Source organism: Saccopteryx leptura, chromosome 12, assembly GCF_036850995.1.
Source record: "Saccopteryx leptura isolate mSacLep1 chromosome 12, mSacLep1_pri_phased_curated, whole genome shotgun sequence".
Classification (NCBI taxonomy): domain Eukaryota; kingdom Metazoa; phylum Chordata; class Mammalia; order Chiroptera; family Emballonuridae; genus Saccopteryx; species Saccopteryx leptura.
Window position 1 is genome coordinate 4355351 of NC_089514.1, and position 70060 is coordinate 4425410.

Here is a 70060-nt window from a genome sequence, read left to right on the forward strand (position 1 = left end):
GAGTTCAATAGCAAAGCCTAATGCCCGTCAAAATGCTACGGCATTCCACAAAGTGAAGGATCACCTCATGGACAACCAGGCAGCAGGTGTCCTAGACGTCCCCACCGGAGCCCAGTGACACAGCTCTGGGCTCTCATCTGTCTCCACGTGTCCCTCCCTCCCTGGCAGCAAGTGTCCTAGACGTCCCCACCGGAGCCCGGTGACACAGCGCTGTGCTCTCATCTGTTTCCACGTGTCCCTCCCTCCCTGGCAGCAAGTGTCCTAGACGTCCCCACCGGAGCCCGGTGACACAGCGCTGTGCTCTCATCTGTTTCCACATGTCCCTCCCTCCCTATCCGACACCCTCAGTTTGAGTTCTGTACACCTCACACCCCCTGTCTCTTCTATTAGAAAAGAGACACTTAAAACAACACTTTTAGTGTGAAAAGATATTTATTTCAAAATAAACAGCACGGGTCTTACACAACAGATGGTTAGTGTCCCTGCCCTCAGAGGTCAAGTCAGCAGTCTCTCCGGCATGTCCTCGAACTCCCCTGGCCGGCTGGCCGCCTGAGGGCGCCGCTGAGGGGCTCCTGGTGACCTCCCCTTCCCAATCTCCGTGACCAAAGTCAGTCCTTAGGCTCCGTGTGCAAATGGAAACAGCAGCTTCTCTACAACTAGCTCCCAAAGCTGTACCCAGAACTCCTATGTCCAGGCTCTCAGATTCCTGTAAGAGCCCTCCCGTTGCCCCGATTATCTGACAATCACTCTGTAGTTCATCTTGGCTAATAGCTTTCTTACCATGAAATACTGTATTTCTGCTCTGTTCATAAATAGAAAAATGATCAAACATTACAAACACTTTATTCAGTTTATGATGATATTTACAGAGACTACTATACATTAAATTATAAGCAATATAACCCCTGCTATAAATGCTACCTATGTCGGCCCAAGATAAAAACTGTCTATAGAGTTTAAATACATCAGAAATGACAAACAAAAAAATCTGGAAATTAGAAAGTGGTCTTCAACAAACGCTGAAAACCTAGAAGAATTCTCCAACATCTGCTCTCTTGTCGCGACATTTGCTCCGAGCTTTCGTCCGCGCTTTGAAGGCCGCAGAGTTATATAAATGCTGAAACGGAGAGAAAGGAGACAGGCTGACCCGCCGGGGCTTAAAGACAGTCTCACAAAATTTAATAAATGACAAAAAATCATGAAGGAGAGAAATAAGCTAATTTGATTCTATAAATATTTTATGTGTTTATAAAACATACAAAAAGAACACAGGGGAAATGAACACATATTCTAGTTCAGGCTAACTGTACTAAAACCCTCCCAGTGGGGTCGGGGTGGGAGTGTGTCATCACTGAATCCGACCAGGGAAAGGTCAAATTAGCTACCGTGAAAAGAATTCCCAACCATGCTGTCAATAACAAAAAAATACCAAGTTCTTGATGTGGTCATAAAATAATTAAATTTAAAATCCCATAAAATAGACTTGAGCCCACCTACTAGGAGGACTAATTTAAAACAAACACAGAAAAGAGGGGAAGAAGCCGTGTCAGGAAGGGTGCAGAAATGGGGGCCCTCGCACACTGCTGGTGGGAACATAAAAGGCTGCAGCCGCTTAGAAAAGTGGGGTGATTTCTTAAAAAGTAACTAAAGAATCACCGTATAACCTGGCAATTCTACTCCTAAGCACACACCTGAAGGCACAGAAAGCAGGTACTCTTAACAGAAACCTGGTACACAGTTATGTGGTACCAGAGGAGCCCTTGTCCATGTTTACTCTTAAACGTAACAACTCCATAGAATAAAAGAAAAGAGACTGCGGGGACAACTCCTGTGAAGGTGACAGGGCACGGGCAGTGTGGCTTTGAGCCCGCACCCTCAGCGCAGCAAAGCGCCGGCCTCTAGCCTCACTGTCCGGGGTCTGCGTCCTGGGGACCAGCCCCAGGCAGAGCAAGTGCCGGCCACCGCAGCCACCGTGCTGGCTGTGCTCGGCTTTGGGGCACTCGGGTCCGCCAGGGACCAAACAATGAAACCCACCCTTTCGAAACGAGAGATCTTCATCGTTTTCAGGGCCGCAGCGTCCAGCATCACTGGGGGTCCCAGTTCAAACACGTTGCGAAGGAACTCGTTTGACTTTGGGGAAGAAACGGGGGAAAAGCTCAGTTAATTAAACATCGGCCGTTTTACTTCCCAAGGGGAAGTCCTGGGACGGAAGTGACGAGCCGAGTGGCGTGGAAATAGGAACCCAGGTCCCTGTTCTGTTCCTCATTAGGAGACCACTGTTCCCACACAAAGGGCGGACCCGTGCCCTGCCGGCCGGTCACCACACAGAACCAAGAGGAGCAGCGGGCTGGCCTTCTCCCCCCTGCAGAGCAGCGGACAGTCTGTCTCAGGCTCAGGGCACAGTGCACAGCCCACGGGACCACAGCCACAGCGCTCCCGCCTGCTCCCCCTGCAGAGCAGCGGACTGTCTGCCTCAGGCAAGGGCACAGCGCACAGCCCACGGGGACCACAGCCACAGTGCTCCCGCCTGCTCCCCCCTGCAGAGCAGCGGACTGTCTGCCTCAGGCTCAGAGCACTGATTACACAGCCAGCCGCACAGCCCACGGGGCCACAGCCACAGCGCTCCCGCCTCCTCCCCCCTGCAGAGCAGCGGACTGTCTGCGTCAGGCTCAAGGCACTGTCTACACCAGGGGTCCCCAAACTACAGCCAGCAGGCCGCATGTGGCCCCGAGGCCATTTATCCGCCCCCGCCGCACTTCCGGAAGGGGCACCTCTTTCATTGGTGGTCAGTGAGAGGAGCATAGTTCCCATTGAACTACTGGTCAGTTTGTTGATTTAAATTTACTTGTTCTTTATTTTAAATATCGTATTTGTTCTCGTTTTTTTTTTACTTTAAAATAAGGTATGTGCAGTGTGCATAGGAATTTGTTCATAGTTTTTTTTTATAGTCCGGCCCTCCAACGGTCTGAGAGACCGTAAACTGGCCCTCTGTGTAAAAAGTTTGGGGACCTCTGGTCTACACACCGCACAGCCCACGGGACCACAGCGACACCGCTCCCTGCCTCCACTCACCTGCAGGTGGTACTGCATGCCCGAGCCCAGGACCTCCTTAAACATGTCATACGTATGCTTTTTGACCCAGCAATCGATATACATGCGCTCAGGACCAAATTTAACAGTTTCCGCTGGAAAATCCCGTTCCTAGGCAACAGAGAAACCAAAATTATAAGAGGAAATAAAAGGCTGAAGACATCCCACATTCACGAGTTCTAGGCAGACAGACGTGCTGATGTCACGACGCCCCGCCCTGCGGCGAGAGGACTCAGGAGCCCCGCCCAGGTGCCCCAGGTACAATCCCTCCAGTTGAGGGAGTGGGAGGCGCAGCTCTCTGGAGAAATATTCAGGACAAAACCACATTGTTGTGAAAGTTTTTGAATTCAACAGCACTCAACAAACTTGAAAAAAAAAGTCAAGTGCCTGTACTGGCCTAGAATTGAGGGGTGGGGGGGAGAGAAGGCTCCCGGACACGGACATGCAAGAAAGAGGCCCGGAGCCCACGGAGGAACCGAGGGGACGCGGAGGGAACGCGGGATCTGAGGACTTGCAGACAGACGCGCTTGGTGGGCGGACCCACGAGGCTCAGGGTCTAGGAGTGGACTCACTACACTGGGAAGCAAAGCCCAGCTTAGGAGTTCAGATCTGGAGCCATGTGACCAGGAGACAATTGCTAAAGTGTAACCATGGCGACAAAGGTCAATGAACACACACCCTGAAGCTCCTGCAGAGGGAGACTTGTCCATGTTGAAGACAGGCCCCAGGCTGCCCCTTTCCCTGAGGAGTCAGGAGCATGGGAGAGGGACAGGGGAGAGCCCATCACCCCAGGGACAGAGAGAAAGGCGCTGGAACTCCATGGGGTAGGACCACCCTCCCCCACGCTGACCTGAGCCCCCCCTCCCCCCCCAGCAAAGACAGTGCAGCAGAAACCTGAACTCCAGACTCCACGGAGGTGCCACTCAGTGGACTAGGGCTGCCCCCCGCCCCCCAGACGGGGGACTCCACCCACACGGGCAAAGAGGTGGGCGGAGGAAGTATGGAAGCCCGGTCAGCCCCTGGTCCGCTGCAGCAGCTCAGAAACAAAACAACACACTGACCAGCAGGACTCTGCTCTCAGCCCCTCACTCCAGAACGCAGAGACGTAGGTCAGACTCCACGGACCCTCTGCGTCCTGACGCACTCCTCCCCAAATCAGACCCTCCCAGCCAGTTCTCGGCTAATCTCGACCCTCCAGCACTGCAGACTCCCAACACTTCATCTCAGACACCCCTTCTCAGGGCTCCTGCTCCCAGTCTCCTCTCCCTGCCCATTACAACCGCGTGGAGACCGTCTCCCCGTCACCCCCACCGTGTCGCTCTGCTGGGGCTGCTCTTCTCAAGGTTACCAGTGACCTCCTCCCTTTCCGCTCCCTCCCGCTGGACTGTCTGCAGCGTCTGGCTCTATGGAACAGAGCCACGGGGCGCAGAGGGCTTCAGTGGGGAGCAGGGGCTGAAGGGGCGCACGGGGCTGGGAGAGCTGGTGTCCCTGAGGTCTCGTGCACGTCACCCTCAGGAGAAACAGTCCACGGGCTCCAGCGGCCGGGGCTGCGGGGCTTGTTGGTCCTGCCGACCCTTAAAACCTACTACCCAGAGAAAACGCATCGAGACAGGAAGTCTGAAGTCAGGGTAGTTAGTTCACAAAATCTAGGCCATAGCTCTTGTTCCCATAGTTACTGACTTTCTTAGCTGTAAACTATTCCCGTATTTATACCGTTTGGTTTCTCTGTAGCAACAGGACTCAGTCACGGGAACAGTTTAGATACTTAGGAACACGGCAACCTTGACTTGGGGACACCACCACGCTGTGCAGAGGCAGCACTGGTTCCCGACAGGGGTGTCTGTACAAGTTCCCTCCCGAGATGGTAAAACCCAGATGAGGAAATGACTACTGTAATGTAATTAGTCAGCACCAACCCCACTTCAGATCCCAGAGGAGCTCTATCCTCGCTGAAGCCCTAGGTGTACGTTCAACACAGATGCCGCCGGAGACAGCAGTGAGCGGGCAGCCCTGCGGCTCCCAGGACCGCGTCCCAGCGGCTCTCAGCTTGTGCTGCGCTCCCGCAGCGCATGCGCGTCCAGCGGCTCTCGGCTTGTGCTGCGCCCCCGCAGCGCATGCGCGTCCAGCGGCTCTCAGCTAGTGCTGGGTTCCCGCAGCGCATGCGCGCCGGGTTGGGTGAGTCTTCGCTGAGACTTATTGAAAGAACGGTCCTCTGTGTCTAAGGCATATTTTTACCTGGTCGCACTCAGAGAACACTGCCAAAGACTGTGGTCCCCAGTGAGACTGCCCCTGTCCTACGCCGGCCCCGTTCACTGGGCGTTCCAGTCCCTAACGGACGGACGGCGTCCACATCCATGTCGTCGCCAGGTGGCCTGAGCAGGCTGCAGGACCACAGAAGGGACTCCCGCATCACATAAGGATTTCGAGTGATCTCATTAAAACGCTGGATTTCATTTCAGTCCTTACTACCTTTAAGGTACGGAGGGGCAGGCAGTAACCTGCCATTCACACAGAACCCTGTGCTACGTGTAGGTGCTGAGCAGCACTGCTTACCTGACGGCCAAGTGCAAAGTCAAGTCCATTTCTACCACTATGCAAGTTTTTAATTTCTTAAACCTAATAAAGAGTATTTTTATACTTCAGAAATAAATTTCCTTTGTTGAAAAACCAGAAGACTTTGTTTCCGTTGTTAAAAACCAGGCCGGTACTAAAGCGGGAGAACTGCTTTGGGCGGAGAAGGAGTTCCGTGGACAACACGAGCTGGCTGTCCGGCCCGGCCGGGCCACTGGCTGCCAGGCGAGTGGCGTGGGCGCGGGGCTCACCTCCACGGCCCTGAGGATGTCCCGGAACACAGAGCGCTGCTTCCGCTTGTCCACCTTGGCCCGGTGCTTGTTCCCGTCGGTGGCCAGGGCCCTGAGCATCTGGGTCAGAGACTCCATGTCTTCGTACAGAAAGTCCTGGGGAGGGAGAAACAGGAGGTTTGGTTTGTCACCGGGTTCTCCCGCCCATCACCTCTTCGGAGCGAGTGCCGACGGTCCCCTTGGAAAACACCCGGCAGCGCTGCACCGAGCGACCCAGACTTCCAGCTGTTTTGTTCTATTTTTAAATTTATTGGTTGATTCAGAGAGAGAAGTATGTGCCGTGACCAGGGATCAAACCCACAAGCCTGGTGTACTGGGACGATGCTCTACTGACTGGGCTACCCAGCCAGGGTTGGGCTGTCTTAATCACCTTGGCACACAGACACAATTTTTACTAAGGTGCCAAAATTTAACGCAGAAATCCTGACTATAAGACAATATACCACCACTGAACAGACAATCCCCTTCCAAGCATTTCCAGGTGCATTCAACAAATATTTACTATACGCCTCCTACAGTCAAGACGTTACCAGGACCTCGAGGTCAGGAGTCAGACCCGCCTGTATCAGTACACTGTCTATCCTCCGGCTTCTGGTCGCCAAGGCACATTCCCAGAATTCCAAATATTCCAACTCCAAAAGTGCAAGCTGCCAGCAATGCTTTGTAATACCTAAGTGACAATGTGCTGGCCATATTGCAAATAGACAGTACAGTGCTTATGTCATGTGCATAACTCAAGGGATTACATTGTCTAAGGTAAGAAGGTATTTTAATCCCACTTGGAGGGAAGCTACAAAATGATTACTTGTTACCATTTTGGGTTGGCTAGGGCTTTCCTTGTAACAGTTTCAGTGGCTATACTGTTACGAAGTCTCAAGTCTCTTTATTTGGGTGTTTTTATTCCCTAATTATAGTTTATAACCACATTAAAAACTGTTAAGATGATTCAAAGTTATGTAGCTGACCAAAACTAGAGCAGACACTATGGAAGACAGACGGTTAGCAATCTCCAGCCCTTGTTATTAATGCCAGTTTAGCTTTTTTTTTTTTGTATTACTAATAATAACCATTTAACTCAGTCCATTAAAATAAGCAGCTCTTAACTGGGTATTTAAGTTGTATTTATAACCGTTTTTCCTCAAAAAGTATAAACGTATTTCCTTTAATATCAAAAATGAAAAAGATTATTATACCAGTAGAAAATAAGCTTGAAATTAATATACTATTCTAACTTTTAAGCATATAAATATTTTTTATTGTTGATACTTTAGAGATTGAATATTATCCACTATTCTAACAAATGTTTTCTTCAAATGTTCTAATTCAATCTCCTTTGTCCAAGTCTGCTGGAGACAATACCCATTAAGATTTGTGTCTAGAAAAGCAATCACCAAGCTGGTGAGGTTTTAAAACAGATCAAAGTCGTATCACTCTGTGTATTTAAATCCCAGTAACTCTGAGCCATCCCAGCGAGATGGGAACCGTGTCACTTGTAGGAATAAGTACGGTCAGGCAGAGGCGTTTGGCTACTTGGTTTTTTTCTAGTATTCTCAAAACAATGTATGGAAGACTTAAAAATATATGTGGAAGAAAAAATAAGAAGTTGACACAACTATGCCTTCCTTAATTTGTTCTAAGAATTTGGGACCACCAGCTGTGGTCTCAACAGTCACCCCTCCCAGGGGACACTCCGCCACATCTGCAGGTATTTTTGGTGGTCAAGCTGGAAGAGAAGGTGCTACTGGCACCGAGGCGAAGGCCACTGCCAGAACCCCTGCCATTCCTGGGCTGGCCCCTTCACCCAGAAACCTGCCCCTTGCGATCGAGCGACAGGGACAAGGCCGACAGGCCCGCTGCTTGAGCTCAGCCATTGATCAAACTGCGTCTAGTTTACTGTCTGAATCTTTGCCGTCAATATGGCATCAACTGGAAAAACATGTTAAATAGTGTAGGGAAGCATCTCTATATAAAGTGCTTGTGTGTGAAAAAGTAACAAAATGCAGACTGTAACCAAACAGTCCATAAATAGCACACAGAGCCAACACTGGAGTTCAGGATAGCTATCCAGGAAACCACACTCAGGAGCAAAGGAAGCCTGGGCTCCCGCAGGCAGGAGCACAGACAGAAAGAGCACTGTCATGATCACACAACAGGCACGTGTCAGTCCGTCTGTCCCTCCTGCAGCATTTCCTGTCGGGTGAGGTGGGGGTGGGACGGGGAGGTTGGTGAATACTGTACTTTGGCCCATTCTCCTGAGTCGGCACATCACAGGACCCCGAGACCGGCAGCTCTGCCCACTGGGCAGTGTTTGTCCTGCTTTCCTTTACGGCAGAAGCTTCTAGAAGGCACGGACGGCTAGGCTGCTGCAGAGAGGGGTCAGAAACCCCCAGCTCGGCCAACCAGCACCTCTGGGCACCTGCTGTGCTCTCAGCAACCCCACGATCAAGTTCCTGGATTTCCTCACGTTAAAGATGAGGGGCCCGGCCACAGAGAGGCAGCCCAGCACCACCAGCCAGGGCCAAGAGAACGGAGCAGGCAGCTCGGCCCAGCGGGCACTGCCCACCCCAACCCACGGGGCCACACGGGTCACACGGCAGACGCGCACAGGACATGAGAGCGGTCCTTGGGTCAATGCTGAGCAAACAGCTGCCACTAACATTTCACTAACTAATTCCTGAACACCCAACGTGCAGGTCGGCTCTTCAGAAGCCCGAGTCTCTCCCGCAGAACCCCCCACACCACACACACTGCTGGGGTCCCTGGTTAATGATGTCACAGGCAGGCAGTCAGCAAATCTCTGAGCGAGGCAATGCCACGCATTCGCGACATGGACCCTAATTTAAATCAACCCATGCTTTCACCACGCTTGGTCTGCTTCCTGAACACCCTAACTACCTCGCCTCCACCCACGCGCGCCTTTCCACTGCCTACGTCCTTAACAAAGATACCAACCGGACCCGTTCCAGTTCATCTTTGTCCTCGACAAGCTGAGGCCCAATGGACACCCCGGCTCTCTCTCGATTTTTTAAACCAGGGAACACAAGATACGTAAGTTGTGATAGATTATGTTTACACACACAAATTCAATGTGTATAATTTAATTTGCCTCATTATTTCACTTTTAAACACATTTCAAGGGGAAAATAAATGACCATTTCTAGCCAGTAGAGGCACACAGGTTAAACACTGGGACACCTGCTTCCTGTGACTGAGGTCAAGGGACCATTCATCAGCTCAACAAAATTCCAGTGACTGCTAACCTTGAGTCCAAGTGCTCACATAACGCAGATCACTATCAACCTAATTTTCATTCCTACCTGCTATCCCGAGGAAGAAAGGGAGGGGGTTGCCAGGATAGAAATTTTAAGAGCCCAAACAGGCTCCTTTTCATGACACAGGCCTGGAACAGAATGTGCAGGACAAAGGCAACACAGACATGTGCTAATCCTCACGGAAATTATTCACTGTTTTAATCACCTCACTGCCCAAGTTTCATTCTGATTGACAGCAGTCTTTCTCCTTAAATTAAAAAGCGCCTAGCCTGACCAGGTGCCAGGTGGTGGTGCAGTGGCTAGTGTCGGACTGGAACGCAGAGGACCCAGATTTGAGACCCCCCGAGGTTGCCAGTTTGAACGTGGGCTCATCTGGTTTGAGCAAGGGGTCACTCGCTCTGCTGTAGCCTCACAGTCAAGGCACATATGAGAAAGGAATCAATGAACAACTAAGATGCCACAACAAAAAATTGATGCTTCTTATCTCTCTCCCTTCCTGTCTGTCTGTCTTTCTTTCTGAGTCTCTGTCAAAAAAAAAAGGGGGCCTACTAAGTAACACAAGATTCACAATAGAGGCCGCAATCAGGGTGACCAAATGTCCCATTTGCATAAGATGAAGGGTTTCCTAGAACACAGGATTTTCCGGATCTCTCCCAGGACAGCGGGTCACCTATCAGACTCAACACCCCCGAGAGCCAACTGACATGTGATGGACACCCATGAGTGGACATGGGTGGGGGACTGCAAAGCACAGGCCCAGTCTAAAGGGCCATGACTGGTTCTGTCTTTGGCTTAAAGGTTAAACAGCAGTGACTGGCCTCATCTGATCAGACCTACACTGACTGAACCCACCCTCAATCCTAAGGCCTGTTATGAGGCATCTGTGCCTGCTTGACATGTGGCCCGGGTGTGAGCACCTGTGTGACCTCGCTGTGGCCCGGGTGTGAGCGCCTGTGTGACCTCGCTGTGGCCCGGGTGTGAGCGGCTGTGTGACCTCGCTGTGGCCCGGGTGTGAGCGGCTGTGTGACCTCGCTGTGGCCCAGGTGTGAGTGGCTGTGTGACCTCGCTGTGACCCGGGTGTGAGTGGCTGTGTGACCTCGCTGTGGCCCGGGTGTGAGTAGCTGTGTGACCTCGCTGTGGCCCGGGTCTGAGAGGCTGTGTGACCTCGCTGTGGCCCGGGTGTGAGCACCTGTGTGACCTCGCTGTGACCCGGGTGTGAGTGGCTGTGTGACCTCGCTGTGGCCCGGGTGTGAGCGGCTGTGTGACCTCGCTGTGGCCCGGGTGTGAGTGGCTGTGTGACCTCGCTGTGGCCCGGGTGTGAGCACCTGTGTGACCTCGCTGTGACCCGGGTCTGAGCGGCTGTGTGACCTCGCTGTGGCCCGGGTCTGAGAGGCTGTGTGACCTCGCTGTGGCCCGGGTCTGAGCACCTGTGTGACCTCGCTGTGGCCCGGGTCTGAGCGGCTGTGTGACCTCACTGTGGCTCGGCTGTGTGACCTCGCTGTGGCCCGGGTCTGAGCACCTGTGTGACCTCGCTCGCTGTGGCCCGGGTCTGAGCGGCTGTGTGACCTCGCTCGCTGTGGCCCGGGTGTGAGCGCCTGTGTGACCTCGCTGTGGCCCGGGTCTGAGCACCTGTGTGACCTCGCTCGCTGTGGCCCGGGTGTGAGCGCCTGTGTGACCTCGCTCGCTGTGGCCCAGGTGTGAGCGCCTGTGTGACCTCGCTGTGGCCCGGGTGTGAGCGCCTGTGTGACCTCGCTGTGGCCCGGGTGTGAGCGCCTGCGTGACCTCGCTGTGGCCCGGGTCTGAGCGCCTGTGTGACCTTGCTGTGGCCCGGGTGTGAGCGCCTGTGTGACCTCGCTGTGGCCCGGGTGTGAGCGCCTGTGTGACCTCACTGTGGCCCGGGTCTGAGCGCCTGTGTGACCTCGCTGTGGCCCGGGTCTGAAGAAGCCCAGCACCCCACCGCTCACACAGCCCCAAGTCCGGCTCACAGACCGCAGGCATTGGTGCACTGAACGTCACCCCATGTAGCTCTAGCACCCCCATGGGTCCGTCTTCAGCAGTGCTGTCCCCACTGCCAATCGGTCAGCAGCAGGCCATCGGTCACCAGGCTGTCTGCTGGCCAGGCCCCAACGTCCCCCTCCCATCCTTAACCAGGGGGAGGGGAGGAATGGCAGACGCCTCCCCCACGTGGACACTCACGCTCTCCAGCCCGCGGGCCAGCTCGAACAGGAGTGCCAGCGACTCCCCGGCCGCGATCCTCATGTTCACATCGTCGGAGGACAGGAGACCCGGCAGCTTGCGGAAGTGCCTAGAAAAGGGCCGGGCGTCACCACGGGAAGGCAAACCTTACGTCCGGAAATGCGTTTGTAAGATCTGAAACTGCAAACACCTACACCTCCAGCTTGCTCTTCACCTCGCTGACGGGGCAGATGGTCAGCAGGAAGGTCCAGGCCAGCAGTGCGCCCACGTGCAGCGCCGTGCCGGGCCCGCTGTCCTTGTCGGCGCCGTAGGCCTTGCTGAAGACGCCCTCCAGACACTCCAGCGCGGAGTACAGCTCCTGCGGCACAAACAGGACCGAGGGTGGTCACCTCGAATCAGGGCCGTGGGGAACCAGGGGTCAAAGGCTGCTACTTACGGTGATGTCCTCTGTGGCAACAAAGCAGCAGACACCAAAGCAGGTGGCACACTAAGGAGACAAAGAATAGACAGGCATGAACATCTGTCATTTCCTTATTGATCCTACATTTCCCGCTGTTGTGATTCAAAGTGAAACTGTTCTCTGCTACACGACTACAGTAGGTCCAAGCATAGTGAAAGGGAAGGACCGCAGGATCAGAACTGGAACCGGGTGGTCTCGGCCCACGCTCCGCCCAAAGCCAGCGCACACTTCAGGAAGGCCGCTCACTGCTCCTGGCCGGACTCGTCCGTTCAACAGGTCGCTTCAGAACTCACCTCCAGCTCCGAGACAGACGAAACTCGGAGAGTTGAGATCAAGAAAGCTACTCTCTCTTGAAAAACCTTTAAAACATTAAGCTTGCTACAGATTTTTTAAGATTTTAAAGTCACGTATATTGATTTGTTTTAATGTAGAGTCTACTACAAAAATGTCTTTAAAAAATTAGCTTCCAAAAAATAACCAAGAGCAGAAATCTCATAAAATTTACCTAACCCTCCTGACACTTCTCACCTAAGTAAAGCAGCATCTCACTAACTCAGAGTCTGCTTATTTTGGAACACGCTGGAAAGAGGCTGGGACTTCCCGTGTGCGCGTGTGTGGCCAGACCACCAGGCGAGCTCGCCTAAGAGAACCGGTCAGATACAACACTGTATACAGTCTGCTCGCAACAACAACGGGCCAGCGATTCAGAACGCTGGGCTGACAAATCAATCACGGAAAAGCGGATCTTGGGATCTGCGAGACTTCACTCTTCCCCCACATCATGTTGTCACCAAACTGTCCCAAGTTCCTCGAACACTGCACCTTTCCTGTCACCATTCACGCCCACGGTGGCCACCCAGATGACCAATACATTCGAAACCCAGACGTACGGTCTGCCTGGCCTGGACGCTCGCCGCCCCGTCACAAATGATCTTCCTCAGGACCGGTCCGAGAGCCTTTAGCACCTCCTCGCTCTCGATGCCGGGGCCCAGCTGGACGCACAGCACGGACGCCAAGGCCGCGGCGGCCCGCTGCTCCTCACTCTTCCCTGTGGGGAGGCGGGCACAGCGCAACCAGGTGCTGTCAGGTGACCAGCCTATGGAGGCGGCGATCCCCCAAATCTGTTCCATCTCCAAACACGCCCCACCCCCCAGGAAGCCCAGACGCCACAGGAAGTGCTCCCGGCTCTGGCACAGCTAGGACCCTCGTGTGGCTAAGGGACTCAGACTCTGGGCGCCGACTTCGCTGGCATCCTGGACCCACCCCTTCTCTGCCCAGGGACCTCCCTCTAATTCCTCTCCTGCCTGTAGGACTTCCTGCTCTGTGCAGCGAGGCCAGCACCCGTGTAAAGGGGGTGCTGTCACAGGTCGGCACAGGAAGGCGTGCCAGGCCGACGCGACCTTCCTAGCGCTCCCTGCTCTCCCAGACCAGTGCCCCAGCACCCAACTCCCGCTCCCAAAGGTTTCAGGCGTGGACGGCCCACGGGGAAGAAAGTCAACCTTCAGGGCGCCCCCAATAAGAGATTTAAAATGAAGCACTCTTCAAAACCACGGAAAATACATTAATGTGAAGATAAACGTCAAGTTAACTCTCTTGAGGACTGTATATACTCTGAAGGATCTGGGCCAAACTTTGAATTTGTTACCTGTTAAATTTAAAATGTATAAAGTATGCAGCCGGGATGGAATGTTTAAAGGTCACTGTTTCAAGCTACTTTATTATAGGAAGACAGTTTCCAGGGAAATACCTTCAGCAGAGCCATTGCAGTATCCCAGAAGAGTGGTCTCTGCTAGGGGCACTAACAAAGCTCCCTACCCTCCGCCCAGTCCCTGTCTGGGCAGCTCTTTAGTTTGCACCACGGACCTAAAGCCACGGGCACCCAGCGGGGACAGGGATGTGTGTGCGTGCCCCCCCCCCCCCCGCTCGGGCCAGAGACGGCTGTTAATCAGGGCACAGTGCTAGAAGGTATTCCCACGATGCTCTTACTTCACAAAATCCTTAAGGGGGCCCAAATTGTTTTTCATTCCGGTGGTTCCTAAAACTGAAGGGTCTAGTAATACTAGACTTAATCTTTAAGGCCTTTCTTTATTCTTTTTGTTTTATAATTTTTAATTTTCCTTTTTTTTTTTTTTTTTTTTTTAGAGAGAAAGGGACAGACAGACGGGAAGGGAGAGAGATGAGAAGCATCAATTCTTCGTTGTGGCATCTTAGTTGTTCATTGACTGCTTTCTCATATGTTTTGACCAGGGGGCTCCAGTCAAGCCAGAGACCTGGGTCCTCAGCGTCCCAGGCCGACACTCTCCACTGTGCCATGCTTGGTCAGTCAAGGCAGCTCTTCAGTGACACCATGGTTGACGTCAGGAAGCCTGCTGACAAGCTTTCAAGCCTTTCTCATACACACGACGAGGGCCAGCACCCCAGTCCTCCCTAGTTTCACACTGTGTCCCACAGAAAGCGTCTCACAAGCCTGACCTTGAGCCTGAACAAGCACAGCACACTCTGGACAGTGAGAGTGCCGTCCGTACAGGCCAGCCAGCCTTCCAGGCCAGTGACAGTGACAGCGACCCCGCCAGGAAGGGGCGAAGGCCGCCTCGGCTCTGGGCCGGGGACGCAGGAGGACGGTACCTTTCTTCAGACAGCGCTCGATGCTGTCGGTCAGGGTCATCCTCCTCTCCAGGATGAACTCACACAGCATCTTGGAGGCCAGTGCGCTCTTAATACCTTCCAGAGCTGCCTGCCGCGTCTTCGCGCTGTTTGAGACAGAAAGACGTGGTAAAGGTCCAGCTGGCGTGTGCATTCCGTGACTTTTCAAAACGTCACTTCTTTCCCTTCCATTTTTTAAAAATTTTTATTTATTTATTTTTTATAGAGACAGAGAGAAAATCAGAGAGAGGGATAGACAGGGACAGACAGACAGGAACAGAGAAAGATGAGAAGCATCAATCATTAGTTTTTCATTGCGCATTGCGATACCTTAGTTGTTCATTGATTGCTTTCTCATATGTGCCTTGACCGTGGGCCTTCAGCAGACCGAGTAACCCCTTGCTCAAGCCAGCGACCTTGGGCTCAAGCTGGTGAGCTTTTTGCTCAAACCAGATGAGCCCGCGCTCAAGCTGGCGACCTTGGGGTCTCAAACCAGGGTCCTCTGCATCCCAGTCCGACGCTCTATCCACTGCGCCACCGCCTGGTCAGGCCCCTTCCATTTTTTGTTTATAAAGTTTTAAATCTAATGGTCATCAAACGCTAAACAGTTTTCAAGTATAATTTTCATCTACCACTCGCGTTACGACACAAGACTTCATACGGCTCTGTATCACAGCTCCCTCCCGTTTCTAGTTTAAAAACAGCTTTAATTGACTACGTAGGATTCTATGGTTTCGATGTGCAAGACCCGTTCTCCATGTCACACCGACAGCTTCTCTATTTAGAGCAGACGCATTGTCTCTACCACGACCGAGGCCCGGGGCCCGGTCTGCACCTTAGGGCTTCCTCACAGCACCAGCTCCCAGTCGCACTGTCTGTACCACGGCCGAGGCCTGGCGCCCGGTCTGCACCTTAGGGCTTCCTCACAGCACCAGCTCCCAGTCAGCCCGAGCTACTGGGCAGGGGGGCAGCCACTCAGCTTGGATACTTTCCATGTCTGCAACCAAACTGGTGAACAAGAGGCTTCAAGGGACCTTTAGTTACTCTTTCTAGTTGAAGATTACCTTTTAATTCAACAAATCCATCCCAGCGATAATCAAATACAGCTCCGTGCTTTTATGCTAGGACAATGAATGACTAATCGAGTCCATTAATCTCAGTTCTGTGGCACGTTTCTGCCCACATCAAAAGTCCGAAGAAACAAGAAATGTTTAAACATCCAAAGTAAACAAGCCAGGCTTTAAAAATAGCACGCTGCTGAATCAGAGAACCGCCCGCGCCCCCCACCCCTGACGGGGCTGACGGAGGAGCCCAGACAGAGCGCCCCCCACCCCTGACGGGGCTGACGGAGGAGCCCAGACAGAGCGTCCCCCACCCCTGACGGGGCTGACGGAGGAGCCCAGACAGAGCGCCCCCCCCCATGGGGGCTGACGGAGGAGCCCAGAGCGCCCCCCACCCCTGATGGGGCTGACGGAGGAGCCCAGACAGAGTGCCCCCCCCATGGGGGCTGACGGAGGAGCCCAGACAGAGTGCCCCCCCCCATGGGGGCTGACGGAGGAGCCCAGACAGAGCGCCCCCCCCCATGGGGGCTGACGGAGGAGCCCAGAGCGCCCCCCACCCCTGACGGGGCTGACGGAGGAGCCCAGAGCGCCCCCCACCCCTGACGGGGCTGACGGAGGAGCCCAGACAGAGCGCCCCCCCCCCCCATGGGGGCTGACGGAGGAGCCCAGAGCGCCCCCCACCCCTGACGGGGCTGACGGAGGAGCCCAGACAGAGCGCCCCCCCCCATGGGGGCTGACGGAGGAGCCCAGACAGAGCGCCCCCCCCCCCATGGGGGCTGACGGAGGAGCCCAGAGCGCCCCCCACCCCTGACGGGGCTGACGGAGGAGCCCAGACAGAGCGCCCCCCCCCATGGGGGCTGACGGAGGAGCCCAGAGCGCCCCCCCACCTCCTACCTCTTATCCAGGGTCAGGTCGATGAGTCCCTTCAGCTTGTACTCCAAGTCTTCCTGATTGCCTTCCTCATCCAGGACTTCAGGTCCTGAGGAATGACAGAAACCGACCCACCGCTGTCACTTACACAGGAGAAAGGCAGAGCGGGAGGAGGACCAGTACACCTTGGTACCAGAACTCCTCACCAGAAGCATCCGTTTACTTCAAGTTGCAAATCAGGACGTAAAAGTCGTACCATCCTCAGCGAAACTGGAAGGATCGCTGTAACCACTGCAGTGGCTCATCGTCTCGATGGACGCGTCCTCGTCACTGAACGGCTGGACGTTCCGCTGCTGGCTACCTGTCAGGCCAACGGAGGTGGAGGTCAAGCAATCTGCAGCCACAGACGCAAATACTTAGCTCGAAATTTTAGGATTTACCCAGGAGAAATCCAGTCCTAAAAACCCAACGCTTATTTAAGAACAAGCGATGATCATATTATAAGAGGAACACACTTCACCTCAATATGCACGTCAGAGCATCAACAACACACAATATACATCGGCTTCAGAAATACATCACTCATTCAATGGGTAGCTCCGGTTTACAAAAACTTGTATCACAGATGAAAAAGCTACTTTCAAACCATGACCGCAAATCATGAAGACAATGGACATAGACCCAGAAATAAAGGATGATGTCACAGACTATCGGAAGTCTAAGATATTTTCCAACAAGTATGACCGGGCTTAGGAAACAACTAATGCATGGATTTTTAGGTTACACACGACTCATGTGAAAGGAACTTTAAGGAGTTACAGGATAGTTTTACAGACAATGTGAATTGAGAGGGAAAAGAAAAGCTTAAAATGGAAGTTTTGGTATTTGATACAACATGAAAGCCTGTTAGATAAATCACCTGTAAAGAAAGGTTCCAACATCAGCAACGGTTTAAATATATCAGTGCTATCAACTAAAAAATAAAATCTCCTTTTTAAACTAGGATCTTTGTCAACTTCATTAACCTAAGCAATAAATCCATGTTCCTCGTCACTGTTTTTTGTAGGAATTACATAATAACAGGATTGCCAAGTCATAAATTACATTGAGCAATAGTTAAAGTAAGTTCCAAATTCTGCCCAAAGTGACCTTGAGTCACCTGATTTAACTCTGAGCCCATTTCCTTATCAGTAAAACTGAGGATTGCCAAATATCCTTAGGTCCCTATGTTCCAGAAATTCGTGACATTTACTATCGCAAGATAAGCTTTTATAAAAATCTTCTAAGTGTAAGCCTGTTATAGGGTTGTTTATTTTAAAATGGGGGTTCTCTCTTTTTTAAATCAAAACAGAGAAGAGAATTTAGCAGATTAGATTTTTATATCAAAAGGAAGCAAGCAGTCTTCAAACTTGCTACTATCCTGAAGGGAATAAAATCTGCCAATCAAAGTAGTAAAGCATGGCAGTGAAGCCAAGATCCCAAAACTTCTTAATCAGAGTGCTGAGGACACGAACAAACAGAGACCGATGACATCATTCTCTATTTCTGGGTCTATCTTCATTTGTTTTCATGATCTGAAGTCATGGCAACAGTTGAGTCACGGGATTGACTTCTACTAACATTTATTCACCATTCCATTTACAATTCGCATATTCAGCCTATTTCTACACTGTTGAGAATATTCCTACGCAGGATCTATCTGCTCCCTTCTCTAAGTCTCAGTGATTTCTCAAAACTTAAAAGAAAGAAAAGAAAATTATTAAAGAACCCTGTATGGCCCTGCCCAGGGGGGGTGTTCAGTTGGTCAGAGTGTCGTCCCAGGTATGCCTGGGCTGTGGGTTCGATCAACCCAGTCAAGGGCACATACAAGAAGTAACCAATGCCCTGGCCAGTTGGCTCAGCGGTAGAGCGTCGGCCTAGCGTGCGGAGGACCCGGGTTCGATTCCCGGCCAGGGCACACAGGAGAAGCGCCCATTTGCTTCTCCACCCCTCTGCCGCGCTTTCCTCTCTGTCTCTCTTGTCCCCTCCCGCAGCCAAGGCTCCATTGGAGCAAAAGATGGCCCAGGCGCTGGGCATGGCTCTGTGGCCTCTGCCTCAGGCGCTAGAGTGGCTCTGGTCGCAACATGGCGACGCCCAGGATGGGCAGAGCGTCGCCCCTGGTGGGCGTGCCGGGTGGATCCCGGTCGGGCGCATGCGGGAGTCTGTCTGACTGTCTCTCCCTGTTTCCAGCTTCAGAAAAATGAAAAAAAAAAAAAAAAAAAAAAGAAGTAACCAATGAGACCCTGGTTGGTTGGCTCGGCGGTAGAGCATTGGCTGGTGTGTGGAAGTCCCGGGTTTGACTCCCGGTGAGGGCACCCAGGAGAGGCGTCCATCTGCTTCTCCACCTTTCCCCCTCTCCTTTCTCTCTATCTCTCTCTTCCCCTCCTGCAGCCAAGGCTCCACTGGAGCAAAGTTGGCCTCAGGCGCTAGAATGGCTCTGGTTGCAATGGAGCAAAGGCCCAGATGGGCAGAGCATCGCCCCCTGGTGGGCATGCCGGGTGGATCCCAGTCAAGTGCATGCGGGAGTCTCTCTGCCTCCCCCCTTCTCACTTTGAAAAATACAAAGAGAAGACGTAACCATGAGTGCACAACTAAGTGGAACAGACAGATGTTTCTCTCTTTAAAATCAATCAATAAAATTTTTTTAAAATCCTGTATAAATTCCTAATATCTAAGTCAGCTTCACCCATCTCGTGGTCCTAAGTGTCATCAACGAGGAGGAACTCTATAGACACAGAATCCTTGCTTCTTCGAGGGCTTACTGACAAGGTTTTGTTCTTTCTAAAAATGCTCTCTTCTAATTAAGTGCTATTACAAGCACGTACACCTGTATTAGGGGTCAATTTTATTACCTTCCTAGAGCCTCCATTTGGAAATATCCATTAAAGTAACAGAGGTTGGTTTATTTTCCGGTTGTACATAAGGCAAAGACTTAGCAAGTTCCAATGTAAAATTCACAGTCTTTGCCAAATTCTTACATATTCTAAAATACAGTGTTTAGGAATACCTTTTCTACTAAAAATAATCAAAAAGGCAACAGCAGTAAGACTGGTAAAAAGGCCAGGAACTGGGTGAAAAGTAAAAGGCCACCTCTCCCCACCCCCCACCCCCCGACTGCCACCTGAAGTTATTCTGTTAAATACCAGGAAGGAAGGAGGCCCAACAGGAAGCTTCAAGGAGCGAAAACAGGATTGTTTGAGACTCAAGGAGGCCATCGGCAATCACTTTACAATATCCAAATGGTTTTACTCTAGCTTGCAACTTCTTCATCGTTGGTTCCATCCATAAAGGGTCAATTTGCCCAGAACGTAAGAGGTATCCTCAGTTCACACACGGAGCAAGCAGGTGCCACAACACACTACTTAATGTATTTTACATTTCGATGATCAAGAAGAACGCACTCCGGGAACCCCAAGGGCATCCAATCCAAGTAAAGAGCGAGAGAAAGAAAAGAGGGAATCTGCATTTATAAACAACCCATTCCGATCACCGACGACGAAATGTTCAGGACTCGAGCACAAGTTTCAGCGCTGCTGGAAACCTCCGGGGAAGCTTTTGCAACGTCAGCTCCCAACCATCTCTTGTCTGATGAACAAAAGTAGCTCATTCTGAGAATCTGAGTGGCATCTGGGTTGACAATCAGGAACCGCCTCATAACTAGAAGCGTTTCCTATGTGACAGTGTGAGGATATTCCAACACTTCCAAATCTCAAAAATAGTTACTAAAATAGATGATCCACCTCCCCCACCTCCCCAGTTTGCTCTAAAATACTCTGAGTTCAGCGTGCTGGCTCTCTGGCTTTCTGCTTAAAGTCCTTTCTGTCCTGACTGTGTAATCAGCAGCAGAGGAGCGTGAATTCCAGCGAAGCACCGGCCCATCCTGGAAAAGCTTCCCCTTTGCAGGGAGGACAGACACCCCAAACTTTTGGCCAGTTGCAACCTGAGCTCCCCTCCACCGCCTGTCCCGGGCTCGGGGCAGAGAGCCTGCAGCACAAAGGAGAACGTGGCATCTGCCCGGGGGCGGGAGGTCGCCTCCCCGGGTCGCCGTGGGGCGGGGGGTGCAGCGAGGGTGGGCACTCCGCCCGGCCAAGTGGCCACGCGGGACGCGCGAGGACGGAGCGGAAGGGGCCGCCCATGTGGCCCGGACCGCGTGACGCGGGAGCCGGTCCAAACCCGGCGGACGTTTGGCATTCCCGAGAACTCCATGTTGCAGCGGGGAGTCCAAGGCCACGCGTGACTGACAGCACGGAGGGCGCTCCGAGCTCCGCCGCACTCTCAGTCGCGGAGAGCTCTAGAGCGGGCACCGGCCTCTGAGGACAGTGGCCCTCCCGCCGGGCCGCGAGTCACCCTGACCGCAATCCGCTCTCGGGGCCCAAGGTCCCGTTCGCCCCCTCCCTGCCCCCACAGCCACTGCCCCAGAGTCCGGTTCACATGCCAGACCCAAATCGCGAGAGGAGCGGTCACCGGGGCACGCTGGGAATCGTAGTCCGCCAGCCTAGCCCGGAGCCCCGCCGACGCACACGTCGGGGGTAGAAAGAACTACAACTCCCACAGTGCCCCGGGGCGGCACAGACTCGCTAGCCCGGCCGGCAACCGGGAGACCGGCGGCGAGGATACCCGCTTACCTGCCGTCGCCGGCGTCGCCGCCGCAGCCGCCCCTGAGCCGCCGCCGCCACTGCCACTGCCACTGCCACCGCGGTGGGCAGTGTTCCGCTTCCTATTCTTCGGCATCGTGGGACGCCCGGTGCCGCCCAGACTCGGAGCTCAGCGAGGATCAGCCGATGGAGCTGCACTTTTTACTCGTGCGTCGGTGCGGCGGGCGGCTGAGAGGCGAGGCTTCGGCTAACAACAGGGGCGAGAAGCGGCGTGGGTAAAAGCGGGCGCTGGTGGCTGCAGAAATCTCCGTGAAGAGCTGTGATCGGAAACGATACATGTTTCTCTCTAGCGCGGGAGCTAAGGCGGGGCGGACGAGGCCACGGCGCCTTAAGTAGCAAGACGGCCGCCTGTTGTCACCAGGTGGGCGGGACTCGAACTCCCGCTAGCCAATCCCCGTGCCTCTCCCCGCGGGAGCCCCGCTCGGCGGGGCCGGGACGCGGACTACAGCTCCCATGCCGCAAATCTCCCAGCGGCGCCCCGGGAGCGAGTCCTCGTGCCGCACTCGCCTCTGGGAAATGTAGTACTTCCAGGGGCGTCTCCTGCCCGCGCCTCCAGCGGGCTTTTCCACCCGGTGCTGCCCTCTCGTGACCCCGCCCCTGCTTCCGGGTGCGCCCGGCTCGGCTTGCGCTGGCGGCGGACAAGGGTGATGAGCCATGGGACTGCTATGCCCGCTGACGACAGCCGGCTCCCGGGCGGCAGCTGCGCAACCAGCTGGCCCTTCTTTCTCCGGCGGCGTCTTTACCTTTCCCCTCCTTCCCTGCGGCCTCTGCCCATGGCCACCCCCCGCCTTGGGGGCGTTTCCGTGGCTGTCGCCGGTGAATTAGGTGAGGGATCACCACCGGCACCTGTAATGGACCGGTGGTTCGGCGCTGCCTCGTCGTGCACCTCGTGTATCGCTCGTGTCCTAGACGAGACAGACCTGGCGATTCGGTGTCACGGGCTCGACCCGCCAGGTAGAAAGAAGGTCGGGATCAAGGTTCATTTCTGGGAACGCAACGGCTGGTAAAACAGACTTGAGCTATAAATACCACTAATCTCAGTGCTTTGTCGTGTGTTTTTCCCCCTCCAAGGCGCTCCTAGGTCTCTGTCTTCCGTGTTTTAATTTGTCATGCGTTTAGGACCTGTTATTAAATTCGTGGTATTAGACTCAGGACAAGCCAGACTCACTGACTCACCTCCATGCAGGTGACTCGTCCCCCACTCCACCTGTCACCTGAGCTCTTCCTTTCCGTATTTGCGTTTCAACTGCCTGCATGCAGCACGTTTGCTCCAGAAGGTTCCAGGGCCCCCAACCCTCTTCCCGTCCTCCCACTGTGTTCACAGTGCTGCTCTCCTCCCTAGCGTCCGAATTCAAAACCCCAAGTCCACACGTGGTTCCCCGCTCTGTTGACCACCACCTGCCCCCCGCCGCCACCGGAACAATCAGATTTTACATTACAACTCTTCCATTCAAGTCTTGGCCTCTTACCGCGCTCGGCCTCAGGTCATGCCTGGGAGTTTTAAGCGATCTCCCAATTACATCACCAACGTTTCACACGCGATGACCCTCCCAGATTTATTTTACTAATTCACATGGTTTAATAGTTGCTCACACTCCTCCCTGGGTTCCCCGTCACCCATCTATTGGAGGCCGGCCCTCGCAGCCTGGCCCGGACCCCTTGGCAGCTGCGTCCTTCTCTGCTTCCCTGAACGCGCCCTGTGCGGTGGCTGCACTGCGCGCTCGATCCAGTACACAGCTCTGCCCCCCGCTGTGCACGCACGAGGCCCCGTGTTCTTGTCCTGTCCTTCCTCCCGTCTTCACCTGGCAGACTCTTACCCATCCCTGAGCTCTGGCCACCTCCTTCGTGGGGCCTGCAGCCGGGACTGTTTCTTCGGCTCAGGCGTCTTCACACTCTTAGAACACTAGATTGGCACCTGCTGCCTTCGCGCGGCCGGCACAGCCTGTTCAAAGATACTGTTCCGAGGGCAGCTTTTCCGGGCTGCTTTTCCTCGGGTTAGTCTTGAAGCGGCAGGTGAACTGCCCAGAGCGAGTACAGCAGAGAGGGATGCACAGGGTCCTCATTGTGTCCCTTGTACCCTTCCTTCCTTCCCAGGACTGCGGTGGCCTCAGTGGCCTCGGCTAACTGAGCCAAATGACCCCGGGGCGGGGGGGGGGGCAGAAGAGGCTACAGCTATACTGTTTATAACCTAAGGCTCTTTATCGTGGGGAAACAACTAAGGCAATACTCCGGCTGCTCTGTGAGCCCCACCACCCAGTTTACTGTCCAGGGGCCAGGCCTCCTGGCCCAGCTTGCCTGCATTCGGGGCACAGCCCTGTTACCTGCATCCACTCCCGGCCAGCCTAGCCGGGGCTACCCCATCGTATACATACTGGCTCTACATTTACTTGTGAACACGCCTGTCATCTCACGAGGCCGTTGACTCCCTGGGAACCTTGTTTCACCGTCTCGATCCCCCATGCCACGTAAAGAAATATTATCTGTCATCCTAGACAGCCTGTGTGAAGTGAATGTTTCAGAAACACTGTGGATTAGGTTTTTCTGGGTCATGAAACGGGAGCAACATTACCCAAATGAAGTGTGACTTTCAGTATCAGGAACTTGGAGAGGTACTTTTGGTAAAATCATCTGAACTGTCTTTTTTATGTCTACAGTCTAACTCTCCAGATCAGTACAAATGCAGAAAAATGTTGACTTGGGGTGGTGAACACACAATGCAATATATAGGTGATGTATTGTAGAATTGTGCACCTGAAACCTCTAATTTTTTTATTAACCAATGTCACCCTGATAAATTCAATTAAAAAAAAATACAGAAATATTTGGCTATAGATCTCATAAGACAGTGGTCCTTAACTGAATATATTGGTTTTGCAACATATTTGAAGAAATTAGAACACTCCCAACAATATTAGTGAGTCACCAAACGACTAGAAAGACCAGGAGGGGAGGGAAGCAGGACAAAGCCAAGCTTCGCTTCTGTATTCAGGAAAGAGCCCCTTCCCCAGGGACTTCCGCCTCTACCACCCTGGCCAGACTTGTCACATGACCCCTATCCACAAGGGTGTCTAGAAGATAAGTACTTGTCGTTGGGCTCACTGAGGGTCAAACCTAAGGCTCTGTTGATAAGAATAAAGGGAGGTCATGGATATAAAGTAGGCAACACGCTGTGTCTACCTCCTGTGCCGTGAGGCAAAGTTCTCCCGGGCCCAAAGAAAGATCACCTGTTTGTCATCAACCTCCCATTATGACATGCCTCTTACCTCCTAGGAAGTGGAATCTTCCTCCTGTGAAACGTAACCTACTCAGATCAACATCCCACCTAACAGATATCACCATCATGGTAATGATGTTACAAACATACATTTCACAGTAATGTGAATTTGTGGACACACGTGAGCGGAGTTCTAACCTCTCATGGGGTGTGTGTATATCGAGGACTTTGGTTCAAGAACAAGTAATACAAATAAGGCTTGGTATTCGAACCTCCCTCGAGACAGAAACACGAAAGGATTTCTTCTAGTCACTCCAGTCATGGGTCCCTTGAGGCGCCTTGCATAGTGGTAAGCAGAAGTAAATGGTCTCCCAGGTCCTCCGTCTAAGAGTTGCCTCTCAGCACTGATGACGCAGTCCCTTCCTTCCTGCCGCCTGGAGCCCCCAGAAGTCTCCGAGTTCACCGCGCTCGAGTTCTGGGCCTCGCACAGCGCTGGTCTCCATCTTCTCTCCTGCGTCTCTTCTCATCCACAAGTCTCTTTGGCCAACTCCAAATACAAAGTTCATTCCCCCCTCGAAGACTTTTTGTAACAGTTTCTCCATCTGCCTGATGGGATGGTCTCCTGAGCTTCCCACAACTGCCATTCGGAGCTTAGTTTAAATGGCACCTCCGTGAGGAGGCTGCCCCCACTTCCATTCTAAGGTGGCCCCCTGCCCCACCCACCGCCATCACACCTGTATCATTCCCCTAAAGCGCACCGCACTCCCTGGCCTTTTTCTAATTTCATTAGTATTGTCGCTCCGCCGTGAAACCAGGAGAGGAGATTTTGTTTCATTCGCTGCTGTGTGTTCTGGAATGTAGCAGAGACTCAGTCACGTTTACTGAATGAATATATGGGTAAATCATCGAATATCACTCCACTGAGTGGTGCATCCTTCTGCACAGCCCCCCTCCTTGAAGTCACAGATCCCCGCCCCACCTGACGTAAATCCCCCCCTTCTGTGTTTCTATATTCCCTTCCCTGTAATAGCAGCAATTATGTGCCTTGGAATTCTTGATTACGTGCCCATTTCCCCTCAGACACGAAATGGGCAAAGTCCAAGTTCATCATCTCTGAATCAGACACCGGGGCTTCACGGGCACGTGTAGCACCATCGTGCAAATTAGAAAGAAAGGCCGGGGCACCAGCTTGCTGAGCGGTCACGGGCGGGAACTCCCCTACCCCTCCCTTCAGCAGGGGACAACCTACACATCGGGCCACAGTGGCCCTGGCAGACAATGACTGTAATTCAATGAGGGAGTGAACTTCCTCTGTATCTCAGCAGTTGTTTTTAAAGGCAAAGAAACTACTTTGGACACCCTGGCTGGGTATTCAGTTGGTTAGAACATTGTCCGGACATGCCAAGGTTGCGGGTTCGATCCCCAGTCAGGGCCCGTCCAAGGAGCGACCAAGGACTGCATAAATAAATGGAACAACAAACTGATATTTCTCTCTGTCTCTCAAATCAATTAAAAAAATTTTTTTAATAAAAAATTAAAAAGGAAACTACTCTTGAGGGAAGAATAATACTTATTTTTTCTTCTTTAAAAAAATTTTTTTAGTCTTTATTCATTTTAGAAAGGAGAAAGTGAGAGAGAGAGAGAAGGGGGAGCAGGAAGCATCAACTCCCATAGGTGCCTTGACCAGGCAAGTCCCAGGGTTTTGAACCAGCGACCTCAGCGTTCCAGGTTGACACTTTATGCACTGCGCCACCACAGGTGAGGCTGGTGCTTATTTTTTCTTTAAAAATTTATTAAAATTTGTTTATTGATTTTAGAGAGGAAGGGAGAGAGAGAGAGAGAGACAGAAACATCGATCTGTTTCTGTATGTTCCCTGACCAGGTATCAAACCGGCAACTTTTATGCATAGGGAGGAAGCTATGCATAACCAACCGAGCAAGCTATTCGGCCAGGGCTTTGGTACTTAGTTACTGGAAGTCTACTCTGTCACTGACACTGTTCTAGGTTATTTTAGTTTGTTTTGTTTTGTTGACCACATTATTGAGGTTTGATTGCTATATGAAAGGCTGTACATGTTTAATGTACAAGTTGGTGAGTTTGGAGATAAGTAGACACCATGAAATCATCACCACAGTCTATTCCATAAATATATCTATGACCTCCATGTTTCTTCCCACCTTGGGGTGTGTGTGTGTGTGTGTGTGTGTGTGTGTGTGGGTTCTCACAATTCTGGGTTCTCTCCACACATCTGATGCACTTCTTACAGCACCCCATGAAGGAACGCTTCGCCTCACCGCTTGCTGCCTGAAGAAATGGGCTCCGAGCGGTTTGGCAACTTTCCCCAAGGCCGAACTGTTGGAACACAGTGAGTCCGTGGTTAAAGCCCAGGCCCATCTGATTCCAGGGTTGTCCCCGGCTGGCCTCGGCCACATGGAACATGACTGCTTGTTCCCAGGAGTCGCGGGTTACGTTTTCAGTGCCCCTTGACCCCAGAGTTCTTGGCTGCCTGACGGCGGTGGACAGACTTCGCTTCCACTGCTGTGTCTCAGGCTGCAGCAGAACAATGTGATCGGCCAGCAATGTCACTTAACCAAGTAATTTTTTCTTTTTATTTTTTTTAGAAAATGGATGATCACTTGTTAGGTTTCAGACGACGTTGCTTTCTGAACATGTTTGCAAGTTTCGTTCTATTGCCAGGCACGGTGACCGTGCCACATGCTATAAACTTGAGATCCCTGGTGGGCTGTTTCTTCTAAGAAAGGTCACAATGACAGATTTAGTTAGCACTATGTTTTGTTTGTCTCCTCCTTTTTTGTTGCATCGGAGACGTTGCTTTGTGGTTTCCAGTTTTTGTTTTTGTTTTTTTTGTATTTTTGTATTTTTCTGAAGCTGGAAACGGGGAGAGACAGTCAGACAGACTCCCGCATGTGCCCGACCAGGATCCACCTGGCACGCCCACCAGGGGGCGACGCTCTGCCCACCAGGGGGCAATGCTCTGCCACTCCGGGGCGTCGCTCTGCTGTGACCAGAGCCATTCTAGCGCCTGGGGCAGAGGCCAAGGAGCCATCCCCAGCATCCGGGCCATCTTTGCTCCAATGGAGCCTTGGCTGCGGGAGGGGAAGAGAGAGACAGAGAGGAAGGGGGGGGGAGAGGTGGAGAAGCAAATGGGTGCTTCTCCTATGTTCCCTGGCTGGGAATCGAACCCGGGTCCCCCGCAAGCCAGGCCGATGCTCTACCGCTGAGCCAACCGGCCAGGGCCATGGTTTCCAGTTTTGAAATTGCATACCCTTTTTCAAAGGAAATTTCTGGTAAATGAAAGACCAAGTCATGTTCTGTTGTCTTCCAAAAAGAGAACGTTGCTGATCTCGCCGTGTTGCGATATTACCGATAGTCCAGAATGGGGCTGCGGCAGAAAGGACCGTCCGCCGTGAACGCTCGACACGCACGGCCAGACCATGAAGTTCATAGTGTGCTGTGTTGGAGAAGCCTCTCTCGGCAACAACACACGGACACGTCATCCTCTCTGTGAAGACCGAGGCTGTCGCTGGACTTTCTCATGCGGATGTCCTCTGACACTTCGTGCCAAACAATCAAAATCAACGTGTTCTTGGACCGATGGCTCCGCCCCCAGTCCTACAGCCCGGTCCCTGTCCCAGCTTCTCGTGTGGGGTGGCATCAATCTTCTGGCCAAGGAACCAGACAGCCTTAGAGTTGAAAAGGGCCCGGGACGTGACCTACTCCAATCTTCTGTCTCGTCTAGGAAGCCCTTGGGCAGCATGACTGTGATTCCGTTGGCCAGGGTTCACGTCTCGGGAACAGGCCTCACAATGGGCCCTTGAGCAAGTCCTCTCCCCGCTCTGTGCCGTGGTTTCGACGGGGACAAGAACAGCACCAGTGTCACGGAGTGGGGGTGGCACTGGAGCAAGTCACCTCCCTTCTGGAGCAAGTCACCTTGCCCTTGTGAACCTCCCTTTCCTTATCTGTCACCGGGAGTGACTAACTCCTGCCCGATTATATCCCTGGGCTGTCATCGACAGAATGAGATCATCACGCGAAAGGCCTCTGTGGCCTGTAAGGTGCTCTCCGGTGACGTGACGCACCTTGCGCTGAGGCGAGGAGAGCCACGATGGAATCTTAGACGTCAGTCCGCATGGGGCGAGCTTTCGGCTGGGAGCTGTCAGGGTGGGTGAGAGGGGGCACCGTAGCGAGCCCCACATCGGGCTTACCTACGAGAACCAGGCACACAGTGTCAACAAGCCATCGAAAAACCTCGCTGGTTAGAGCGTCGGCCTGGCGTGCAGAAGTCCCGGGTTCGATTCCCGGCCAGGGCACACAGGAGAAGCGCCCATCTGCTTCTCCACCCCTCCCCCTCTCCTTCCTCTCTGTCTCTCTCTTCCCCTCCTGCAGCCGAGGCTCCATTGGAGCAAAGATGGCCCGGGCGCTGAGGATGGCTCTGTGGCCTCTGCCTCAGGCGCCGGAGTGGCTCTGGTCGCAACAGGGCGATACCCCAGAGGGGCAGAGCATCGCCCCCTGGTGGGCGTGCCGGGTGGATCCCGGTTGGGTGCTTGCGGGAGTCTGTCTGACTGCTTCCCCGTTTCCAATTCCAGAAAAATATTTAAAAAAAGAAAAAAGAATAGGGTTTGTGTTCCGGTTCGCAGCTGCCTGGACCGTTTCCTGGGTCTCAGAGACGCTGGACTCAAGAAAACTGGGCAGTGCCAACAGGGAACTTGCAGTTACTCCAGCTCATAGGAAACAGAGACCAGACGGAACTTAAACAGGAAGAAAGGGTTGATTTTTAAAGTTCGGGTGTCTCTGGGAACCCCAGGGCAGGGTGTCAGGTGAGTCCTAGGAAGCTCTGCCTCCGGGCAGCAGAAGCCCGTGGGAGCTGGACAACCCCAGCTCGTCTCTGCTGCTCCTCGCTGTCCCGTTTCCTCGTCTCCCTCGGCAAACTGGCTGTCTCATTTGTTCGTGTTGGGGGAAGACAGGTGACGGCCACTTTTCCTCTTCGACATGACATCTCACATCTTTTCTGTGCAGAAGAAGAATTCGGGCTCTGAACCTCTCTCGGTTCTAACGGAGAGAATCTGACTCACACACGTGGGAACTCAGGCTTCGATGAAGTGTTATGCACGTGGACGCGGCCGAGGAGGCATTCTGAGTCCGGGTCCGTCTGGATCTAAAACCCGGTGACCTTCTGACAACTGTTGTGGCCACCAGCGAGGTTTTTTTTTGTTTGTTTGTTTGTTTGTTTTCATTTTTTCGAAGTTGGAAACGGGTAGGCAGTCAGACAGACTCCCGCATGCGCCCGACCGGGATCCACCTGGCACGCCCACTGGGGCAATGCTCTGCCCATCTGGGGCATCGCTCTGTTGCAACCAGAGCCACTCTAGTGCCTGAGGCAGAGGCCACAGAGCCATCCCCAGCGCCCGGGCCATCTTTGCTCCAATGGAGCCTCGGCTGAGGGAGGGGAAGAGAGAGACAGAGAGGAAGGAGAGGGGGAGGGGTGGAGAAGCAGATGGGCGCTTCTCCTGTGTGCCCTGGCCGGGAATCGAAACTGGGACTCCTGCACGCCAGGCCGATGCTCTACCACTGAGCCAACCGGCCAGGGCCAATCCCTGTTCTTTACGTTGACAGGGACTAGGAGGTAGGAGCAGATTCTCCAACACTTTGGAGGCATGTGAGCATTTTTCTATACTATAGATCAGGGGTCCCCAAACTTTTTACTCAGGGGGCCAGTTCACTGTCCCTCAGACCGTTGGAGGGCCGGACTATAAAAAAAACTATGAACAAATTCCTATGCACACTGCACAGATCTTATTTTAAAGTAAAAAAACAAAACGGGAACAAATACAATATTTAAAATAAAGAACAAGTAAATTTAAATCAACAAACTGACCAATATTTCAATGGGAACTAGGCTCCTCTCACTGACCACCAATGAAAGAGGTACCCTTCCAGAAGTGCAGTGGGGGCGGATAAATGGCCTAAGGGGGCCGCATGTGGCCCGCGGGCCGTAGTTTGGGGACCCCTGCTATAGAGGATCAGTGAATGGCTACATTTCATTCGTCATCAGTGATGTTTACTGCAATCCATCCTGGCCAAAAGAATTCGGAAAAGACACTTTAAAAACTTAAGCCAAACTGAACTGGACATACCAAGATTATCACACTGAAATATTTATATCCGATCATTTAAAAACCCTAATTCTTTTATTAAAAGAGGGAAAACTGGCCATTGCACTCATTGCTAAAAGACTGAAAGTGTATTAAGACACACTTAGCAAATATTTTTTTTCATTCTATTTGAGAAAGGCTTCTGTCATTAATTTATAACAGACACAATTGAGTGCCAACACCCAATCCATCTGACTCCCCCCTTTCTCATTCACAGAACCCCAATGTGGTCCAGATTTTCTTCCTTTTTTTTCTTTTTTTCTTTTTTTTTGACAGAGACAGATAGGGACAGACAGACAGGAAGAGAGAGAAATGAGAAGCATCAATTCTTTGTTGCGGCACCTGACTTGTTCATTGATTGCTTTCTCATATGTGCCTTGACGGGGGTAAAGGGGCTACAGCAGAGTGAGTGACCCCTTGCTCAAGCCAGTGACCTTGGGCTCAAGCTGGCGAACCTTGCTCAAAACAGATGAGCCCACGCTCAAGCTGGCGACCTCAGGGTCTCGAACCTGGGTCCTCCAGGTTGGTTTAGTCTTGGGCATGCAAGACAATCCCAGCCACAGTGGCGTAAAAGTTGAGGGGTTTTCCCAAGAGGAAACACTAATGGAGAGACGGTCTTCTTCCTCCTCTGGATGTGACCATGAGGGCAGACAAAGCTAACGCACCAGCACTGGCAACAGGACTTAAGAACCTGGGTGAGACCTTTGAGTCACGTAACTACCCAAGCGGCAGCACCCACCTCTTAGACGATGCACTCTGTGAATAAGGTCCCCCCCATATTTAAGTCATTTCTAACGGACCAGGGGCTGAACACATCCCAGATGGAACTGGTAATGTTTAACAATTCCTTTCCAACCACGGTAGCCTTTGGCAATTTCTGACATTCTTATATGGGTTCAAAAGCGGGCTGGGTAAAAATAAGCCCCCAGCTCTGCTTCCCTTACAGCCCTTAAACGTCCCCCGTGTTCCCAGAAAGAAAGTGCCTTTGGAATCCTCAGGGCTGTCACCAGCTGTTCTGTGCACAGACAGCAGCACCAGCGTGGCCCCGCTGCCCACTTCCTGTAGCCCCCACGGACGCTGGCCAAGGACACCTTCTTAAAACGCGATTCGGAGAATTTCCCTTCTTTCCCTCCCACTGTTACTGTGTATGAGTGTTCCTGGGCCTCTTTCGCCCCACCTCCTCTCCTTTGTCTGTTTTTTGGCATTCCTAATGAGAAATTTACATCTCCTTGAAGGGTCCTTAACAGCATCATTGGTTGTTGTTACCTGGCATGAGAATCCTTGTAATGGAAACATCTTCCCAGACTGAGAATCAGTTTTCCTGTTGCTGGCATCCCTGGTGGCTACCTTTTGTCACACCAAGGTCGACAGCTCATGCCTGTTCGTTCTCCTTCCAAACAAGGGCTGCCGATGGGTGAGCCATGGTGCCCTCTTGGTGTGCCAAAGACTGCGGGAATAAAATGTGCTTTACCCACAGGATGAAAGGGCTCATTTGATTCTAAATTCATAGGTCACGACTGTGATGTCTTTGAAGGCTGTTGATGCATTGGCTTGATGTCCATAGCTTAGTCTTTTTTGTGGGTGTGTGTGTGAAGGAGGTATCTTCTAGTCTCAAAGCGTTCCCATTTATGCATCCATTGAAACAAATTTGCCTGTGTCTTCTAGTTCCGATTCTTAGGATGCGCATGCCTGGCCCATGGTGCTCAGTAAATGTCAGCTGCTATTCTTATTGTTATTATTACGATTCGTGATTATTATTAGAGAAAATCTGTGACTTCCATTGCACTAACTCGTTGGGCTTGTTCTTTACTCAGCTTTGAGTTCCTTGTGTTGACCGCATCTCCATAGCTGGACGCCTCGCGCTGGCCTGAGACGCAGCAGACATTCCGTGAATGCTTTCTGATGGGGTGACCGCGTTCCTGCCTGGCTCATGACCCAGGATGGGCTCCGACCGTGTGCAATCCGAGAGCCGCGCTCTGTCGCACGGCTTCCAAAGTCCCCTCAGTCCGGCTGCTCCCCAGCGGTCCCCCTTCATCTCCTCCCGTGCTCCTCAGCAGTCAGGGGAGGATCACTTCCCCCCAAAGGACCTGTCTCTCAACCAGGAGCATCTTTTTTTTTTTTTTTTTTTTTTTTTGTATTTTTCTGAAGCTGGAAACGGGGAGAGACAGTCAGACAGACTCCCGCATGCGCCCGACCGGGATCCACCTGGCATGCCCACCAGGGGGCGATGCTCTTCCCACCAGGGGGCGATGCTCTGCCCCTCCGGGGCGTCGCTCTGCCACAACCAGAGCCACTCTAGCGCCTGGGGCAGAGGCCAAGGAGCCATCCCCAGCGCCCGGGCCATCTTTGCTCCAATGGAGCCTTGCTGCGGGAGGGGAAGAGGGAGACAGAGAGGAAGGAGAGGGGAAGGGGTTGAGAAGCAGATGGGCACCTCTCCTGTGTGCCCTGGCCGGGAATCGAACCCGGGACTTCTACACGCCAGGCCGACGCTCTACCACTGAGCCAACCGGCCAGGGCCTAACCAGAAGCATCTTTTCACGCCCTTCCCTCCAACCTGGGAAACCTCTGTTGATGTTCGTAGACCCCAGTCGGGTAACCAGTCCTGTGAGGTCTTGCCCGACCTTTCACAGGTGGCCACCAAGTCCGGAAAACATAAGGCAAATTCCTAATAAGCAGACCGTTGACGGTATAGAGCAACCCAGGCTGAAATAATGTAGCGACCTGGTCAGACTTCACGGCCACCCTGGAGCCTGACCGGGTCCCTGGCCCCGTGCGCCCACAGGAGCCCTTCCCTGGGCTGTGAGACGCACACCACCCGGGCCGCAGCCCTGCGGTGCTCCGCCTTTCTCATCCGGGACCGATGAGTCACCCAGCAAGTGTTTGCTCTGAATAATCTCACCCAGCATTCGTGGATCGTCTGGGTGTGAGGCGAGGACGACCGCCACCCTCTGAATTGTTGCCAGCGAGGGTCACTAACATGCAAACCACTCACGTCCCTGCCGCTGTGGGCGGGGAAGCATGTGTGCCTGGCACGTGCCCGGCTGACCTCATACAGCCTTTCTTGCAGTCAGCTGTCATTCATGATGAAGAGGTGTCTTTGCGGACACACAGTCCTATTTCTTTCTTTCTTTATTTTTAACAAAGGAAAAGTTTAAGGAATTGTGCTCTAGTTCCATCGGTCACCATGACCTGACACCTTCAAAAAGAAAAAAAAAATTGATAAAGAGTAAAATAGAACATCTCCAAAGGAATGACACATTCAAGTGTGAACGTTCATACGAATGCGTCCATGACAACTTTACAAAGAGCTCTTTCCTCCGCGGACATGATCAACGTGTCGCTGTTCAACTCGCCCTGAATGTGTATTGGCCGTTGGGAGCTCGTGTCTACAGGTGCAGTCAGAGCGAGCGGGCAGGGTTTCCCGCTAGTGACCCCCCCTTGACCCGCTGCAGGTGACATCCGGTTCATCGGAACCGCCCCAAGACCCTCTCCTCACAGCAAACCCTCCAGCGAAACAGTTCTCAAAGGTGACGTTTGGCCAGAAAGAATAAAGCCTTACGAGGCGGCGTCCCGGCGACGTGTGAGATCCGGAAGACCGCTGGCCGCTGACCAGACAGACGGTCACCGCACGGTCAGGTGCTCTGACGGGAGAACCCTCCGCCTCCACGATGACGCGTTGTCCCGGGAGACTGCACTTTCTATGCGAGAATTCTGAAGCTTCCCGAGGCGCTCCAGCTCTGTGGGGGCCCAGCCAGGGGTTCTGGTCTCGAGGGAGTGTCGTCGTGGGAGGGCGAGGCCACCGTCACCCAGTGGAATCTCAGGTAAAATCATTGTCGTCCAACCAAGGATTGCTCTGCTCACCATCTGTCCAGCCTGGCACAGGCGCCTTGCGAAGTGAGCCACCGTAAACAGGTACCCCTGGTACAATAGTGCCCCAAACCAGAAGCGCCGCGCTGGCATCAAAGCCCTCTTAGGGGAAGTTGTTAAATGTCATAGGGTGACTCAAGAGGAGTGGAACACTTCCCAACTGGATTACCTGGTAAGCAGTAAATACACGGAAATACATGCCCGTGTGTGTGTGTGTGTGTGTGTGTGTGTGTGTGTGTGTGTGTGTGTGACTGTGGGTGGCCTTTTTTTTTTTTTTTTTTTTTTTTTTTTTTTGTATTTTTCTGAAGTTGGAAACGGGGAGGCAGTCAGACAGACTCCTGCATGCGCCTGACCAGGATTCACCCGGCATGCCCACCAGGGAGTGAGGCTTGGCCCCTCTGGGGCATTGCTTTGCTACAACCGGAGCCATTCTAGCGCCTGAGGCAGAGGCCATGGAGCCATCCTCAGCACCTGGGCCAACTTTGCTCCAGTGGAGCCTCGACTGCAGGAGGGGAAGAGAGAGACAGAGAGGAAGGAGAGGGGGAGGGGTGGAGAAGCAGATGGGCGCTTCTCCTGTGTGCCCTGGCTGGGAATCGAACCCGGGACTCCTGCACACCAGGCCGACGCTCTACCACTGAGCCAACCGGCCAGGGCCTTGTGGGTGACCTTTTAAGGGTCCAGCCATAAGAGAAAGTGCTAGGTTTTGACCACGTTTGTATCCGCCATAGACAAATGCTACAAACACATGCTCTACTTGCCAGTGCTCTCTGAATCACTCTCTCCAAGGTTAGGGGTGTGTCCTGATCTGAGGTCCAAAAATGGGACGTAGACGGCCTGTGAAACTCCCTGCAATTATCTGAGGAAATGTCACCTACGTGACAGCTGAAGTTATTCAGTCATGTGCTACCTGACAGTTTGTCTTTATGTCCTAACATGGAATCCATACAAATGTTCACAAACAGATTTTACAGTCCTGTCAGTAACTAATTGTTGAGTTCATTTTAAACTTCATTTTGACTTGAAGAAACTCCTAGCAGGCTCGAGGGCTACAGTCGACGTGTGGAAAACAAGCTGTCACACGGAAGCACACTTCCACCCCGCCTGCTGCCCCTGCCGGGGGCCCAGGGACACTCGGGCCGGAGAGGAGAGATAGCTTCTAGCTCGGACAAAACCCAAAGGGGCACCAAGACGCTTTCCTCTTGGGAGGGAGGCTCGCCTACAATAGGCAGCAGCGTCTGGCGTGGGATACCCTGAACTGCGATCCAGCCGTCCTCGTCATTAAAATTAATAATAATAATAATAATAATACTAACCCTATTGAACTGATTCTTAAGAACTGCACTTTTAAACGATTGAACATCTGTGAAGCAGAGAGGTTTTCCTACAGCGCTGTATACAGTCAGCCACTGGATAACGTTTACACCTTTGGAAAGCAAAATAAATAAATAAGGAAGTGAAATAATCCTAACTTCTATTCGTTATGTTTCCATTCAGAGTTAGCAGGTCATATCCTGCTTGAAAAAGGATATACCCCGTGGGTCGGACAAATAGAACCCTTTGCCACGTCCTCAGTTCTCCAGGGCGCTTAGAGGAACACGATCCCTCACCAACCCCAGAGCACGTGGTGTTTACCCTGCTGGCGGCCTCCTCCCGTTCTGCTGCGCCTGAGACGGCGCCGGGCAGGAGAGGGTATGGGGTAAGGGCCCGGCTGCTTCAATAAAACGTGCTGGGGCCCTGGCCGGTTGGCTCAGTGGTAAGCGTTGGCCTGGCGTGCAGGAGTCCTGGGTTCGATTCCCGGCCAGGGCACACAGGAGAAGCGCCCATCTGCTTCTCCACCCCTCCCCTCTCCTTCCTCTCTGTCTCTCTCTTCCCCTCCCGCAGCCGAGGCTCCATTGGAGCAAAGATGGCCCGGGCGCTGGGGATGGCTCCTTGGCCTCTGCCTCAGACGCTAGAATGGCTCTGGTCGCAACAGAGCGACTCCCCAAGATGGGCAGAGCATCACCCCCTGGTGGGCATGTCGGGTGGATCCCGGTCGGACGCATGCGGGAGTCTGTCTAACTGCCTCCCCGTTTCCAGCTTCAGAAAAGTACAAAAAACAAACAAACAAACAAAAACCGTGCTGGGTGATAGCGTCTGCGTCCTCGAGTCATGCCGTTAACGTCTCTGAAGCCTCGGTTTTCTCATCTGCAAAGGGAGGCAACACCTACCTCGGGGCCGCTTCTGAGACGTCCCAGGGGTGTCGGCGCCCCGTCCCGCGCACGCACGGCGTCGGCCCCTAGCGATGGGCGGTCGAGGCGCCTCCTTAGGACCAGCCAGCGTGCTCAGGTCCAGCGGCCGGCATCGGGGCAGAGCCGCCCCTGCTCAGGCTGTTGGCCCAAGTTAGGAAATAAATCAATAACGGAGCATGAAGTCCTGGGGTGCGCTGCACATCCCGGGTGCACCCACCGTGTGCTGAGTCCCGGGAGGAACCAGGGGCCAGAAGGAGGGCAGCCCGTTTTGACAGCTGTCAGCCCTGCCCGGGCCCCTGGGCTTGGCCTGGGTCGTGCTAACAGGAAGTGCTGAGTCACCCTGGCCCGAGGGGGCGGGTGGAGGACCGCTGTGCTCCAGGACAGGCCTCCCAGTGGAGTGTCCCAGGGCCCACGGGTCCACCCTGACCCCCTGACCCGCTTGCCCGGCCCGACCTAATCCCGCGCTCATGCCTCCCCTGCCCGTCAGACTGGTTAGTTCCCTTCTCCGGGCACCGGCCTCCTGGCCTCGCTCTCTGAGCCACAGCTCTGCCCCACGCCTGGCAGCTTCCACCCGCAGATCAGGCCGAGCAGAAAAGGGCGCTGGCTGTCTTCCTGGGACGGCCGCCCGCTTCCCCTTTTCCAAGCAGTGAGCGGGAGGGTGGAGGGGCGAGGGTGAGGGTGGAGGGAAGGGAACACCTCGATGTGGTTCCCCAGCATCAGCGGGAGGTCTGCTCCTCCATCCTGTTCCTGACCAGACCTGGGCGCCCACGAGCGGGCGCTGCTGGGGGGGTGAAGAGGGTGTGCACCTGTTCCCCGTCGCCAAGCCTCCCCGTGGTAAATGCCAGTGTGGGGACCTGCCGGACCCCTGCTCTGTGCCAGGAAGGGTCAGGCCTCAGGGCCGGGCCGGTCCACATGGTGGAAGAAGCCACAGGGGACGTGCGTGTCAGCATCTTTGTTTACCGGGGGTCCTGTCTCTGCAAACAGTTGTGAGTCCTGGGTGCACACACGCCACAGCCAGCCCCGAGTTCCCCGCGCACCCCCCCACCCCAGCTTCCTGCTCCCGCTGTTGTCAAACGTCCGCCCGCCCCTGGTGTGGTCAGAAAGGCCTCCTCGGTCCCCTCCGCTCCTCTTGCAACCCTGACCACAGCCTCTGCATGTGACAGGAGGTGGGCATGGCTGGCAGGTCTGAGCATCGGACACCAGCTGGGCCACTTCCTTCCCTGTGGGCTCCAATCTGATAACGCCCCTGGCCACCAGGCGCTGCAAACATCCTCAGCGCAGGTGGGGACATGCACAGCTTGGCCGTGCCCGTCCCTCCCGCTGACCGAGGTTGAGGCCGTGGGCCGCGCAGCTCCACGCACCACCCTCCCGACCCCCCAGAAGGGCCATGCCTTCCCGGCAGACAGAGGGGCCGCTCTGGGGAGGCTACCCCCCCACCACCACCACTCTGCTCCCACGGGGTCAGGCAGGGACTCTGCTGGGCTGTGCTGTCCTCTCGAGATACTTCTCGGCCACCACGTGCAGGGACTTGCCATCTGCTCACCGAGTGTCCAAGGTTCCAACTTCAACATTTGTACTAAGATCAAGCCCTCTGTTTTTGTTCTTCCTCCTAGTCATTTGAAGACTTAATTGTTTTTTTTCAGTCCCAGGGTCTGTGTGTTCATATTAATTCTGGTTGTTAATGAAACAAATCAACCCGACCCAGGAAAGTCTAAATCACCAAGACAAAAGGCCCAGCAGTCCCGTCACCCCGGGCGGTGGCTCTGACGTGACTATCCGCGTTTTCCTGCACTTGCTCCATTTTCCTTTCCTACAATTTATTATTATTATTATTATTATTATTACTATTATTATTATTTTTTATCAATGGCACCTTTCAGCAGAGAACCGGACCCGTGCTACAGGAGTGTCACACCTGCTTGCTAGCATTTCCAGCAACGTGAGTGGAGGGGTGTCGCTGAACTTGTGGGAATGGGGTCCCAGGAAGGTGAGTGAGTATCGAGTCTGAGCAAAGATAGAAACCCACGCGTCTCACTCCCAGAGCAACACTTTTATGGAAGAAGTGGACACCCCCCCCCTCCCCCAGGCCGAAGCCTTTTTCAGTGGGTTTTAGGGAGACATGAGAGGAACGTGAGGAGGTTGATTCTATTCTTAGTGAGAATCAGGTCTGTCCGGTTTATTTCTAAATCCGGCCTACGGAAAGACATTTCTTCATCCGTGTTACCGCCATTCCTAAGGAGGTGTTCATTCCTCCATGAATCCGGAATGTCACGGCTTTTCCTGCAAGCAGACTGGGAGGAGATGGAGAGAGAGAGAGAGAGAGAGCGAGCTCTGAGCCGTGGACACAGCAGCTCGGCTGGAACGCAAGAAGGGTCAGTACATTTCGGGCAGCCTGGGTTGCCGTGAACTCAGCCCGTGCAGGGCGATGTCTCAGCCGCTGGGGACAGCCAGCTGCAGAGAGAGTCCACGCAGCGGGGGGCCAGGGCGACTGGCCAGCCACGAATCAAGGACAGCAGCGAGGACAGAGACGGAGTTGGAGTGTTCTAAACACACCTGGGTTCCGGTGGAAATATATAGTGAGTGGTTCCTGCGCTTAGGCCTGGACTAGCTCTGGGGCCAGAAAAGAAATATACACTATCCGCGGCTTTCCTGGCCCACAAGGAGTTTCACTGATGGACGGCCAGGTACTGAGCACCTTGCCACGTGCCAGACACTGCTCGCTGCAGGCTGTCTGGATGCATCAGCAACAACACATCAAGCGGCTGCCCTGTGGAGCTGGCTGTCCCCTGGGCATGACAGACTGGTGACAGATGGGACCCACGCACGTCTTCACCGCGGACGCCCACAAGTGAGGGGGGGGGGTCAACAGGAGGAGGCGCGGGGCCCCTCAATCTGATGCTGTTCACTGGAAATGTGTTTGTTTCCCATGTTAGGGTTTGCCTTTACTTTTCTTTTTCATTTTATTTTGATACTGTTTTTTTTAAATCTGTAAGATGTTTACACCGTTCAGTCTGGTTGGAGAAGGGTCACCTACCTCTACCCTCCCCTTTTCTTGACCCGTCTAAGAAAAATAGTGATTTGTATAACCCTTAATAGCTAAAAAAAAAATTGACTAATTTTAGACTTACCTTTGCAAGGCTTTTGTTTTTTGGCAAAAACAAGCGAACATTTCTTTTTTCTCTCCTCCTTTGCGACACAAAAGATAGTATTCTACACGTCTCTCTTCTCTATTTATGTACCTAATCTTTCATTCTGGGTCTTCTTTTTAGAGACTTCTGCTTTTTCTTTCCTTTTCTACTTCTTCTTCTTTAAAACAGCTGTTCTATTTTCTTTTTTCCTTTTTTTAAAAAAAGTTTATGTAAAGCCAGTGGCCACGGCCACTATCACAGCAGCCTGGCCCATGCAAGTCTGCATTGGATTTGGACAGTCGGTAAAGAAACAACGGAGCCAAAAACTGGTGGGCCATCATCTTTAATCCTAGCTTGCACCCGGCGGGCAAGTAAAAACACACACTGGGCTCCAAAACCCACTCATTCAGTGCTCACAAAGCTACTGACTTATCCGAGTTTCCTAGAATCAAAGGTTTCTAGCTCACCAGCCTCATTCTCCTTTGTTCCCCATCTCCTTCTCTCTACACAAACTCTGCACTATCTGGCTTCTTCTTCAATACTCCACCATCTTGGCTACTTCTCCTGGCCTCCTTCACATGGCCTTTCTTTGCTCTCCTCTCTGCTCTCTCTTCTAATGCTAAAATCAGGAACCGAGAGTGAGCGCAAGCTCCCGCTCTGCCCCCATTTTATAGTGTAGAAATCAAAACCTTTAATCCAATATACAAAATAGGGAAGTCTCTGATACAAAGTCACTTATCTAGGGCATAATGGGATTGTACCACCCCACATCAAAAAGGGTGGGAAAGGCTTAGTCCTAAAACCAAGCCCCAGGCTACAACGATCCTGCCTGCCCACAGCCCACCCCCAACACACATTAATATCACCTGGGTGACAGGCTTCCATGTGGGCAGTGCCATCTTTAACAAAGTGAGCATAATATATTTTATCTGCCCAACAGTTTATTTATTCATTTTCTAGAGGAGAGCAAGAGCGAGAGAAAGAGAGAGGCAGAGAAGGAGGGAGGATCAGGAAGCATCAACTCCCCTACGTGCCTTGACCAGGCAAGCCCAGGGTTTCAAACCAGTGACCTCAGCCTTACGGGTCCATGCTTTATCCACTGCGCCACCACAGGTCAGGCCCAGTTGCTCTAGTTTCTATTTTATTTTATATAACGAGTCCCCTGTTGATGAATTTGGTATTGCATATAATCTTTCGCTCTTACAAAACACATCCACAATAAATATTGTGCAATGCTTTGAACCTCTAGCCACTGGCAAGTAGTGTCCGAGCCAGCAGGCGCCTGCACACGTGACTTTGTTAGTTAATTCCACGATCACTAGAGGCTGCTGGCTCTGCCCTCTCAACACTTAGGACAGCTGTGTGTCCCAGACCCCCAACAGAGGGCGTTCCCAAACGGCTCAAGTTCTGCCCATCGAATATGTGAGCAATAATATTTTTAAATGACTTTTTAATTCACTGTTCTCTTCACACAAGCAATATTGAATACCTTCTCCCATGTGTAACGGCCATTTTAATTAAAAAAATTTTTTTCTCCTTTGTCCACTGTGTGTTGGTTTTTCTGATGGATCTGAGAATCAACTTTGCTGACTGGGGGGGGGGTGGTGGTCACTTTTTATGAGTCTGCAGTAAATGTATCCATTGTTACATGTAGCTATCCCCGTGGGGAGGAGCGCCTCTCTGCGTGGTGGGGTTGCGGTGCTTCCATCTGCCCGCCTGTGTGGGGCGCAGGGGTGCGCCTATCTGTCAGCCTGCTTCTTTGTAGCCATTTGGTGAAACCACAGCAGGAAGCCCCTGGTCGTGCTGGAGGAAAGCCTCCCATCACGCTGTCTTGCTCTAAATTTATGACCACTAACCACAGTGGTGTCTTCATGCTCCTAGCAGCCACACTGTGTCCCTGTCCCTCGGTCCCCAGCCCCTGCAGAGAGCTATTCACAGCCTCTCTCCTCCCATTCAGCCGGTTATCTTGTTTCCACCTCCCACAAAGCAAAAACCCACAAGAGGACTTCTGCAACATTCCTCATAAGATGACAGTGCCAGCTGCCCCAGTTCAAACCTATGTGCAAATGAGTAAAGAGAGGGAGGCGGGTGGGCGGGGGTCAGGAGGGAGAGAGGAGAGAGGGAAGGGGAAAGACAGAGAGAGAGAGAGAGAGAGAGAGAGAGAGAGAGAGAGAGAGGCAGGGAGAAGCTTGTACCTTCAAAATAACCAGGAGACAGAGAGTCATACAGATTTCAATTTAAACGCAAAGGGCAAGTGGACATCCGAGAGCGGCCGTCCCTGGACCCGATCTCAGACCAGAGCTGACCCGGGACCCCGGAGAATTCCGTGAAGAGGGGAGAGTGCGTGGGGTCTCAGCAGTAGGTAAAGTTAACTGACACCTGCTGGGAGGTCACCAGCAGCAGGAGAATGGGGACACAGGGCTAAGAGGGGGAGCTGGCTCACTCTCCTCCACCGGGCCCATCCGGAGGGGCTGCCTTAGCCGGGCGTGCACGCTCCCTCTCGGCCACGGCAGGTGGACTGGGGGAGGGGGGTGGGAATGCCGGAGGCACAGCGAGCCGAGCTGAGGCCCCCTCCTCACCCCAGGAAGGGCCAGGCTTTGTTTCCAGGCCTGAGGCCTCTTCTGGATCCAGTTGCTGGGACTGACGGCTCTGCAGAAGCGGCAGTCGCCCTGGGAAAACAGGGCCAACCCGGAGCCATCAATAACCCAAACAGAAGGTATTTACAAACCCTCCTCGTACTGGCACACTGACACATCTGCTGAACTAGGCGGCAGAGGCAGAGGCAGCCTAGCGCCGTGTACCACGAGGCGTGGATGATAGGATGCAGAGGGTAACACCGACAGGTGCCCGGGAACGGCCAGGTCCCATGCGCTGGAGTCATCCTGTCCCGGACGTGCGGTGAGCAGTGAGCGGGCAGGGGTCTAAAGCGAGGTGTTGATCTGCGGCGTGAGGATCGTGCGGGGGAGGAAGGTTCCTCCAGCGATTTCTAATGGTAATCAAACCGACCTGAGACAGATTAACAAGAGCAAACAACCACATTTATTTATAGACGCACGCACGCACGGGAGCCCCACGCACGGAAGAGCTTCCGAGACAGAACAGGAAGATGAGGTTCGTGTGACATTCCGAGCCAAGGATGAGGTCAGAGGGCACCTGGGGCTTGGGGGGGGGGGTCATTCTCAGGGCGGTAAGAAGAACAGGTGTTCAGTCATGCGAGGTTCGTCCTGCCACGGAGAGAGGTCACAAAGAGTTATTTCTGGTGATATCTCTGATGGGCCAAGTCCCTTACTTCGTAAGAAGAATTTAAATTCCTTTTAAGGGAGAGAGATTCATGTTTCTCGTGAGCCTGCAGTGTCTCGATGGCCTTCGGCACAGAATACTTTGCGTGCCACAGGGGCGCGTCTTGGGAAAGCCTGTGCTGAGTGAGGCCCTTCAATTGTTAAGGAGACTTTTGCCAAATGGCCTTAAAATTTAGCAGGAAGGAGGATTGACACGTCTTTTTTTTTTTTTTTTTTTAAGGAAGTTCTCAATTTCGCCAGCAGAGGGCAGGAGAACCCAGAAACCATTCCAAGATTTACCGTCTCAGGAGTGTTGGAGAAGGCCCGCAACAGTGACAGGAAAAACAACCACACTCTTTAGATAGAACGTCTTTAAAAACTGCCTGTCTCAAGCAGAAACTGAACAAATTCTAGCTTTTTTTTTTTTTTTTAAAAGTCAGAATTTTTTCAGAAGGATGCATGCGTTTATTTATAGATCCTTAAACACTTGGCCAAAATATGGGAATAGGTCGGGATACTATATAGCCTAACATTTAAAGAAAACACTTGTATTTGAAGATCCCACAGAAATACAGTCTCCGAAACGTTAATGCACAGAGAGAGAGAGAGAGAGAGCGGGGATTCGGTTTATTTTGTTTGTTTGTTTGTTTGTTTGTTTTTTGTATTTTTCTGAAGTTGGAAACGGGGAGGCAGTCAGACAGACTCCCGCATGCGCCTGACTGGGATCCACCCGACATGCCCACAGGGGGCGATGCTCTGCCATCTGGGGCATCGCTCTGTTGCAACCAGGGCCATTCTAGCACCTGAGGCAGAGGCCATGGAGCCATCCTCAGCGCCTGGGCCAACTTTGCTCCAATGGAGCCTCGGCTGCGGGAGGGGAAGAGAGAGACAGAGAGGAAGGAGAGAGGGAGGGGTGGAGAAGCAGATGGGCGCTTCTCCTGTGTGCCCTGGCTGGGAATCGAACCCGGGACTCCTGAACGCCATGCCAACACTCTACCACTGAGCCAACTGGCCAGGGTGGGATTCGTTTTATAACCCTCAGAAATAGGTTAGTGTAGAGAAGGCGGTGTGAACTGGAAACAGAATGTGCAATGTCAGGGGGTAAGTGGACTAACAGATGTCCAGATGTTGTTGTCCGTGAGGAACGACCGGTCTCCAGCCTGCCCGGTGAGGGAGAGTGGACGCTGGAAGGACGGGAGAGAGAGAACTGCCCGGTTCCCCCCCGGCAGAGGCAACAAGTCCGCTTACTATTCAGAGGATGCTTCCGCCCGCAAACTCCAGACCCAGGTAGAGAAATCGCAGCAAGTTCAAAATGTCCAAGGCGGTTCACACCTTTAATCTGGGAGGACGGGGGTGCGGCACAAAGTAGAAAACCCACTGGGCTGGAAGTCTGGAGACCAGGGTTCCGGGTAAACTGTGAGCCTCTCTGGTGCATAGTATTTTTCATCTATAAAATAAAGGCGTGAAGCTCAGCGACCTCTAAGATCCCCACCAACTCATAGATCCTGAGATGCTGTTCATTCTGTCCCATCTTGCAGTTCTCCGTCTTGGTTAACATGGGAGCTCATAATAGTGTATGGTGTCCCCAGGTGTCTTTGAGAAGGTTGGTTCCAGGACCCCCCGAGTTACCCAGGTTCGAGGATGCTCAAGTCCCTTTATAGAAAGTGGCACAGTATTTGCATAGAATCTACACCTATCGTCTCACATACTTTAAATCCTTTCTAGGGTGGCCCTGGCCGGTTGGCTCAGTGGTAGAGTGTTGGCCCAGCATGTGGGAGTCCCAGATTTAATTCCCAGTCAGGGCACACAGGAGAAGCGCCCATCTGCTTCTCCCCCCCCCTCTTTCTTTCTCTCCTTTCTCTCTCTCCTCCCATTCCATAGCCATGGCTCAAACAGTTTGAGCAAGTTGGCCCCGGGCACTGAGGATGGCTCCATGGCCTTGCCTCAGGTGCTAAAATAGCTTGGTTGCCAAGCAACAGAGCAGCAACTGCAGATGGGCAGAGCATTGCCTGGAGGGGGGCTTGCTGGATGGATCTCGGTCAGGGTGCATGTAGGAGTCTGTCTCTGCCTCCTTGCCGTTCACTTAATAAAAAAATAATAAAATCCTCTCTAGATTACTCTTAATACCTGAAACACTGCAAATGCTATGTAAATAGTGGTTTTACCATATTGTTTAGGGAATAAGGACAAAAAGAAAAAAGTCTGTACAAGTTCAGTAGCTCTGTAACCTAACAACTTAGTATATACGTGTCAGCAACAATGTAACTTAAAAAAATACTTTTGACCTGAGATGATGGAACCTGTACATCAGCAGAGGGCTGACGATATGTAATCTAAGAAAGAACTCTTGAAGACTCTGAGAAAATTAATATTTTCCAAAAGAATTTTATACCTGAAGGCAGGAAATAAGAAAATTATTTTATTAAAAAATTTTTTTTATAAGCTGGTGTGGAGGATTTTGGTGCCATTCAGAGCACACGCTTAGGGACCAGCTTCAGGTGGTAAATACGTTCAGGCTGCTGACTTATCCCCGAGCCTCACTGAACAATCAACCTGAGGGCTCTCGGTCCCTGAGCAACCAAAGTAGCAGCTAAGAGAATTGATGGAAGGCAGGGTGGCCAGTTCTGACACTGCTCTAGGAAGTGGCGTAAGGAAGGATCACCTCCTACCCTGTTGACTGGTCTATAGTGCAGAAGTGCAGTCAGCTCTGGGTAACAGAACATCCAGCCACAGAAGTTTAAACCACAAGAGCAAGAAGGTCTGAGCAGGCTCTCCCAGGGGCGGTCGCAGCCCGGCGGCTTCCTCTGCAGAATGAACGCCTGACAGTTACAGGTTGTCTGTTAGGTTCTAGGCAGCCCACCTCACATTGCAGCTCCACGAGCAGGAAGCCATGAGGCATATGTGACTCTTCCCCTACAGCTCTGGCTCTCTTCAGGGAGGAAAATATTTTCCCCCAGCTGACCTGCTCTTGTATTTCATCGGTCAGAACTCGATCACGTTTGTTATTCACAGTTCTGGAGGCTGGGAAGGTTAAGAACAAGGTGCCAGCTCAATGTAAAAATCCTCAGCAAAACACTAGCAAGCCAAACTCCACAGCACAGCAAAAGGATCACACACCATGCATCCCTGGGATACAAGGGTGGCTCCACGTACACAAATTGATCAGTGTGATGCACCACCTTAACAAAATGAAGGGTGAAAATTGTGTGATCATCTCAATAGAGCTAGAAAAAGTATTTCTTTAATAAGGGCACTAATCCCCTTCATGAGGGCTGCATCCTTGTGACCCAATATAGACCCTGCTCTAAGTATATACTATCTTCTTCACCCCGGGGACTAGGGCTTCAACATATGGATTTGGGGTGGGGGTGGGAGGGATACAGACATTCAGCACCTACCAAAGTTTCAAGTTCTGCTCTGTTGCTTAGCTTATACTGTTTCTCTTGCCTTTCTGTCGAAAAAAAAGTCTCTGTGTTGACTAAGCAGCCAGATTAGTCCCAGGGAGGTGATTGAAGACATTTCTTGGGGAAGACTTTCTGGGCGAACTAAACGCATCCTGTGTGTTTCTGCAGCTCCCCAACAGAGGGCAGCATTGCACTGCTCCCTCCTTCCTGGGGCCAGAACTGTCCCAGTGGTCAAATTCATCTCTTCTTTCTGCAATGTATCGATCGCACAGTGCATTCTGGGCTTCTCTCTGGTCCAGAATTTAGAGCCAGGACCTTAGACAAAGGGATTTTAACTGCATGCTGATCAAATGTCGTATTGTGCATGAAGTCCCTGTGTATTTTTTTGTTTTCAGACAACGCCTCCAGTTTTACACGAGACTGACCCCGGCGAGTGGAGTCCATTATGTAACTTATCCGAAAGTCTTCAACCCATGAGCAACTTCTTATATTCTCCCCGGCGAGCCCATTACTTTGGGTCTCTCTACCTTTCCGGATGCACAGTCATGGAATCCACTAAAACGAGTGGTCTGCACATTTGGTTCGCCTATTTTTAAACTTCTAAGTGGTGATTTTTACCTCCCTGTGAGAAACTTCATGATGAAAAAGGTCCCTCGTTTGCCAAAGTTGCTTATCTCACAAAGCGCAGCTGTTCAGCCTCACGTTGAACCACACGGAGCTGCCTCAGCAGGTCACCTTCCCTCCCGGGGACGATTTAACGAGAAACACCCCCAAGACGACAAGGATGTGGCTTGACTTTCAAGGTCACCTAACTGAGATAAAACGAGTTGGCAGGGATGATTAAATCAAAGCACGGTGGCTGCGTCGGAGCCCGGACTAGTCAGGGCAGGCTGCACGGGGACAGGGGCTGAGACTGCCGCCAAGGCCTGGCAACACAGGAGCGTCCACCGAAAGGGAAGTGTGCATTTCTATCGGGCCAGGCACGTCCTCTGAAGCAGTGATTAGCGGCAGGATTCAAGAAAGAGGCTGAGGCACTCGTCACTATTTTTAGTATTTAAACAGTAAGGCAAAAATAGACCCATCTTTGAGGTGGCGGAGTGCCCTGCGGTCACCGAGAGTCCTCTTCAGTCCAGCTGGCTCTTCTTGAGCAAGAGTTCATCTGCACTTGCTCACACAAATCAGGGGAGCAGGGAAGGGGCAGTCACTCCGGGACGTCAGCCCCCTGCACAGTGAGTGCATCCTCACCCACGAAATACAAGCTGGTTTTGCATCTCATTTGCATAATCAAACTTTGACTTGTCAGTTTGCTTTTCTGATGTTCTTGTTTAATAAAACAAAAAACTCAAACGCTTCTTTTTTTTTTTTTATTGCTTCATATTCATTTTGAAATATCCCCTCATTTTTGTGAGCAGTCCAGTTCTCGGTGTTTAAAAACCTGTTCGACGGGTCGGAAACGACACCGCAGAGAAACAGATAGCCCGCTATTCCCATGGTCAGAGGAGCAGCGCCCTCGCACAAGGCAGTGTCCTGCTGCCCGTGAAACCCTGGCATCGCCCTGCCAGACTCCTCAGCTGCACAGACGGGGCTTCCTTGTTGTGGCTGACGGGGACCGCCAGGGAGCGCCCGGGTCACAGGAGCACGTGGAGCCCCGCCCCCCAGCCCCGTGCTCGGTCCCCCCCCCCAGGAAGCCCCCTCCCTGACGGGGACTGCCAGGGAGCGCCCAGGTCACGGAGCACGTGGAGCCCCGCCCCCCAGCCCCGTGCTCGGTCCACCCCCCCCCCCCAGGAAGCCCCCTCCCTGACGGGGACTGCCAGGGAGCGCCCAGGTCACAGGGGCACGTGGAGCCCCGCCCCCCAGCCCCGTGCTCGGTCCACCCCCCCCCCCCCAGGAAGCCCCCTCCCTGACGGGGACTGCCAGGGAGCGCCCAGGTCACGGAGCACGTGGAGCCCCGCCCCCCAGCCCCGTGCTCGGTCCCCCCCCAGGAAGCCCCCTCCCTGACGGGGACTGCCAGGGAGCGCCCAGGTCACGGAGCACGTGGAGCCCCGCCCCCCAGCCCCGTGCTCAGTCCCCCCCCAGGAAGCCCCCTCCCTGACGGGGACTGCCAGGGAGCGCCCAGGTCACGGAGCACGTGGAGCCCCGCCCCCCAGCCCCGTGCTCGGTCCACCCCCCCCCCCCCAGGAAGCCCCCTCCCTGACGGGGACTGCCAGGGAGCGCCCAGGTCACAGGGGCACGTGGAGCCCCGCCCCCCCAGCCCCGTGCTCGGTCCACCCCCCCCCCCCAGGAAGCCCCCTCCCTGACGGGGACCGCCAGGGAGCGCCCAGGTCACGGAGCACATGGAGCCCCGCCCCCCAGCCCCGTGCTCGGTCCCCCCCCAGGAAGCCCCCTCCCTGACGGTGACTGCCAGGGAGCGCCCAGGTCACGGAGCACGTGGAGCCCCGCCCCCCAGCCCCGTGCTCGGTCCCCCCCCCCCCCAGGAAGCCCCCTCCCTGACGGGGACTGCCAGGGAGCGCCCGGGTCACAGGGGCACGTGGAGCCCCGCCCCCCAGCCCCGTGCTCGGTCCCCCCCCACGAGGAAACCCCCTCCCTGACGGGGACTGCCAGGGAGCGCCCAGGTCACAGGGGCACGTGGAGCCCCGCCCCCCAGCCCCGTGCTCGGTCCCCCCCCCAGGAAGCCCCCTCCCTGACGGTGGGCGCCCCTCCTCCTGGCCAGCGTCGGGGCTCACCCGCCTGAAGCTAAGATGAGAGGGGTGTACGTGTCAGGGCAAGATGAAGGTGAACGTCAGCTTCTTCACTGAAGGTCAGCACGGTACAGAAAATGATGGAGATACTCGGGGGGCAGCTCCGCGGAGCGGCAGGCGCAAGGAGACGGGTCACAGGGAACGTGGAGGAGGGAGCCGGCAGCTACGGGGACCTGTTTCCGGGGGAGAGAGAGGCTGGGGCGGGGGCCTGACCCTGGTCCCCGAGTTGGAGGAACACAGATACGGTGCTCAACGCCCACCTGGGAGGGCGGTGGGGACAGGGGACAGCTGCAGAGCAGGAAGACAGTGGACCTAAAGACAAGCAGGCGGCCCCCTCACCACCAGCGGGCCGCGCTGACGTCACAGAGGGCCAGCACCCCCAACCGTCCTCCCGGGACCTGGAGGACCCCTGTTGGGATGAAGAGAACCCGGGCAAGGACTCTGGAATAGGGCCTGAGAGGGAGGCCTAAGGATTCCGGCAGAAAGCAGAGTATTCGAGTCAGAAAACAGTGACGTCGCAGGCCACTGAGGGGGTGGGGGAGGGGAGGCTTCAGAAATGTCCCCAGAGAGGGGCCCAGCGTTGGGACCTTCTCCATGACAAAGGGCGTTGCTGCCCAGGAGAGAATGACCAACGGCACAGTGACAGAGCAGGCTGTCCTCTCTGTGTCACCCTTTTCCACAACCAGACCCTGGAGGGGACGTGGGGGAGGGGCTGCGGGGCGGGCCTGGGCTGAGCACAGAGGGTGGCGCAGGAGGCGAGGGGACCTCGGACTTCGTCGGGGACTGGAGTTATTCACGCCTGCAGACAAGACTTTTCTAGGAACTGAAGAGACCGGAAACAGCGCTCGTCCAAGACGTCAACCGAGCCAAAAGGAAGTCCAACGTGGTGTGTGTGAGGCCCGTACATTCCGTGAGCTGGTTAGGTAAGTGCGGACGTCCACAGCCAGAGGTGAGGGGTGTCCAGCGGCTGTCAGCAGGTGCAGGTGCGGCCTGGGCAGTCTGGGTTCTCAGGCAGGATTCTGGGGGGGGGGGGATGGAGGAGCCTGTTAATACGTCAGGCGGTGAGAGCAGGGACATACCGGGTCTCCCCGCAACCTCACTCAGGAAAGGGTGAAGTGACAGTCTGCACACTGGAGCCACTCCCAGAAGAGACTACAGTGTTTATTAAGAACAGTCCCGGTTTCCTCCAGAAGCTTCTTAAGGAGAAATAATCTGCCTCTCTAGGTAGGTGTCCCTTACCAACCTGGACCTGTCACGCCACAGCTGGAGTCAAACATGTCATTACAGCGCTGTCACTTTCAGGGGCATGTGCCCAGGTCAGGCAGGTGTTAGAAGCCCTGATAAATGAGCAAGGGGAAGGGACCCGGGATGTGGAGTCTGAAAGAGACTCGTGGTGGCAGTCACCTGCACCTCCAGGTGTCATACCGCCTCTGTGTGTGTTGGAGGGTGGAGAGTTTCATCCCAGGACCCGTTATGACAACACGACTCCTACTGCTCTTTTAGGAGATGGTTGTCCCAAGTCCTCAGGGGCGAGGCCACTCCCGCCCTCCCCCCAGAAGTGCCTGGCGGTGGCTGAGAAAGGGGAGGGGATGTGACCGCGTGTCTCGAGTCTCATTCTCCTCGGTGCACCTCTCACGGAGGGACAATGTCCAGGACTGACTTTTGGTGGGGGGTGGGCGGGGAGGGAGGGACTCCAGCTTCAAGTGCACAGTGAGGCTGGTCCGACGGGAGAAAGAGGACTTAGTGAGTCCAGCCAGGTCAAATAGAACTCCATTCCATGATTTCAGGTTATTTTCAAGGTCCCCAAACCCCCGCATTCCCTGTTGATATCACCACTTCGGAATCCCAAAGGGAGAAGGGGGTGTCAGGGCTCCGCGGCCTTCGGGGTGCCAGGGGGCAGGTGCGGCGTGGACTCCACACCAGGGCGACAGAAACACCACCGCGCTTGCCACCAGCCTCTCGACCGCCGTGGGGACGTCGCTACCGAGACCCGTGGGTCGCAACTTTGAAACAGAAGAAAACAAGACCACAGCTCCTTGGTTACGTAACAGCTCCAGTCTCACACGCCTCGGAGAGCGCTTGCCTCCCGCTCCCTGCCCTCGTCTTCCGTCTTCCGTAGCATCTGGAGCCTATTTCGAGAGCCGAGAGCCGCTGTGAGAAACAAGCTCCTTTTATGCTGTTTAGAAAAATCGGCTCACAGCCCGCCTGGTCGGTCGACCTACGCTGTGACTGTGATCAGCCACCGCGGTCTAATGCTGGTCCTTTGGGGCCAGGGTGACCCGCCGCCTTTAGCACAGGATCCCTTAGCTGTTTTGTTTTAACGATGTGTAGCGGTGGCGAGTTTAAACGGACCCACTCAACACTCTCCGAACGAGCACAGTTGGCCGGGCAGCCGGCACAGCTGAAGTGCAGTCAATCCACGGGGGATGCAAACACACATGGACAGAGCGACGACAGTTATAAATAATATTTACTGAGTGCTTGGCCCGTGCCAGGTGCCACTCTGGCATCTTATTCGCATGCAGAACCTCACTCACCCATCACCCTCGTCTAAAGAGGTTACCCTCCTCCTCCCTCCTTGCTGTGGATGAGGACCAGAGAGGTCAAGGGACTGCTCCAGAGACAAACAGCTTGGAAGAGCCAGCCCCTGGAGGCTGCCCAGCCTGGCCTGTGGCTTTGTATTCATTCGCACAATAGCATCCTAATCCCGCACTCCCAGCAAGAGCACTTCCTGGACACAACGACGCCTTTGCTCTAAGATTTCCCCTGGTCCTTATACCTGCCCAGCACTGAGGCTTCTGCAAGCAGTGCAACAAAGCCCAGTGGGTCCGATTCCATGCTCAGCACTGAGCCTTCTGCAGGCAGTGCAACAAAGCCCAGTGGGTCCGATTCCATGCCCAGCACTGAGGCTTCTGCAGGCAGTGCAGCAAAGCCCAGTGGGTCCAATTCCATGCCCAGCACTGAGCCTTCTGCAGGCAGTGCAGCAAAGCCCAGTGAGTCCGATTCCATGCTCAGCACCGAGCCTTCTGCAGGCAGTGCAACAAAGCCCAGTGGGTCCGATTCCATGCCCAGCACCGAGGCTTCTGCAGGCAGTGCAACAAAGCCCAGTGGGTCCGATTCCATGCCCAGCACCGAGCCTTCTGCAGGCAGTGCAACAAAGCCCAGTGGGTCCGATTCCATGCCCAGCACCGAGCCTTCTGCAGGCAGTGCAACAAAGCCCAGTGGGTCCGATTCCATGCCCAGCACCGAGGCTTCTGCAGGCAGTGCAACAAAGCCCAGTGGGTCCGATTCCATGCCCAGCACCGAGCCTTCTGCAGGCAGTGCAACAAAGCCCAGTGGGTCCGATTCCATGCCCAGCACCGAGCCTTCTGCAGGCAGTGCAACAAAGCCCAGTGGGTCCGATTCCATGAAACTCGTGAGAACGACTTCAAGGTTCCCCGTCAATATTTCTTTCTGCGCGTGCACCATTCTGTTTGACATTTGAAAGCAACAGCAGAAACTGTGTCTTAAGAGTGGGTCGGCCCCTTCTCTTCAAGACGAGCGAAAGACTACTACTGTGACCATTCTCTGTAAGGCCGACGAGAAGTCCAGATACGGCAGGCAGGGAGGGGCTCGCGGCTCAGTTCACTGTTTAGCTTCCTCCGAGGATGACTGCGTACCTTCCCGGACTTACGACGCCCACTCTTCATCCCTGGTTTTGAAACGGGCTACGTTTACACCAATTCTGTCCCAGCTTCCTGTCTCTGTGCCCCCAGAGACTTCATCGCTCCCTCTGTCCATGGGACTCAGCTTGGGACATGGGGAGGGGTTCTGACACGGTTCTAAGTCAACAGGGACAAGTGACAGTTAAGAATCTCATTTCTGAAACAACAAACTAGCCAAAGAGAAAACCAGACAGAAAGCAGGCCACGGAGGTCGGACTGCTGTACTCGGGGCAGAGAGGAAGCTCCAGGTCTGAAAGAAACCGGGGCTGCGCCGACCCCAGTGTTTGTGGGGCCCGTAGCCAGAGTGAGACTTGTTTTTTATTCTTGCTTAAACCTCCCCTTAAAACGAAAAGGCACAATATTAGTTACAATGAATGATGATCAAGATTTGTTTATTGAGTAAAAAAATAACATAAAATCTATCCTCTTAACCATTAAGTGTACAAATTGTTGAGTAGTATATGACCCTCATTGTGCAACAGAAAGTTGAAAGAAAGTTCTCTAGAACTTTCTCATTTTGCAAAACTGAAACTCTATACCCTTTAAACCCTCCCCCCCCCACCCCCATGCTCTATCCCCTCCCCAGGCCCCTGGCAACCACCGTTGTATTTGGTTTCTTAGAATCAAACCACTCTAGGGACCTCGTGTAAGCAGAATCACGCAGTATTTGTCTTTTTGTGACTGGCTCATTTCACGTAGCACGAAGTCCTCAGGGTTTACCCCTGTGGAAGCATCTGTTGCATTTGACTTATCTGAGAGGAGGTGTTCAACCACTGCTTAACTTGTCTTCTCTTTACTAAACGTTTCCGCTACTCAAATCCTCACCCCATAGCAGCGTGTCATCTCCAGCGATGGGAGCGGAAAAACACTCAGACCTTCGGGGCGTCCAGGTGCCCTGGCCCGTGGTTTAAGAGGCCTTTGGGCTTTTCCATGTGGGGAAGGAAATACTTCCCTGGGCCCTGAGCGGGGTCAGTCCTGAGGGTCGACGAGGAATGGCACGGGCTGCACTACACCGGAGCCAGGCTCTGGGTCCCAGGGACAGAGCTCCTGGCCTGTTCTTTCGTAAACGTAGGTTGTCCGTGTTTGTGAGACACAGGTGTCCGAAGCACAGAGCTCAGGACCGGACACCGTCTCGCCAGGACCTAAGGAGGGTGCTGACACTGGGACACGGCGGTGTCCTCAGGACTGAAAGAGGGAGGCGGCCCCAGCAGCTCCTGAGCGCAGGGGGACACCTGGCGGCCAGAAGACCCCGGTCCCCTTGGTGGCTCCTGCAGCACAATGGCTCAGCCTGTGGGAAGGCCAGCAACAAGGACTTAGCAGACGTGGTTGGGGAAGGTGTACCTGCTGAGTCAGGAGCCCGGCCGACCCAACAACCCCCTCGACGGGGCCTTTTCTTCCCTGCCGTCCACGATACTGTTTCACTCTTTCAAACAGCTTCTACGGACCCTCTTCCCACACGACGCGAACGCCTTTCTACGCACTGGAAGACGCGGAAAGCTACTGCACCCTGATACTTAGCACCCGCTTTCCGTGCGAGGGGCAGACTCGGTCACAGCTCAGTCAGACCGAACATGGAGATTAATGACCTTATATTCTAAACGGTTCTTAAACGTGCAACTCTCTCTTTATTCTGATTTCATCTTAACAATCCCCCTACCAGTCACGTTGGAAGAACAGGGACCGTATTTACTCTCTCACCTCAAGCAGCCCGGTGAGGTCTTGAGGAAGGACTTCCTGCTTACAGAACAACGAGTTAATAACAGGGTGTCATTTCTAAGCCCCCAAGTTTGTGGTAAACCGTGACGCAGCACGAGGAACGTAACCACAGAGCCCAGAGAGGAAAGGGCCCACCACACCCAGCGGCAGTCACTGTGCAGTAGCGAAGGTTCTAACACATACGTATCATAACTGGAGCCCCACAGAAAAGCGTGGGGAGATTTATAGAGACAATGGCCAAAACATCTTCCAGATTTGAGGAAAGCTGTAATCCTACAGAAGCAAGAATTTCAACAGACTCCAAGAAGAATATACACAAAGAAAAATCACACTGAGATAAATCATGGAATATTATCATCACCCCCGGAAAAGATAAGACAGACAGCAAATGTCTCAGGCAGAATCCATGCGGGCTGGGAGAGATGAGATGGTATCTTTAAAGTACTGAGGGAAAAAAAGATTTCAAGAGAGGCTATCAGCTAAACAAAGCTGACAAAATTCACTGCCATCAGATTCACTAAAAGAACTATCAAATGGAGTTCTTCGGGCAAAAAGAAAACAGTATCGGTTAGTTTTATGATAGCATATTTCCTGCTAATTGATATAAACTCCTAAAGTCACAAACACACACACATTTATCTTTATCTTATGTTTTAGGATGTATACATCACATTAGCCCGGTCGTGCCAAATTCTCACCATGCAAAATTTACTTTCTGTTCATTAATTAAAAAAAAAAAAGGGAGAAGTAGAAATTCATTTATTGTTCAATTTACCAAAAGGGAACGTAGTAGATGAAATATATTGAACCTACAAAATATAATAATGTAGCTTTCACAGGCTCAGTGTCAGCCAAGAGATCTTAAAATGTGACCGAATATGAAGCAGGTTATCAGCAGACTCCTAACCTCACACAGCCTCATCTCATTACAAGTATCTGGTATTAGCTGCTATGTAGAAACAAACTAATTTATTTTCATTATTATTATTCAAGACCATCTGCCAAACAGTTCTTTCAAACACAGAAAACTCCAATGCCATTGTTGGAGGAAGCCTAGGATAACCTCTAACGGTCCACCGTAGCTGGTTTTCATGCCCTTTTTTGACATCCTCCCCTTTAGTTGCACTTGTTGGCTCATTTTAAAGAAACAGAATATGGTAGAAGTGATAACATGTTACTTTCGAGGATACATTGTGGAATGCGGCCTTCTGTTGGGGCTTCTCTCTGTTTCTCTCTCTCACTCTTGGCCCTAGGACAACACAGCTGCTATGTCATGAGGCCACGCTGTGGCAAGGGATTGAGGGCCGTCACCAACCCCGTGAGTGAGCCCTGGAGGGACCCCAGCACGACCCCCAGTTGAGCTATTAGACGAGACCACAACCACAGTTGATAGCCTGAGAGGCATCCAACGAAACTGTGCTCCGACTCCTGACCTGCAGGAATTCCTTCCAGCCTCTGTGGGTTGGAGTAGTTTGTAACACAGCAATAGATAAAAAAAAAAAAAAGGGACCGTGGTTATTCAGCAGTTTAAATGTCTTATTCATGAAGAAGTTCTGAAAGCTCCTTTTATGTAACAGAGGGGAAAGTAATTCTACTGGCTGCCTCACTTACCACATTGTTTCCATGGGTCAGCGGACGAGTCACCATGTGGCAAGCCACCGCGTGGAGATGCAAAATCTGTGATCATTTGGCACCGTGATGTACGCAACCACGGTCACCAGGGAGCACTGTGGTTCAGAGGAAACAGCCTACCAAGAACCAAAGTAACAATTTCACTACCCAACTCTTGCTACCATTTTATAATCTTAGAGTATGACTCGGGTTTTTTTTTTATTTGTTTTAGAAAGTGTTCCAGAGAGATGGCTTTAATTGCTGATGCTAGGTTCAAGTTAAGCAACTTTCTACCCACGCAAATGGGTCGAATTACATGACGACTTCTCCCACTGAACAGAGCTGCCACAACTCTTTGCCATCTGGCTACTACAGCACCTGTGGGACTAATAGCCTAGGGCTCCCTGGGACCCAATAATTATCTCAGACTAATACATACAACTCCTGCTGGCTAAATAATAACCTCTGGGCTGGAGGCCTGAGAAAAAGAAGATAATTAAAACAACACCGGTAGAGCAGTTGAAGGTTTATATTTCCTGTCATTCATGGTTTCCTTTGTTTCTCACCCAAAATTGATCGTGTGGGCTAGGTGCTATTTTTATTACAAGCCCCCTTTACCCTGCTATGTTCTTTGCCGTGTCCCTAAGACGGGTTCGTAAACCGTAAACTCTAGCAGTCAAGGACAACTTGCCACGGAATAATCACGGTATCCCTTAAACCACAAAAAGTGGTCCGCGTAAGAAGGTAAGTGAGGTCCATCGTAACAAGACAAATCTTACTGCCCTCCCACCTTCCCAGCCCACCCTTGGCTGGACTCACATTGTTTCTATTCCACATTGCTAAAGAATTTTTTTGTTGTTGCTTTACTCTGGCTTAAGGAGCCCAATTCTTTGAGCCAACGACTCCCTTCCCAAGCAGTCCCATAAACAAAATTGATGGTATCTGTTAGAGGAAAAGGCAGCCCAAGGACACGGTGATAAGCGCCTACTGTGGAATTTTCATCCCCTGCAGAAATTTATGGCCCCGTCCACCACCGTATCATGTGCCTCCTCGAAGAAGAAGCAACAGGCAGTTTATTCCTGTCTAGGAATTGATGTGTAGCCAGGAGTAACCGTGTGCACATTCACATCTGCCTAAGGAAAGCAGGGTGGAAATGGTTCCCGTGAATCAAAGACACTCCAGGGGCGCTGGCTGGTTGGCTCAGCGGTAGAGCGTCGGCCAGGCGTGTGGAAGTCCTGGGTTCGATTCCTGGCCAGGGTACACAGAAGAAGCACCCATCTGCTTCTTCACCTCTCCCCCTCTCCTTCCTCTCTGTCTCTCTCTTCCCCTCCCGCAGCCAAAGCTCCACTGGAGCAAAGTTGGCCTGGGTGCTGAGGATGGCTCCATGGCCTCTGCCTCAGGAGCTAGAATGGCTCCGGTTGTAATGGAGCAACACCCCAGATGGGCAGAGCATCACCTCCTTGTGGGCATGCTGGGTGGATCCCGGTCGGGCACATGCAGGAGTCTAACTGCCTCCCCACTTCTCACTTTGGAAAAAATACAAAAAAAAAAAAAAAAAGACACTCCAGGATTTTTAAATCACAGAAGGTCCAAACTCGCTGCCTGGGGCTGGCTCTCACTGAAAGGCTGAGCTATGCTGAAAAGCGTGTGTACAAGTTCTTTTGCCTCGGATGTGGCAAGGACTGTGCACCAGCTGATGGGTGGGCTCCTTTGTAGTGCGCTAATCAAATAATAACAACCTTGTCGTAAGGGTTACATGCAGCAGCCATGCAACTTTCCAGAAACTGCTCATTACACCTCAGGGCATTGCGTGACTTCCCTGCCCAAACAAGCAGTTTCACTAACAGGTTTTAATTGATAAGGTGGAACATTTGCCTCATGTAAGCAGGAAACTGTGTGAGTGTGTCTGTATTCCTACAGAACCTGGCATTGTTTCGTAATCCATGCCAAACTGCTTAGGCAGACAGTTAAACGCTTTCTTTTGGCCCCACTAAATAATAATGATAATAATAATAACGGGCAATTTAAAAAGAGTTCATTATATTGAATTATGATTAGAGTTAAGTATGAGATTATGTTACATATTTCATGCACTATTCAATTAACTACTTTAATTATGATTTTCGTTATTGTTTCTATAGTAATAAAAGAATATCACACGTAACCAGTGAATTATACCAACGGGCATAATAACGTTAAGAAGCAATGAATCCCCTCTCCCCGAGTGCCAACCCATAAAGAAATGTACGCAGGCCATTGAGTCTAAGAACACTTTAGAAAATATCACAACAGTATAGATTTCAATGGGTTCATAGTCACAGGCAAACAGATACTAGCAAGCAAACCAAACATCGCCCAACTTGATGAAAATAATAATATAATGTCAATTAGCAAGAAACTCTGCAGCGGAGAAGGGGTGGAGAGAATCGGAGAGAAAACCAGAGAGCCAGCGGCAGAGGACAGAGGCTACCTAAAAGGCCACATCCCAGGTACCCGTCCGGAGTGACAAGACCTTACAAACGTCTCCGGTCTGTCTGTGCCTCCTGGCTCACCTTTACGTCCGTGTACAGTAACCCCAGGTTGCTATCTTTTGATTCATTGTCATTGGTAATTGGACTCGGGCCCCCTTTCACTTTGCTGTAAGCACAAATTGAGCACCTTAGTGAGATGCTAGCAAACCCCACTTTGGAATGTTATCTGTTGGGGAAATGGCTCGTTTTTGACAAATCTACAGCCACAAGGGCTGTCAGGTGAAAAAGTGTTCAGAGGTCTTCCTCTGACCAGTGGCTCCCTTGTGTGCTGTGTACCAGAGGCCCTCGGTCAGCACAGATGGAGAAAGACTGGGGAGTTCGCTAAGCGCGCGCGCGCGCGCACACACACACACACACACACACACACACACAGAACAAAGATTTTCCAGAAAGCGGGTGGTGTTTTTTCCTCTTAAATGGAGAGAGACAGGACTATCCTCTTGGAGCCCCTTACCGTCACCCAGATACAGGGTTGATGTGCCTCTTCTAAAATCGAGAAATAGACCTCCTGATAACAATACCTCCCTACCAGGTCCTGCCGGATACCGACAGGTGGCTGGGAGGGGCTTCGGGGCTGCCTGAGAGGGGCCGTGTCACACCCGCCCAGCCCTGCACACCCTCCCTGTAACTAGGGCTGCTCCACAGATGGGCGTGGGGAGGGGGAGCACCTGGCCTCAATTCTGATGAGGGTTTAAAATTAAGGCTTCTTACAATCAGGGATTTAGGGTGAGCTGTGTCTGCCGGTGAATTTTGGGGGCCCATCTGTCAGAGATACCGGTATCAGCGCGTGGGACTTGGTGTCTAGCCTGGGGCTGGGTTTGGGCAGGAGGGACACAGAGACTTCAGAAGTTCTCGTACATCAGGTACATTGATCAAAGCCTTGGGATGTGGCCCACTCTGTCCCCCCACCCCCTGCACTCAGCATGACTGACCCTCAGGGCCGTTCTCTTTAGGGGCTTCTCCATGTTTCACCCTGTTTCCTGGCCCAGGGGGAACCTTGGGACAATCAGGTTTCTCGAGCCTCCGGAACCACTATCTGTGATGTCTGCCGTAACGATTTCTAGTTATGACCAAGTTGCAAGGAAAATAACTTAGCCAATCTGAGGACGCCCATGATTCCAAAACCTGACGATCAATTCACTCCTGAAATAGATAAGGTCACACACACTATTTGCTCAACGCTCAGCAAGGTGCGGGGAATGGATCTGTGCCTAAAAGAGATGAAAATCCTGCTAGAATAAGCACAGAGAGGGGGGCCCAGGGGACCGCAGGGCTCAGGCACGGTGTCCCCACGAACGCGCTACATGGCTCGGAGAGTCCCATCACGCCCAGAGGAAGCATGCTGCAGGCAGGAGCAGGAGCAAGTGCCCCGTCCCCGAGTGGGGAGCGAGCGGGCACGTGCTGGAGGCAGAGTGAGACAGAGAGAGAGCCACGGGGAGCGAGGCCATGGGGCGCCAGGTCGTGTAGCGTCTCATAGGAGCTCAGGAGGACCTGGGTGGCATCAGGGGGTCACTGGAGCATTTTGAGGAGAGAAGAGAGAAGGTGTGCCTCACATCCCGTTAGGAGCCCTGTGTGACTGGTCACTCACATCGCCGTCATAGTCGGCCTGTTGGCACCCAAACTGAGAAGGGCAGGTGCAGCGTGGGAGAAGAGAGAAAGGAGGGAGGGATGTCAGGTGGGACGGAGAGGAGTCGTGGGTCCAGGCGGGAGGGAGGCTGTGATGTGGGGCAGAGGACAGACGTGGGTCCATGCTTCCTGACATCAGAGGCGAGCTCGCCATGACGGATATGGAGGTGAAATGCATGCAGGTGTTGGTTAACACGCTATGGCCAAATCCCCAACCCACCCACATAGCTCCGGAGGGTTCCCTAGCCCCAGAAATGATGATTTTGACTCATCCTTCAAATGTACCGTTTCCAAGCCAAGGTTAGTTAAAGCCGCAGGTGCAAAGGGCAGAGTGTAGGGTCAAGATTATAAGTGGATTTTAAAGTGGTCCCTAACCCTGCATTGTTCAAGGATCAACGGTATAAGCTAAGGCTTTGGCTTGGGCATTTTGGGCTCCTGTGTCCAGGGACCAGCAGGAAGAAGAAATGTTTCCGTCTTGGCTGAGTCACTGCCTCTGAGCATCAGGAAGGGGCAGGCCTATTGTCACACAGAGGGGACAGGGAGGGATGTGGCTGCAGCCCACTCGGACACTGTGTGGCAACCCCTTGCAGGGTTGCTGCTGTAAACGGGAGCCTGTGGCAGCCCCTGCCTAAGCAGGGCACGGTGACCAGAACCCGAGGCCTCGGGGTATAAAGGTCTGGGTAGGTTATGTCACCAGGGAGGCCCCTGAGACCAGCAGAGGGGGCAGCTGAGGGCGACAGGAACTCAGGTGAGAGAATGGAGGAGGAAATAATGAAGACGAGTTTGTCCCCTCACCTCCCTCTTCCAAGTTTCCCTCAGGAGAAGGCCCAGGAGCAATGGCGCTGCAAATGGGGTGGGGCCGTGGCTGGGAACCCGGCGCTGGGAGAGGATGGTGGCCACAGGGCCTTGTCACCGCCCTGTGCGGACAGGCTCAGCCCAGCTCCTCCACGCTGGGAAGGCCCCGCCCCCTTCCCGCAGAGAGGCGGGCCTCCCGCCAGCGCGCGCACCGATTGGCTGAGGCTTGCAGGCGCTCTCCTTCCACTTCCGCCCACCGCCCTCCCCAGGTGTGGCTCGCTCGCACAGGTGTCGCAGGTGTCGCAGTGGCCGCAGGTGCGCTTTCGGCCAGGTCAGCCACGGTGGGAGAAGTAGCACGATTTCCCGGTCCCCGACCGCGTCTGCTCCCGCCGTCTGCACGGCTGGGCTCTGCGGCCCAGGTCCACCCCGGGCAGGTGGCCAGGGCTGCATCCCCGCGCCCGGGCCGCGCCCCGGCCTCCCTCTCGTCGCCCGGGCATCCTGTCACCCCGCAGCGCCGCCAGCAGAGGGTGAGTTAGCCCAGGGAGGCGTTGTGGGAGACCCCAGTCACCTGACTGGTATTGCGCTGTGTCCTTTATAATCGTTCTGTTTTATTACTGACCTCGAGTGTTCTGTTTTATTGCAGTGGGTGACCTTCTCACTGTGCCTAATGGCTGTTACACTTGGTCATGGGTTTGCGTGCATAGGAAAAACAGTCTACATGGGGCCGGTGCTGTCCACCGGTGTCCCGCACCCACTGGGGGTCTTGGGGCCGTGTACCCCCCTGATTCCGTGGATGGGGCTGCTGGACCCCTTTGGTGACGCAGACGCGGGGTAGTGTCTGCTTCCTGCAGAGACACACCGGGAGCAGGGTGCCGTCAACCGCAGCAAGAATTCGTATGGTCCCCAGTTCTCTCCCCTCTCCCCTCAGCTTTCTTCCTGAACTTGAGCTAACTGTTCCAGCGTTCCGTTCCCCAAGCTCTCCCTTCTCTCAGGCCACACGTGGATGCTGCCACCCCCCCCCCCCCTTCAGGCTGCAGGCCCACAGGGCAGAGAGCGCCACCAGGCTGCATGACAACACCCTCCCCCAACCCCTGCCCCTCCACTGCCAGTCCTCCGGAGAGAAGCAGCAGCTCTGGACAGGCACAGGGAACATTTTTGTCCAAATTATCATTAGCCCTTTAGTGTAAACTGATGCTTATAGTCCAATAACGTTTGCCCCAAGATTATCTGTGCTTTTGAAAAATGATTAAGTCTACAGAATAACTCTCTGATGGAGCTGTGGGGACAGCGATTATGTAACCGCAGGGTTGCACCTTCTCTATCTCCCTCCAGACTCCCAGTTTCTTTCTCTGCCTGCAGCTGCTGGGCTCACTGGAATATCACAGGGCCTTAAAACAACAAAAATAATGAATGGCTGCGTCCTTATTGCATGCTGGCCACTGGGCTGGGCCTTTTGCATTCCTTCAAATCCCACACCGAGTCCGTTTTAGATAAATAGCTGAGGCTTGGAAGCCCGAGTGGCTCCTGGGGGCACACGCTGCTTGAGAACGGGGGACTGGAAACCGCTGGACTGTGATGACCGGCAGCACCCAGCCCCTGGAAGGGAAGGAAGGCCACTCGCTGCTGGCGCACAGACAGGACGGCCATGAGCGGCAGCCACAGCACACACACGAGTCGTCAGGCGCTTTATTGCTGAGAATGTTCAGGAGGCAGCGTTTAGCATTTCGGGGCTGGGAGAATATTCCTGACTATGAAGACAACATTTGAGTGGGACGTTCTTGGTTTAAGAGACAAATTTCCAGATTTGGGGGGGGGGTAATTTTTCTTACATTAGAGCAACAATGAAACCATCTACAGGAATGCATGCTATTAGGGGGAAAAAAAGCCCTCCGTTTGGGGGCGTGAGGTGTCATTCGTGGTGGTGGAGAGCTGCTGTTTAGCTACTTGCAGTCCAGAATTGAGGTCCAGATCTTAGGGAAATTCAGTTGTTTTGAATGCTCGCTCCCTGGGAAGGAGGATGCTATAGCCTCGGGCCTCCAACAACCAGCATGCTGAAGCACACCTCTGCACTACCCAGTCTCTGCAGTGAGGTTCCAGTCAGGGCTGCTCTTCCTTGAATCCCAGATGGCACGGCTGCTACTCAGGGAGGGTGACGGTTTCTCCCTTCTACCCCACAGTAATGGGGGAGCTATTAGGAAAGGAAGGGGAAGTAGATGTTGATAGGTAACCCAGGGGGGTTTGTAAAAATCACTATCGCTGCTCTAAACACAGATGGGAGGAGCCAGTTTGCAGGCAGCGATGCAGACATGGGGCTGGATGTTCGCAGGCAGTGATGCAGACGTTGGGCTGCATGTTCGCAGGCAGCGATGCAGACGTTGGGCTGCATGTTCGCAGGCAGTGATGCAGACGTCGGGCTCCATGTTCGCAGGCAGCGATGCAGACGTCGGGCTCCATGTTCGCAGGCAGCGATGCAGACGTTGGGCTCCATGTTCGCAGGCAGCGATGCAGACGTTGGGCTGTACGTAGGCAGCGATGCAGACGTTGGGCTGTATGCAGGCAGCGATGCAGACGTCGGGCTGTATGCAGGCAGTGATGCAGACGTCGGGCTGTATGCAGGCAGTGATGCAGATGTCGGGCTGCATGTTCGCAGGCAGTGATGCAGACGCCGGGCTGCATGCAGGCAGCGATGCAGACGTCGGGCTGTATGCAGGCAGTGATGCAGACGTCGGGCTGTATGCAGGCAGTGATGCAGATGTCGGGCTGCATGTTCACAGGCAGTGATGCAGACGTTGGACAGGGTTGCCTTTTTTAAGATATCGAAAAAAAATTTATCTTTCATTTTCTCCTCCTCCTTTAAAAACATTTTTTTTTACAATATACATCTTATTCTTTTGATCTTCTAATGTTTTCCAAATGTGAAAACACCAACATCATGATCAATGGTGTTATTAGATTTTTACTGACTGCTCGCCCTGTATCCAAGTCAACTGAGAGTATCTTCAAAACTTTTTCTGGGGGGTTGGGGCGAAGTAGTCTAATTTTACAAAGCCAAAAGGACACAGCTTCTCTTGAATCTCAGAACATGGAATTGATACTGTATCACCCTGAGTGTTTTCAGTCTGAACTAGTGATCTTACAACGCCACGCCTTCTTGCAAATTGTTATCAGCAGGGATGAACCCCCTTGGGCTTCTCTAGGTATCAATTACCAGGCATGCTTCTGCGGCGGCTCCAGGCTTAACCCTGCGGCTCTCCTCTCCGTTACCTGCAGCTTACTGCGATGCTCAGGTTGGACTTAGGGGCTGTGGGGTGGCTGTTCTTGCTGACTAAGCAGACAGTGGCTGCCATTGGACGCCCCAGGTGGAAGTGGATTGGAGTGTGGCTTCTGCATATGAATGACCCACATTTGAAAATGAACACGTCTCATAAGATTTGCTGCAGACCTGACTCAAGGTTTGCCAGTTGCCTCTCTAATACCTTCTATAGCAAAAGAAAAACGTTTCTTTTTTCTCGGTCCAGGATTCCATCCAGGGTTACACGTTGTGCTCTCTTTTCGTCTGGGACAGTATGTCAGTCTTTGCCTTTTCATGACCTGGATTTTGGAAGAAGAAAGGCCAATTACTGTGTAGACCAGGGGTCCCCAAACTACGGCCCGCGGGCCACGTGCGGCCCCCTTAGGCCATTTATCCGGCCCCGCTGCACTTCTGGAAGGGTACCTCTTTCATTGGTGGTCAGTGAGAGGAGCATAGTTCCCATTGAAATATTGGTCAGTTTGTTGATTTAAATTTCCTTGTTCTTTATTTTAAATATTGTATTTGTTCCAGTTTTGTTTTTTTTACTTTAAAATAAGGTATGTGCAGTGTGCATAGGAATTTGTTCATAGTTTTTTTATAGTCCGGCCCTCCAACGGTCTGAGGGACAGTGAACTGGCCCCCTGTGTAAAGTTTGGGGACCCCTGGTGTAGACGGTCCCGCCACTTGGCTTGGAATGCTGTTTCTTCATTATATTTACATTATACATTTTTGGAGGGAGGAATCCTCAAAAGTAATGTTTTATCCTCCTCACCATATCTTATGAGGAAGCAGACAGCATTTGTCTTATAATGGATAGTATTGTAAAGAAGCATTTTTGAGAGAAGGAAAAACTTCAAATGTGTGATATTAAGGAGTTCTTGTTAATTTTGCTAGATGTCATAATGGAATATGGTTACATGAAAAAAAGGTACTTCGCTGTTAGTGAGAGAGAGAGAGAGAGAGAGATACGATAGGGGAATGAAGGTACGTGGTTTCCCACCCATTTCTGTGGGGCAGAGATTGGAAATATTGGGTGAAGTCTGGTTTACAAGTAATTTGAACACTTCATTTCTTTGTGAGTTGCATGTTCTTATGACAATTGAGTCTAATGAGATGAGATCAGTTAGGATGACTATATAATCGAACTTCACAGCCAAAATACAAAACATCCTCATTTTATTTTTTGAAAAAGAACATTAAAAAAAAAAAAGATTTTATTGATTGATTTTACTGAGAGAGGAGAGAGGGAAGGGGGAGGAACAAGAAGGACCAACTCACAGTTGCTTCATTTGAGGTGTTTATTGATTGCTAGTCATACGTGCCTTGACCGGGCAAGCCCTGGGTTTTGAACCGGGGACCTCAACATTCCAGGTCGATGCTTTATCTTCTGCGCCACCACAGGTCAGGCCAGAACACTTATTTCTTACAAGTCTGTTTCCCTGGGGCTGCTCCTTGGCTGACGCTCGGGGGGCACAGGGCTCTTGGCGTCTGTGTCCTGTCAGGCAGACAGGGGGGACCGCGTCTGTGAGCTCCCTCTAGTGTGTCAGCCCCTCCTGACGCAGCAGCTGGTTCAGGACACTGCTCCGTTTCAGGGCATGGAGTTCCGATGTGTCTTCGCTGATGACGGTGACGTTTCCATTCTGTTCCTGACCCGTCAGGTCACCCTCACTGTCGGACAGTGTACACAGCAGACTGTCATTCTCATAGGTTGGAAAATAATACCTGAAAACAAGCCCAGGTACATAGTGAGCAACCAGATGTAAGTCACACAGAAAATCTCTAGGCAGCCGCATGGACACAGCACTGTACTTTCGTAAGGGTTCCCCGCAAACAGGGCAGCAGCATTTGGCCAAGGCTGCAAGGGAGCCCTCATCTGAATGATTTCAGTCTGACCTTTGCTGGCTGACGTGAAACGCACTGTTAGTGAGTTTCAAAGGTGGCCTGCTCCGTACCGGGCAGCTCTGGGGATGACGCCCCTGTCATTTCTACTTGGACATCCCAGTTCCTCCCAGCCGGTTAACCAAGTTCAAATAGGGTCACTCTGTCACACACTGCTCCTTTAATTCTCTGATGAAAACAACTGTTTCCCCTGTGTTTTCTTTCCCAACCTAATCACTACTTGTTTCTTTATTCACGTTGATAAACAAACAAACAAACACCAAACAAACTTCTCTAAAATTTTATGGGTTACTCTGGTTTCTTGTCTGGACACACTCTGCAGTTAGTTCTGGGGTACTTCTAAAGATTTCAACCTCTAGAAGAATTATAGGAACAAGGTACCAGGTCAAGCCAGGGCTGACTCTGCTTCTCACAAATCCGGGATTTGTGGAAAAATGAAAGTTTTAAAGAGGAAAAGCTAGAGCTTTCTGGCTAGTGTATTCGGGGGATCTGATTCAGCATCCCCGAGAACAGAGGAACCTCCAAGCTGCCAGAGCCCCCCAGCCGGTCGGGGCACCTCCACCGAGGCCGTCCAGAGCAACGTGAGACCCAGCCCAGGAGGCTGGACCGGCCAGGGCTGGCCGAGGTCTGACCATGCTGCAGCAGGTGCCTGGCCCCTCTGCTTCCTGAGCCGGGCTGCGAAACGGCAGACTCTGCACAGTGATTCCTGGTTTACCCACATGAAGCACCTGGCTCTTCACTGTGTCACTACAAGAGCAAAAGGTGACATCAGACAAATCAGGCTATATTCATCCAGTGGGATATTCGGCACCCATTAAAAATAATACAGTGGGTGTCAATTAGATAGGAAAAGATATTTACAAAATTTTGTTAACAAAATATAGGTTAAAAAATCTATACTTCTGCATCTATTGACATACATACCTGTCTCCACAGCACAAAACCTGAAATGGCTCGTTACCTTTGTGATGTGGGGGATTACTTTAAAAACAGGTTTCTGAAGATTTCCGCTTTTTTTTTTTTTTTTACCACAAGCACGTATCTGCTTCACTGAAGGGCAGAGGTAAGGGGTGAGCGGGGGCGGGGCGGGGCAGCGCGCGCAGGGCCCAGCGGTACTCACTCCGGCTGGTCCCACGTCCGCCTGTCCGGGAGCAGGGGCGCGTGCTGGGCTTCCTCCATGTGCGCCCGGAGGTCGGCTCTGGACGCGAACCTCCTGCGGCAGCCGTAGCACCGACGCTGGTAAACCTGCCTCCGGATGAAGTTGACCAGCTTCACTTGCTGATAGAAATTTAATCCTGAAAAACGGAAGCGTACCGCGTCATCGGACAACTGGGCGGCCCGCTGCTGCGCTGCTGTCATTTTTAAAGGGATCCACTTGTCTTATGCACGGATCTGAAGAGAGCGCCGTCACGACGCGTCACAAGACGCAGCCACAGCGACTCAACGCTCCCGTGCTGGCCTTGTCTGACCACTGTCCGCTGCTGGCCTGTCCAGCCCCTGCCAAGCCCCGTCACAGGGGAGTAGCCTCACCTCCACAGCAGATACACATTATCAACCTGTCCCAGGTCACACAGCAAGGAAGGGGTCGGCAGGGACGGGAGCCGAGGCTGGTGGCTCCAGAGCCCGTCTGCTGACGACTGAGCTCATTACATGCACATGTGTGCACACGTGTATAAGAGCGGCCAGGTGAGGAACGCACCCCGGGGTCTGGGGAAGGGTCCCTGAACTCACGTGTGCTTGGACCCGTTAGCAGGTCCGTACGGGGGAGAATGAGGCACTGGGCGCGTCTATAATGACGGACCTGGCTGCCCCGAGCTGGGGGCCAGGTGTTCTTTCTGCATCGCCCGCTGCCTGAAACGCGCTGCCCCCCGGAGGCCCTGTGGCGCAGCCAGTGAGGGCGGCGGCTGCACGGTGACCTCCTGACAGGTATTAACCGTGAACTTGCGTGTTACCAGCAGTCACGTATGTAGGGAAGAGAGAGAGGGGCTCTGAAAACAAACCCCACATCCGACTGTCAAGTTCGCACGGCCGTGTCCCCTCCCGGCCTCAGGCAGCGGGCGCACAGGGGGGCCGTGACCCCTCATCACGACTGCAGAACACACGTGTGTTCACGGGAGGGCAGGCAGAAGCCCAGCGTCCGAACCAAACTCACCAAGTTCTGCCTTGATTTTGAGGAGGTCGAATCTGTGTGCGTCCTGAAAGAAGGAATGGACAATCTGTGAGCGCACAGACGTCTGACCTCTCAGCTGACTGAGAAACAGCGTTCTCTCTGGAGGTGGGACAACGGGGACCCCCGTCCCGGGTCACCGTCCTGCCCTTCCGAAGTCTCCCTAATCTGGCCACTGCCCACGTCCACACAAGCATGTCGATCGGCAAGACGCGGGAGCCAGTCCAGCGTGTGCCCAGAGCCCCTACAGCCCACTCCGCGTGCCCTCCGCGGTCCGGCGACACGTCCTGTCCGGCCGAGAGCTGTGCAGCCGGTTCTCTGCTGCACAGAGGGAATGTCACGGGTTCTGCCTGTCACCTGATGCTGCTGAATAATATACTGTGTAAGCTGGCGAGCTTCTTCCCATAAAACACGTTACATTTTTTTTTTTATGATGCAGAGGCTTATTTTATTCTGTTCCACCCCTGTAACTGCCCACCTGGGTTACAGGCTCACGGAGAATAAAGACCATCTGACCCCCTGGGGGGCATTCTTCAGTGTGGCACCACAGGCAGGGCGGGTGGGACCACCACGAGAGTCGTCACACTGAAGGGACCGGCAGAGGGTGTGGCCCCGGTCAAGGGTGCTGCAAACGGAGCCCCTGCAGGGGGCAGGGACACTCGGGCTCCTTCCAGTTCTGAGACACTGGGACGCCGTGTTAAATGTGAAATGTTCCCCTGGACACTGCACACACCCTGGTGGCAGGCGGTTCAGGGGAGCGGGTCCTCTGCCTTCACAGGGCAGCTGCCCACGGCCATGCCAGCACCGTCCCCATCCTCACTGTGCCGAACAAGAACGGCGTCTGAGGAGGGCGCGGCGATGGCGGCAGGGCCCAGCAGCAGCTGCGGCACAGCGGTGGGTGGGGAGCGTGCCCGCACGGTGGGAAGGCTTCCCTCCACCTGGAGCCGCAGCACGGTCCCCCCGAGCCGCTGGCTGCAGGCACTGTCTGCGTTCCTTCAGAAGGACACAGCTCAAGCGCACGGAAGCAGCTCACCTGCATGTGGACACACAGCTTCTCGATGGTGTCCGCCTGCTTTTCACAGAACAGACAGACGGCACGAACGGGGTGCTCCTCCCAGCCGGACCAGTCCCTGTGACAACAGAGAAGGGCAGTGTGGTCCCTGGGTCGGGAGGGTGGACACCACGCGGGGCTGCGGCACCCCCCCCCCGGCCCCACCCAACTCTGACACTTCTGTAGAGACTGTCACGTCAGCTTCCGACAGTGGAGGCAGCTTCTGCAGCTCAGAGCAGCACCATGGGGTTGGTACAAATAGCGGTCCAGGCTGCTGCGGTCTCGCGAGCAGGTGCCTGCTACAGGACCAGTGCGGTGACCTCTGAGATGGGCAGGTGTTATGTGCACGGGAGACGTGGTGGGGGTGGGGTGCTCCTGCTGACGGCTATGGCAGGGTGCATGCGCGTGAGGGCCAGGCTGGGTGCGTGCTTCCGTGTGACTGAGGGTGCGTTTTAAAAAGGCAAGCTGAGCATCTCACATGGGAACCAGC

General features: G+C 53.2%; 3 protein-coding genes across 5 annotated transcripts in view; all 3 read right to left on the minus strand.

Annotated features, from left to right (window-relative positions):
* Nucleotides 1-413: 413 nt before the first annotated feature.
* IFRD1 (interferon related developmental regulator 1) lies at nt 414-21371 on the minus strand. Its single transcript, XM_066353667.1, has 12 exons — nt 21118-21371; nt 16710-16814; nt 16478-16562; nt 14505-14629; nt 12770-12927; nt 11856-11906; nt 11614-11777; nt 11420-11528; nt 5913-6047; nt 3073-3201; nt 2035-2130; nt 414-1117 (listed from the first exon to the last, which is right to left on the minus strand). Exons 1-12 carry the CDS (start codon nt 21221-21223, stop codon nt 1028-1030), a joined length of 1353 nt encoding a protein of 450 aa, XP_066209764.1. The 5' UTR covers nt 21224-21371; the 3' UTR covers nt 414-1027.
* LOC136383818 (uncharacterized) lies at nt 21267-22187 on the minus strand. Its single transcript, XM_066353668.1, has one exon. It carries the CDS (start codon nt 21423-21425, stop codon nt 21267-21269), a length of 159 nt encoding a protein of 52 aa, XP_066209765.1. The 5' UTR covers nt 21426-22187.
* A 43546-nt stretch (nt 22188-65733) lies between these two features.
* The window catches only part of ZNF277 (zinc finger protein 277), an 80154-nt gene continuing 75827 nt past the window's right edge, over nt 65734-70060 (minus strand). For all 3 annotated transcript variants that reach the window (XM_066354076.1, XM_066354075.1, XM_066354077.1), the window contains 4 exons: nt 69553-69649; nt 68505-68547; nt 67473-67647; nt 65734-66175 (listed from right to left, as the gene is read on the minus strand). In XM_066354076.1, coding sequence (XP_066210173.1) covers nt 65989-66175; nt 67473-67647; nt 68505-68547; nt 69553-69649 — 502 coding nt within the window. In that variant the 3' untranslated portion in view covers nt 65734-65988. The remainder of the gene's footprint in view (nt 66176-67472; nt 67648-68504; nt 68548-69552; nt 69650-70060) is intronic.

Excerpts from the sequence above, each read along its gene's own strand:
- IFRD1 (XM_066353667.1), bottom strand. The coding sequence starts at position 21,223 with ATGCCGAAGAATAGGAAGCGGAACACTGCCCACCGCGGTGGCAGTGGC. Across the intron at positions 2,131-3,072 it reads GCATGCAGTACCACCTGCAG|TCAAACGAGTTCCTTCGCAA; the intron begins GTGAGTGGAGGC and ends TCTTCCCCAAAG. Across the intron at positions 1,118-2,034 it reads AGATCTCTCGTTTCGAAAGG|CATTTATATAACTCTGCGGC; the intron begins GTGGGTTTCATT and ends TCTCCGTTTCAG.
- LOC136383818 (XM_066353668.1), bottom strand. The coding sequence starts at position 21,425 with ATGTATCGTTTCCGATCACAGCTCTTCACGGAGATTTCTGCAGCCACC.